Source organism: Clytia hemisphaerica, unplaced genomic scaffold (assembly GCF_902728285.1).
Source record: "Clytia hemisphaerica strain Z4C2 unplaced genomic scaffold, Clytia hemisphaerica genome assembly, whole genome shotgun sequence".
Classification (NCBI taxonomy): domain Eukaryota; kingdom Metazoa; phylum Cnidaria; class Hydrozoa; order Leptothecata; family Clytiidae; genus Clytia; species Clytia hemisphaerica.
In genome coordinates, this window is record NW_027103564.1 from 471,062 (window position 1) to 541,672 (window position 70,611).

General features: G+C 35.1%; 6 protein-coding genes across 8 annotated transcripts in view; 4 read left to right on the top strand and 2 right to left on the bottom strand.

Moving 5' to 3' along the window:
• The window catches only part of LOC136800903 (uncharacterized), a 2,377-nt gene extending 492 nt beyond the window's left edge, over positions 1 to 1,885 (top strand). The window contains exon 1 of the mRNA XM_067057514.1: positions 1 to 1,885. This exon is cut by the window's left edge and continues 492 nt beyond it. Coding sequence (XP_066913615.1) covers positions 1 to 1,885 — 1,885 coding nt within the window.
• A 329-nt stretch (positions 1,886 to 2,214) lies between these two features.
• LOC136800904 (dihydroorotate dehydrogenase (quinone), mitochondrial-like) lies at positions 2,215 to 7,634 on the top strand. Its single transcript, XM_067057515.1, has 8 exons — positions 2,215 to 2,489; positions 2,718 to 2,917; positions 3,213 to 3,346; positions 3,595 to 3,710; positions 5,501 to 5,614; positions 6,088 to 6,241; positions 6,715 to 6,874; positions 7,360 to 7,634. Exons 1-8 carry the CDS (start codon positions 2,268 to 2,270, stop codon positions 7,481 to 7,483), a joined length of 1,224 nt encoding a protein of 407 aa, XP_066913616.1. The 5' UTR covers positions 2,215 to 2,267; the 3' UTR covers positions 7,484 to 7,634.
• A 3,762-nt stretch (positions 7,635 to 11,396) lies between these two features.
• Positions 11,397 to 35,653, top strand: LOC136800905 (ATP-dependent RNA helicase DDX1-like). Of its 3 annotated transcripts, none has more exons than XM_067057516.1 (29): positions 11,397 to 11,488; positions 16,279 to 16,321; positions 16,696 to 16,747; positions 16,890 to 16,953; positions 17,152 to 17,181; positions 17,372 to 17,453; positions 17,723 to 17,770; positions 17,989 to 18,069; positions 18,243 to 18,326; positions 18,554 to 18,630; positions 18,864 to 18,936; positions 19,111 to 19,187; positions 19,468 to 19,573; positions 20,244 to 20,299; positions 20,739 to 20,762; positions 24,420 to 24,472; positions 25,488 to 25,548; positions 25,826 to 25,897; positions 28,609 to 28,635; positions 28,968 to 29,057; positions 29,313 to 29,363; positions 29,623 to 29,697; positions 30,008 to 30,067; positions 30,309 to 30,438; positions 30,760 to 31,048; positions 31,421 to 31,463; positions 34,258 to 34,353; positions 34,484 to 34,604; positions 34,915 to 35,653. In XM_067057516.1, exons 2-29 carry the CDS (start codon positions 16,303 to 16,305, stop codon positions 35,034 to 35,036), a joined length of 2,163 nt encoding a protein of 720 aa, XP_066913617.1. In that variant the 5' UTR covers positions 11,397 to 11,488; positions 16,279 to 16,302; the 3' UTR covers positions 35,037 to 35,653. The 3 variants fall into 3 exon arrangements, with proteins under 3 accessions (XP_066913617.1, XP_066913618.1, XP_066913619.1); XM_067057517.1 differs by lacking the exon at positions 11,397 to 11,488 and adding an exon at positions 15,169 to 15,214; XM_067057518.1 differs by lacking the exon at positions 11,397 to 11,488 and adding an exon at positions 15,507 to 15,530.
• LOC136800860 (centrosomal protein of 112 kDa-like) lies at positions 21,087 to 24,130 on the bottom strand. Its single transcript, XM_067057474.1, has 4 exons — positions 23,126 to 24,130; positions 22,383 to 22,580; positions 21,646 to 21,788; positions 21,087 to 21,336 (listed from the first exon to the last, which is right to left on the bottom strand). Exons 1-4 carry the CDS (start codon positions 24,128 to 24,130, stop codon positions 21,174 to 21,176), a joined length of 1,509 nt encoding a protein of 502 aa, XP_066913575.1. The 3' UTR covers positions 21,087 to 21,173.
• Positions 35,654 to 42,823: 7,170 nt separating the features above from the next.
• On the bottom strand, positions 42,824 to 56,916 carry LOC136800907 (apoptotic chromatin condensation inducer in the nucleus-like). Its single transcript, XM_067057519.1, has 15 exons — positions 56,734 to 56,916; positions 52,711 to 52,753; positions 52,084 to 52,191; positions 51,686 to 51,931; positions 51,018 to 51,246; positions 50,706 to 50,800; positions 48,899 to 49,068; positions 48,557 to 48,596; positions 48,301 to 48,404; positions 47,749 to 47,815; positions 47,339 to 47,458; positions 45,192 to 45,451; positions 44,403 to 44,510; positions 43,649 to 43,906; positions 42,824 to 43,303 (listed from the first exon to the last, which is right to left on the bottom strand). Exons 1-15 carry the CDS (start codon positions 56,851 to 56,853, stop codon positions 43,127 to 43,129), a joined length of 2,145 nt encoding a protein of 714 aa, XP_066913620.1. The 5' UTR covers positions 56,854 to 56,916; the 3' UTR covers positions 42,824 to 43,126.
• A 5,762-nt stretch (positions 56,917 to 62,678) lies between these two features.
• The window catches only part of LOC136800882 (splicing factor 3B subunit 3-like), a 20,767-nt gene continuing 12,834 nt past the window's right edge, over positions 62,679 to 70,611 (top strand). The window contains exons 1-7 of the mRNA XM_067057491.1: positions 62,679 to 62,923; positions 63,205 to 63,375; positions 63,669 to 63,983; positions 64,251 to 64,363; positions 64,920 to 64,982; positions 69,927 to 70,001; positions 70,245 to 70,348. Coding sequence (XP_066913592.1) covers positions 62,698 to 62,923; positions 63,205 to 63,375; positions 63,669 to 63,983; positions 64,251 to 64,363; positions 64,920 to 64,982; positions 69,927 to 70,001; positions 70,245 to 70,348 — 1,067 coding nt within the window. The 5' untranslated portion in view covers positions 62,679 to 62,697. The remainder of the gene's footprint in view (positions 62,924 to 63,204; positions 63,376 to 63,668; positions 63,984 to 64,250; positions 64,364 to 64,919; positions 64,983 to 69,926; positions 70,002 to 70,244; positions 70,349 to 70,611) is intronic.

Genomic DNA, 70,611 nt, shown 5'->3' on the forward strand with positions numbered 1-70,611 from the left:
AATGGTTTTCTATGGTGATAATACATGGACTAAACTTTTCCCTGAGAAGTTTTTAAGAAGCGATGGAACCAATTCATTTTATGTTAATGATTTTTATGAAGTTGACAACAATGTAACACGCCATCTTAATCCTGAATTAACAACCCTGGACTGGGACTCTATGATCTTGCATTACCTTGGATTAGACCATATAGGTCATACACACGGTCCATTTAGTCCACTTATTCAGCAAAAACTTCAAGAAATGGATTCTATTATTCAGAGAATTTGGCTATCAGTTAAGAAATCAAATGAAAATACAATGATAGTCATTACAGGAGATCATGGAATGAGCAACGCTGGGAGTCATGGAGGTTCATCAAAAGAAGAAATTAATACTCCCCTCATATTTCTTCCAACACATCTGCATGGGAAACCACTTTATAAGGAGAATATTCGCCAAATCGATATTGCTGTTACTTTTTCAGTTCTTTTTGGGACCGAGATCCCAAAACAAAGCATTGGTGTTCCAGCCCCTTTTATAAGTAGTATCTATGATTTTGAAGAAATGGCAAGAGTCAAAAGAAAGTTAGCATGTCACTTTCACACACTAAGCATCCCTGAAAAAGATTTGAATGAGTTGCTCCTAGATTATTGTAATGGAATTCATACAGATGATCAGGTCATCAAAAAAGCATCAGATTACTTAGTGATGAATTCATCAAGCTACAATGACTTACTGATGGCTTTAGGAATCATAGTCATTTTTCTATCTTGTGTTTTATCTCTAATTTACTGTCAAAGAAACCTTGGTGTTGGGGATCAAAATATTGATGAGCAGATTAAAAGAGAAGATAAAAATTATACTAACGGTTTTATCTACTTTTGGTTGTTCATTTTCCAAGTGTCACAAACATCAAGTAGTTTCATTGAAGAGGAGCATTACTTATACTACTATGCATTACCATCGTTCATTATGCTTTTGATAGTATGCCAATCAAATATCCTCTCAACACCAATTTTTATTTTGATGTTATTGTTAAGACTTGTAAAATCATGGAATCAAACTGGTGTTAACTGGATTGCACTGGAGGATATTGAGAATTATCTAAATGCAAATAATGGGAGCTTAGCTGCTACAATTTTGCTTGGTTTTGTCTTTTTGCTTTTATTGAAAAAGAAAATGATGAAGGAATATTTAAATATTGTTATCTTAGTATTGATTACATCATACAAACTATGCCACTGCAAGAATTATCTGGATCAATTATGTAATCAGCAATCACAAGTTTCCATTGTAAAAGTCATTTATTTTGTTATTCTCCTACAGACCATCAAGACGAAATTTCAAATGCAATCCATGAAAACATGCTTTATGTTTTTAGCATTGTTATTTTTACGTCCGTCGAATTTTCCCTGGTTTACTTTAGTTGTTGGTGTTGAATGCATTTTGGTGGAGAAAATTATACCAGTAATGGGAAAACGACCAAGTTATAAACAAATATCTTTCTTACTATTAACTTTGACACGATTCTGTCATTTTGCACAGGGGAACTCAAATAGTTTTGCCACAGTGGACATTTCAGCTGGTATGATTGGATTGAGTGAATATCATGAAATCATATCAATTATTATCACATTGATAGCCACATATTCAAGCTTCCTATACATTTTCTTCAGTATGTACATTTGCTTATCAAACCACGCACCGACATTGATGAAATCTGTTGGATTTACTATATGGATTTACCAAATGATTGAAATCCTATTATACAGTATTGTTGTGTTTTTGATGAGGTATCATCTGTTCATATGGAGTGTTTTTGCTCCAAAATATTTTTATTTGATGGTACAAGCTTTGATCAATTTTTTATTTATTATTCCTTGTTTTGTTTACAGAAAATGATATATAAGAAATAATATATAAAAAATTTACAATGATTTTGATACAGCAAGTCACTCAAAGTATTTTAAATGAGGTGTTTTCCTAATAAATGGAGTAAGTCTTCTTTGAGTGGTAGATTGATTATCAGTAGAACATGTTACATTATTTTTTATTCAACTGATATTCATTTACTAGATATTTTGTAAGAGAAGGGAAAGTATTTTCAAAATTCTTTGGTCAATTCTTAAATCACTAATAAGCTGAATCATAACCTCATGCAGTCCTTACGTTTGTATAGCTTTATACAATAACTTTACATAAGACTTTAAAATACATAATTTTTCTTTCTTTTTTAGAAAAAAGCATACCAGATTGAGTAAACAAAAAGAAATATTGAAATAAAATGGCCAGGAAATTATCGGTTGGTGCAGTTGGAGGTCTACTAGGTGTTGCTGCTTCCTCGCTACTTCTCATGAAAACCAAAAATGAAACAGTTTGGGAAAATGTCACAATGCCATTGATTAGACTGTTGGATGCAGAAGTGGCCCACAGGCTGTCTGTTAGACTAGCTTCCAGGGGCTTGGTACCAAGTTTCCCAACAAGTGCAGCAGATAAAGAAGTTCTGGTAAGATTGTTTTATTTGTCAATTTTTATAAGAAACTACCCCCAAATGGTACACTGGTACTGAGCATCATAACGATATTTATCTATGAATATCTATGAAGTCTGTTAGGGTGTTACTTTCATATTTAAATAATATATTTTAAATTTCTTGCTGTTTGCAGAAAAGATCATCGATGAAACAACCTTTTTAAAATACATTATCTTTAACTTGCTTTACTTTTGTACGTAGAAAACCAAAGTGTTTGGTTTGGATTTTGATTCTCCGGTTGGTTTGGCTGCTGGCTTCGATAAAAATGCTGAATGTGTGGATGGAATGTTGAAGATGGGATTCGATTTTGTTGAAGTCGGCTCCATCACACCTGAACCACAAGAAGGAAATGCAAAACCACGTGTTTTTAGGCTGGTAGAAGATGAAGCTGTTATTAATAGGTTGGTAAGGGGAGATGTTTTTACCACCGATAGAAAGAGTGGAGGGTTTATTTTCTGAAAGTTTGTAGGGTTTTCGAGGCCACTTTTATGATCAAAATCAACTCTCCCTTAGTCAACCATAATCAGGCAAGGCGTGACTGTTATAGAAAGTCCCAAAAATGGTGAAAAATTTTATTATTGGTTGTCAATAAAATGAAAATTTTGAAATTTTCATCCGTAATCGAGGGAATCCTGGTTCTTTAAAAAACTGATAAAACTCTGTAGCAAACCTATGTATGATCTTAATGTTTTAAAGGTATGGTTTCAACAGTTTTGGTATGGACACTGCATACAGCAACCTTACCAAAAGACGGAACAAGCCTGGAATTGTCTCCATCAACCTTGGTAAAAACAAGACAACTGAAAATGCTGTAGATGATTACGTTAAAGGTAAGCCAAATATTTGGTAGATTACCATTTTTGCTGATGAGTGAGTAGCTGTAAATATGTTGCTCAAATAATAGACTAAAGACAAGACTAAATTTGGCTGAAATCTTCAAACAATCTAAGTTTTAGATGTCAAGGTTACTCCGAAAAACACTGATTTCTTTTAATCCCTCCAAGTATTATTTCAAAGAAACACAACGCTGTTATTATTATTTTTAAAGTTTGAAAATTATTCTCTTTTTTAATTTTAGGTGTTTTGAAACTCGGTGAACTTGCCAATATTTTGGTCATCAATGTTTCGTCACCGAACACACCAGGGTTGAGGAAAATGCAAGGACGACAAGAATTAGCTGAACTCATTGAAAAGGTAACATTTTTCGCTAGGAAATTTGGTATCTTTTAATATACCCAAGCTCGGGCCTTGTGTATTACATGTTTTGTTTTTTTATAAGCATACAAAAATCCGAAAACAGGCTCAGAGATGCTTAGGTTCAAAGCTTAATAAGGCTGAAAAATGCTTGAGGGGATGCTTAAATCTAAAACATAAATTTAGGGAAATACTGAAAATCCGTAAAATTCCAGCCAAAATCAGGGAAAAAACATTTTTCGTAGGCTCAAGTAATGTTTGTCATATGCTTAATTTTTCCCCATATCTGAGCCTAGATATGCTTATAAGTGCAATGCTTATTAAAGAAAAAAACATGTACCGCCCTAAATTCTCTGGGTTCCATTAAAGCCTAGGAAATACGGGGACATGGTTGTTATATATGTGAAGAAATTAGAATTTTTGTCCAACTATCTTCTTTCAGGAGATTTGAGTTGCAGAAAGCAGCATATGCATTTTGTCCTTATTGAGACTCATCAGCACTGCATACTGCACTGCATACTATTAATATTGTCAACCGACAAAAAACTTAGAGAGAATAAAATCAAAATCGCGACTTTGTATGCTATCGTCTTCTGTCTTTAAACAAAATACTTTTTGGACCTACCTCCGGGTACCCCGTAGCCTAGTTAACTAAGCCCGTATTCACAAGGCTAGGACACACGGCTTATGGCAATATAGCGTTTTTCGGCGCTTTAAAGATTTTTTATATTTACGGATTTTAAGTTTGCCTTGGAATACTAGTTATTCAGTCACAACTTACCATTAGATTTATCCTACTGACTGAATCAAACTAGCTTAGATTTCTAGGCTAGGTACCCCGGTGGAGGTTCTTTAAATTAACCCATGTCCGTTCGTCCGTTCGTTCGTCCGTTCGTTCGTCTGTTACCAGCTTTTCTCAGGATTGGCTCATTAGTTTTTTCTGATTTTTTGCACAATGATGCAAAATGGCAATGCCCAGAACGTGACGGAGCCCGATTTTTGAGAAAAAATTTATTTGGGCAAATTTGGGCCAAAAACTACCTAAAAATAGGGTTTTTTGGACTTTGTGCAAAATCCTGTCATTCCTTTTTTCTGATTTTTTGTACAAAGATGGAGGGCAAGATTCTCTAAAGAATGGCTGAAGTGGTTTTTCCTGGAAAATTTTTATTCGCCTTAAAAGACGGATTTTCGTATTTTGGGGAAATTCCTTTTAACCAAATAAGAAAATATAGCTTTTCTCAATGTTGACTCATAATTTTTTTCTGATTTTTTGCACAATGATGGCAATGCCCAAAATGTGACAGAGCCAGATTTTTAAGGAAAATTTTGTTGGGCAAATTTGGGCCAAAAACAGCTTAAAAGATTTTTTGGGCCTGAATGGTTTAAGTGATTTTCGTATTCGGGGAAATTCCTTTTTACGATTTTACATTATTCAACACACAAGCTTTATTTTTCCATTCTGAAGTTTCGTACAATTATTGTCACTTTTTTGTTATTTTCATCTGATGTTAATCATTAGGTAGGTCCATTCAGTATGGTGCTTGTTATATCATGTCTAAGTTAGTTTAATGACATTTTGTATAAGAATGAACCAAGTTCAATGTATAATATATCAAAATTTGAATTAGCCTTTACTCTTTCCAATATAGAAAACTTCCAATTGATAAAAATTTCTAGTTTGCTCATCAGAATCTGAATTCAAACGTGTACACTTTTGAAAAACCCGGTCTATATACTAGCCATGTATTTTAGTCATCGAAAAATGTATATTTTCTATCTCATTTACCCAGGTTTTAGAAGCAAAGAAAACTTTATCAAATAATCCGCCTTTGGTAGTCAAAGTCGCACCAGACCTCACCATTGAAGATAAAAAGGATATTGCTGCTGTTGTCACAAATGCAAAGGTATGTCATAAATTTTTGTTTGGTATAGTTTCTGAACTGAAACCCACTGCGATTACCGTCAAATAAATTTTTTCAATGAGAAATAAACCCTGGAAATTCATTTTCATCGGATAAGTAGACTGAACTCTGCATACTGGATCAATGAGAAAAGCAATCTGAAATCCCGCTTGATTTTCTCAGCTTGAAAACATATTTCCAGGCTAATATTTAATTTTGCTTTGAAACATGTTGATGTGTTCAACTCAAGGAATATGAACAAGGGTGTCTCTCTTAATTAAAAACTTTTTGAAATACCTTCCAAAACTTTTACTCTACTATTTTCATCGGAACGGAACTGCTTCGTTTTGCTGCTTCGAAACGTTCCCGAAATTAGTATGAACACTTCCTATCCGTAACAAACACCATACCGGAGCGATGCGAAACCGTAACTTCTGAACATGGTTTGAAATAATTGTCTTTCATCAATTTTACAGACCAGAGTTGACGGCCTGGTTGTGACCAACACTACAATAACCAGACCAGAATCACTCCAAGCAGTCGACAAAACACAAAAAGGAGGCCTGAGTGGAAAACCATTGAAAGAATTATCGACACAATGTATCAAAGATATGTTTGACCTTACAGAAGGTATTTATATGTCAACCTCTTATTTAGACAGTACTTCTCTAGGATTAAAATTTATAATCCTTCAAGTGATGTTTTTCATGTTTTCCATCATTTGAAAATCTTTTACGAATACTCCCGTAGTAGCAGTAGTTAATTTTTACCGTTATATTATTTATATATCACTTTTCATCGGATTTTATTTTTTGTAAGAACATCCAAAATTTTTGAAGCCTTCTGATGTTCTTAACATGTTCTCATTTTCTCTAATTTTTTAGTATTTTTGTCCTTTTTCCTAAGAAATTGGGTGTTTTAAAGCCCTCAAAGCCCCAAAGTGTTCTTAACTTGTTCTTAAGAGTTGACTTAAATTTGATTTAAATTTTCCTAACTTGTTCTTAATATTTGACCACAGAAGTCTTATGTTCTTATATAGTTTGCTCTTATAAAAGAAAACGTGTTACAGTAAATTCCTAATCACTGTATCTTGGTGTGTTTAGGAAATATACCCATCATCGGAGTAGGCGGTATTTCAACAGGTGAGGATGCGTATGAGAAAATTTGTAGCGGCGCATCTCTTATTCAACTTTACTCATCACTATCGACACATGGTCCACCAGTTGTTGGTAAAATCAAACGAGAATTGGCTAAGCTGTTAAGGTATGTTTTGTGTTTGTACTTTTTATAGCAAATAGTTTGACATAAAGGTTTCCAATGCACTTTATATCATAAGCAGTTGACGTTGATAGTCGAACACCCAATATAGCTCGGGCGCTAGTGTTTAAATTCAAAATTAGTGGCAAACACCCGGTCCCTTTTGGGTGCTTCCGTATAAAACATTACGTCATGAATATCACGAAAAGATCTTTTAATCCTTGGATTTCCGACGTAATTTAACTTTTGCTAACTAGGATACGACGCCCTTTATTTATACAAGCTCTGTTGTTACTTGATCTTGGGCAATATCTCCCCCATACAGACTAAACCTCGTAAACTGGTTAGCATTGTAATGAAGCAGCTTTTTGGTAACAGCAGGGGGTGCGAGGGGTCTCACACCCCCTGTGGTAACAGCTTCAAAAAAAGTCATGTTTTCCCTATCAGAGAAGTAATTTTGATATTAATATTTGCTTATATCTCAATTAAAGGGACGACGGGTTCGCATCAGTCGCCGATGCAGTTGGCTGTGACGTCATACCATTCGGTTGCCCCGGGACACCGACTGCTAAAGAACAAATGCATCAAATCAATTTTGTTGAAGCGCCAAAATAGTGCTTTGTTGTTTTGTAATTTTTTTAAGGAATTTAAAAAATCTTTGTAAATATTTAGGATAAATTTATTGATTTAGTTCTTTTTATTTTGTGGGAGAAATTTTTATATTGGGACATTTTTTTTAGTCAATCAATAAAAATTAATTCATGCATTCCTTACCACAGATATCTGTAAAGCCCGAAGGGCTAGATTTGCGGCTTTCATCAAAAAGTGAAGCTCATCTTTGGAAGGATTTCCTACCAGAGTCACGTGACTAAAATATGCAATTTCACCGGTTTAAGAGATGTGAAATAGTGTTTGCCGCCTACGTTTTTTGATCTCGCGCTCCGAAAACAATTAAAATGCTAGATCCTATCCATCGGCACGAAATTTAAAAAGTCAAATTTTTGCTTCACTTTTTTTTGCTGGAGAAAGCTTAAAGTTGCCTATCTAGCCCTTCGGGCTTAGATATCTGTGTTCCTTACTCGTCGTTCTTTGCATCAACTATTGCATTGCATAACTAACCTATCTGTACACAGACCCGATATATTATACGGATATTTCAAAATTCTATGCCGTAATACATACGTTATACTTTATCAACAGAGGAGACAATTTACACATGCACTTTTAATAATATTTGAATTATACATAGGATTTTACGTTATTTGTCTTTGTAAAAAACTTCCATTTTCTGATAGCATAGCCAGAGCTGTAAATATTATGTGAGAAAAAAATAACCTCTTTCCATTATATACTGATTTTAAAGTATTTTTTGACAATGTTCCAATCCAAGAGAGCTACACCCTCTTCTCATTTCTCACGATTCTCATAATGTTATCAAGTGATACAATGATATACAATTACAATTACAGACTTTTGTTGACAAACATTTATGTTCATCTTTTCATATTTAGAAAATTCTTTGTCATTAATTTGACATCAAAATGATAAAGGCAATTCACAACATTTACGCGTATAATAATGTTTTCTCGAGATTTCTAAACCATTCAAAATACAAGCACATAATAAGTGTTATCTCCCCTCCCAGGGGGGGGGGCTGCTGGCAACTAAACCCTTTGCCATTATAAACATCGGAAAGATCGGATTCAGCATATGAAAATCTTAGAACACAACATTAGCCCTTCGGGCTTTACAACAGATAGAAGAATCTGCGATCCGTCATCAGCTGGTCGGGGTTAATAGGGGGCCCCCTTAGGGGTTAATGACGGGAGGCTTATCTGGTACCAGATGTGGAAATATGCTACAGCTTTAGCGTGGGCGGCCGCCAATACGCCATCGGAATATTAGATAAGCGGGGGCGGAAAAATTCCCGCCTGTGCGTCCTCTTTGATAAAACAACATTTTGCTGATCAAAGGAATAAAAAACAACTATGTAAACCAGAAAAATAAAATATTACTGACAGTTCTTTTTGCCACATTTAAAGTTTTGAATTAAAAAAATAAAAGCTTATTGGTACAATATAATCCGATATCAAAGTATAATGTGTTTTTATTGAGCTATTTCAAGTCTGGCTTTCATACATTTAAACTAGCTAATAGCCAAGGCTATGATGCGCCCGTTGCAATGTTTTTCTGGGAAACTGACGTCGGTTAGTGATAACCAAGGAAACAAAAAGCAGGAGGCCCAAATAATTACAGTTTCTGTAAACCATTTCAATGACATGTTAAATGAGTCAGAAAGTTGCAATAAAATTTGCTTTTTTAAGTTTTATTTATAAGAACTGCAAGGAAAATGTGTAAAAACAAAACAATATATAGTTTTCTTAAAAATCACACAAGAAGTTTTCTTTGCCACTCCTTTATGGTCCTTGTACAGGAGATTTAGCAGCTTCAAAGCGTAGAACACCTAAATCAATATACAACAACAGAACAACAAAAATCAATATTTTTTTTAAACATAATTCACTCAAAGTCATCTAGAAGAAATTTAGTTCAGTAAAACATAAATAAAATATAAAAAAAAGATAAAATCGATTATCGATTGCAATCAATGAGTAATCTATAAAATATTGATTGCATTGATACATAGTTTATTGAAACAATTGTGAGTATATATTAATTATCTATCGATTGCGTTAATGTATCAATTAGTTATTAAGTCAGTAAAAATCAATAGGTAATCGACGTAATGTACTTAAATTGATACTGATCGACTGCAATCGATATTTAATCATAATTGATTATTTATCAATCATAATCAATAATCGCACCATCTGGATTTTTGTCCATAATTTGTTGAAAAATACTTTCTTACTTAAATCAAATTCCAGTAACACTTTATCATAATAAATGATCTAAAAGTTCATCAAACCACCCATTGTCTTCAATAGCAAATCGCAGCGGTGAAAAACTCAAACCCATGCATCAATCGCAATCGCAATTAATAACCACAAGAACTGGATTTTGTCCATAATTTGTTGAAAAATACTTTGGTCTTACTTAATCAAATTCCAGTAACACTTTATCATAATAAATGATCCAAAAGTTCATCAAATCATCCATCGTCTTCAATATCAAATCGCAGTTTGGTGAAAAACTCCAAGGCGACAATCAAAAATATGTTCCGTTCGTGTCAGCCGACTGACCAACTTGGCAGACAAAAATTCCTAGTCAGACGAGTCAGAAAATTGTCGGAATTTTTCATCAAGCGAACGAATAAATATTAAAAACTATATATACTTTGAAACCATTTTCCAAAAAAACCGGCTAAATTTACTACCGACCGACCGACTCAATTTTAAGAAGATTTTTGACGCGAACGGAACATATTTTCGATTGCCGCCCAACCCATGCATCAATCAATTGTAATCACAATAATTAATAATCGCAGCGTCTGGATTTTTGTCCATAATTTGTTGAAAAATACTTTGGTCTTACTTCATCATCATCATCCTTCGACCGTTAGGTCGGAAATACCGAGTATCTCTCTCTCCACAGCTCACGGTCTGACATAACTGTTTTCAGTTCTTCTAACTCGAGCCCTGTTTCCCGCCTCAAATTGTCGAGGAAAGTTCTTACTTAATCAAATCCCAGTAACACTTTATGATAATAAATGATCTAAAAGTTCATCAAATCATCTATCGCATCATCGTCTTAAATATCAAATCGCAGCAGCGGTGAAAAAACTCCAATGCATCAATTGCAAATCAATAATCGCACCGTCTGGATTTTTGTCCATAATTTGTTGAAAGATACTTTCATCTTACTTAATGAAATTCCAGTATACGATCTAAAAGTTCATCGAATATTGTTCATCACATTATCGTCTTCAATCGAATTGCAGTGAAAGCCGCCATATTTGGTGAAAATTACTTCTCTCTTCTTCTTCATTACATTTACATAGGAAATGTATACGTTAGGATACTTCATCCAATAATCCATCCATAACTTTCTCCAAGCCCAACAGGAAAATATGTTTTTTATTGCAATCAACCATCGCATCATCATGGAATGTTATGGAATCATAACAACAAACCATACCAAAACAAAGCAAAAAATAAGTCTCACTTTTGGTAAAAAATAGTTCATAAAAATCAACGAAAACTAGAGCAAATAAAGTCTTTACACGATGCAAAAAAGCATGTCCCTGATGCAAGAATTAATTTGCCAAGTTAGAGCTAATTCAAAAAGATGAAACTTGCAATGCCAGCATGCAAATGATCAAAAACACTATCGCTTCGGTAGCCATCTTGAATAACCTTTTAATGAATCCGATCGGAAGAAAGATAGGAAATCGGGGAAATACTACGAAAAGTAGTTTAATCGAGCAAGGCTCTGTCTTTGTTAACATTAACATGCGTAAAAAAAACACAAAATAAAAAATGAATGATCGAGAACAAACATGAATAATCGAGCCGGAAAACTGAATCGTGAGATTTTCCCTAGGTACTCCTCATTAAGGCGCCCTTGACGGGCGCAAAAATTCCCGATGGTGCAATTACTTTTACTTTCGATTTAGTCTACAGAAAAATTTGAACCTGACTCTAGCTCGCAGCTTTTTTGGTATGTAAAAGTATATTTTTCTCTTTTATAAATTCTAATAAGTTCAATCGTTTTTAAATAGTAAAGGCTTACAACTCTTCCAACTGGCCATTGTTATTTTTCCAGACTTTCTCATATAATTTCACTTTCCAAAGGGCATGCACCTTGCCTGTGTGGGCCCTGGGCCTGGATGATGGGGTGGGTGGCTGGGTGTTTGGGGATGGATGGCAGTGAAGTCAAGTTTGAAATTATTTTGCATTAGAAAAATGGTTGAAAGCAGTCAAAACACAATTTACCTTACCTCCTGAGTTTGTCTTTGTTATAAGTATTTTACAATTTTCCCAAATTTCCTAATTAGGCAGAGGAGGAAAGGCCCGTACGAAAGGAAAACTTTCCAAGTTATAGGAAAGTGAAACTATTGACCAGACGGTGTCAATCAAACAACTTCGAACAAAAATCGCAATCGAACGTAATCAAACGCGATTGAATAGACCTTTTTTTTGAGGCAGCCGCCATGTTGAATAATTATGTATTCCAGCATAAAAACAATGATACAGCCATGCATAATTACTGTATCATGCATATTTTAAAAATTATGCATGGCTGTATCATACCGTGAGAGGTCCTAAAGCCGACAGCCCAGCCTAATTCCGACCCCCCAAATAACTGTTATGAAAAAAAATTCTATGTTCACAAACATTCCCTCTCCAAGTTGAACGATAAACTATTGCTAGAACTCTCGAAACAAAACATCTAACAAGATAGCTGTAATGTCAAGATGTCAATTAATGTAATTAAAAAGTGCGAGTTGTAAAAATAATTACCTTTTATTCTGGATCAGTTGGCTCATGTTTAAAACAATAACAGTTTTGTAATAAAAGTGACTTGTGCGGGAAAAAATACGAAACAACTTGGACCAGTTTCCATCAAGAAACAAACATACTAAATTGTAAAAATGGCGCGAAGTTGAAAAAAGGGCGGATGCGGTAGCACTAATTTGAATAACAAACATCGAATCAATGAGGCGGCAACTATCAACGCCCTCTTTACCACCTATAAGTCCGGATGTTTATTTACGGAAGGCCCGCAATCGAACAGCTCTTCATTTAAGTGTACTCTTTGACGACATATATTATCTTTACTAGAATAGGAGCAAGGTGTCATGTAATACATAATAATTGTAATATACGTCGTCTATTTGTATTCTTATCATGTAATATATAATATAATGTAATATACGTCGTCTATATGTAGGCGTAGTGGTGTAGTGGTTATCATGCTCGACTTCTGTCCAGGAGGCTCGAGTTCGATACCCACCGTGGCACTACGATTCACTTGGCAAGTGAATGTTCCTTCGCCCGGGTCAACCCATGCCATGTGAGGGGAATCGGGTACCATAACTCTGATACAAGAGTATGGGTAGATATTTCAGACATTGTGGTGTGCCGTGACACTCAGGAGGTTCTACACTTGCGAGGACATCCGTTCTCCCGTGTAGTTCGAGTGTCGTGGTATACACCATGGCTCGGCAGCTCGCATCTGCAGGGTTGCAATGTCTGCTTGCGCTGTGATTCCTACTCCACCGTGGGTAGGACCCATTCCGATACATCGGAGGGCATATCTATCTATGTATCCTTACACAAAGTCCTGGCCCCACAATCAAGCCAAGTGCCAGTGTAAAGTAATAGAAACCAGGATTGATTACGTAACGTTTCAAAATGAGCACGCTCGTACACAGACCTCTTTTATATTTTCATGTGCTTTGGAAAATCAAAACATCTCGTTACTTTTTATGATGCTGTTACTACTGTTGTCATTTATGACGTTGTGCATATTGCAATAAAAAAATATGTTTTGTTATAAGAAGCAATCATTGTTATTTGGTTCAATTGGTTCAATGTATCAAATCTCTCAGTTTACTCGACACTTTGGTATCTTCGTTGCGTCACAGCGAAAGGTTTGTTTTTATTTTAGTTTGTATCTTTGAAAGACCCCATCGGCTTTAGGCCGGGCTGTCGGCTTTAGGACCTCTCACGGTATAAAGTACATAATCAATAACGAAGTAACGAAGTAACGAAGTAAGTATCATTGTTTTTATGCTGGAGTACATAATTATTTAACATGGCTGCCTCTTTAAAAAAAGGTCTATCATCGCGATTCGATTGTCGAACATAATACCAATACCTTTATTTACCAATATATCTATATATACCAATACGTAAGACCTTTTCGCCTTTCCATCCGCCATCTTGAAGGAAAGTGATATATACTATCCGTAGATCTAACACGATTTTTTTTCCTATCCGTAATTCCGTTTTCAGGGGGTATTGGGTCATTAACAGTTAGGTAGGGTCAGGGTTGCTAGTAACGGCTTGTCACTGTGCCGGGTGCATACTCGGCGCCTTGGGCCCTGCAGGGTTGCTAGTAACGGTTCGAATTTCAGTCAGGTTAAAAAAGGGGTACTTTTACCCATATTATAATAACATTACCCCCGTCTTTTTTGTCATACTATAAGTATTTCCAAATTTTGTCTTCTGCTGTGCGAGTGTGGCTCAACGGATAGCGTGTTGGCTTCCGAAACCGAAGGTCTTTCTTTAGTGGAGGTTCGAATCCGACCCGGTGCGATGATTTGATTGGTCGAAAAATGATTGACAGGTATCAAAACTTAGTCAGAAATGAGAAACTAAGTCTCAAACAGTCAGTAGAAGCAAAGATACAGAAGAAAGATAGGAAAGGAAAAGGAGTAGAAGGAGTGTTAGATATACGGATAGTAGTTATCACCTACCCATCTTGAATTGTAGGTATGCAAAAATAGAGGAACGAAAAAGCTGTGGTTGGATTTAGTTCAAAAATATGCAAAACATATGCAAGTTTATACAAAGATTAAAAAGACAACAAAGCATCTTATTATAAAAGAAATATTATAATCATTAGAACAATAAAAAATGAAATTTCTTTAATCCAAAAAGAAATATTTACGGAACAACAAAAGCCTTTTAGAAATTTGGTCTTAACGACATTGCATATTCTGTTTTCATGCCATTAAAAAATCTACCAAGACGGAGTACACACAACTTTCAAAACACGCTAACTGAAAGCAGTAATTATGACGTCACACATTCAGCGGGTTCATATCAATGTTTTGATTTGATCCTTTGGCGGTTCTATTCCCAGGAGAATAATTTACCGTCATCCGAATAAGGATTATTTTTTACCTTCGGGGGTGATTTTTCAGCTTGAATTTATGTCTAATGTTATGGTTTTTTGAAGTGCTTGTTCTAAGAGATGAGCGAATTTGATTATTTCTAGTTTTCAAAAGAAGCAAATTTAATCTTTCTTCTAAAAGATTATACTTTAATATAATGCCAATTATGCATGTAAGTTTTATATTAATACTTTCTTTTTGCATATGTTTTGCATACTTTCTAAGGGAATTTCACCACAGCAATAGACCTTTTTTCAAAGAGGACGTCCTGTTGAATAATTATGTAGTCCAGCCATAAAAACAATGATAGAGCCATGCATAATTACTGTATCATGCATATTGTAATAATTATGCATGGTTTTATCATTGTTTTTCTGCTTGACTACATAATTATTCAACAGGGTGGCCTCTTTGAAAAAAGGTCTATTCGACCACCATAATTTTTGCATACAATTCAATATGGCGGATGGAAAGGCGAAAAGGTCTATCCAACGACTGATTCCTGGGTAAAATTCAATTGTGTTCGATTGGATTCAAGTAAGGTTAGATTGGTTCGATTGATAGTTGACTATGTTCGATTGGTTCGATTGATTGTCAATTACATTCGATTAATTTTCTATTTCGTTCGATTACACGATTGTGTTCAATGAGTCTGATCGCGATTAAATTAAATTGGATCACTCCATTAGACAGTCATTAAACTTGACATTGCACTTTTCATTTTTTATCTAAAATAATTTATAAACTGATAGTGAAGAAGAAAAGAAGCGGGAAATGAAAATTAAAAAATTAAGGGAGTAAAAATATCCAAATTAGGTGAACATCCCAATTAAGTGATGCTCCCCTGACTATCCAGAGGTAGACTTTTTCTTGGGAAGTTTTTTTTTCAAATAAGTTGATATGGGTCAAACCCTTTTCACCATTTAAAATAGACCTTTAGCAGAACACAAGGGTCTATTGAAACAATTGAATAATAACTAATTCTTCAGGATGAATTAATTATTACTCCAACGTCCAAGTAACAAAAATGCAATAAATTATTTTGATTCTAGGCTATATTTATTTAGGAGAATGTAGGGGTTTATTGAATAACTAATTACTACAACATTAATTGCTTATTACTCCAACGTCCAAGTAGCAAAAATGGGATAAATTATTTTGATTCTAGGCTATAGTTATTTAGGAGAATGTAGGGGTTTATTTAATAACAAATTACTACAACATTAATTACTTAGTACTCTAAGAAGTGAAAATGGGGTAAATTATTTTGCTTCTAGGCAACAGGGTAGAGTAATTAGTTATTCAATAGTCTGTTAGCCTTCTCCAACTATAAGTGAAGTTTTTGATTATATTCAACAGTTGCATTCTAAAAAAGGACTATTGACCACACTAACTAAATCTTTAATGCAACTACAAAATGTCAGGTTGGATAATCTTTCTAGCAATACAAATGTGATGGGTATGAAAATAAAGTCAATTTAGGTGCAGAGCGTTATACACTCCCCATCATATTTAAGTATTTCAAACCAATAAATACTACTATTCCAAGGGAAATTGATGGTATATACATGATTTAATTCAATATGAATTAATTCTCTCTATTTAGAGGCAAGATATTTGAGAGGTCAAAATGGCTGGTCATTTCTCAGGTTAGTGTAAATCATCTTAAGATAGACCTTTTCATAAATTACGTAACGAACATCACTTGCCTCGTTTTGAAATTATTGTCATAGTGATTAACTCCCAGCGGATTTCATAAAAACTACTTCCTATTCAATAAAAGAATCATTTAATGTCTCAAGGGACACAATCACCATGGTAATAGTTTGAATATGAGGCAATTGATGTTTGTGACGTAATTTATGAAAAGGCCTTTTCAAACTCGATTATAACATGAAATAATTTCTTTGAATATGGAATGGAGTTTATATTACTTTTAATTTTTTAGTATGGCTTTTTGGAAAGTAAAAAATAACTGTCCTACGTCTTTGTATTTTTACAAAAATGTCTTTCATTTTTTTAGAATTCGGGATGATGCCTGAGATGGTCAAAGGGACAGAAGACATGGGTTGGATGTAAGTCTGTCGGAATACCGTTTTTATTTTACACTCCTTGATATTCCATTTTCATTAAAATGATATACTACTCTGCTCTTTTGATATCAATCTAAGCAGAAACAGATTAAAAGATTCTATTCATTTTACTATCTTTTTCAAGGTTGCCAACAGACATTCAAGCTGAAGCTATACCAATGATTCTTGGAGGTGGTGACGTTCTCATGGTTAGTTTCCTTGTGTAATTTGGGGCTTTAGATTGGTAAAGTGATCAAATGACAGCAAATGATATTATATTACATTATTTTTCTAACAGAAAACCATCATGGGATTAGGCAAATTATTTAATCAAATGAAAATACTCAAAACATAGGTCTAACCTAAGCAGAAGCCAACACTTCCAAAAACTTTATTTCACATTTTAGGCTGCGGAGACTGGGAGTGGAAAAACCGGGGTATGTATTCAGTTTTACTAGTACCTTTTCATATTTTTATCACCATTGCACTATTATTTGTTTTTAAAGCTTTGAAATATCCTTTGTATAGGAATAAACATGTTCTTGTGCTTTTCAATAAACTGAATGCTCATCAAATAAAAAAAAATCATCTTCATTTATACTATATTTTGTTTTGTATACCTTTTAGGCATTTTGTTTGCCTGTCATTCAAATCGTTTATGAAAACTTGGTAACTGTTAAAGAAGGGAAAAGCACAAATCAAAAAATGAGTAAGTCTATTAAAAGTTCATTTCCTCGTTTTTGTGCATGGAATTGAGGACTACAATACTTATGTAGCATTGGATGGTTTTGTTGTTTCTCATCTTCGGAGGTCCCAGCAGTAAGATGAAATACAATAAACTGAAGATTTATCGTTTGAGATAAGATTTTTATTTTCTCATGTTTGTAAAGATCTAATCCATTAATTTTGATAATTATACTTCTTTGGAACTTTGATATTAATCTCCAAACATTGTCTTTTTACCTTATTTTATACTAGATAATAACAAATGGGAAATGAACAAATTTGATCGTGAGCCAGGATTGGGTAAGTCCAATACACAAATATCTTGTGCTTTCTTAATAATAGTGTTCTTTTGAAAGGAAAAACTCAACAAATGACTTTTTTTGAAATGATTTATTTTCAACAAATTCAATAAATTTGGAAAAAAATCTTAATTTCTTTAGAATTCAGTTTTGCCTTATGGAATTTAAATCCTTGAGAGTAGTCTAGTAAAGTTGATATTTTTTACTATTGATACAAAGCCATTGGGGAAGATGGCTTGTTATGTCAAGCACGTCAGCAAAGATGGCAAGGTGCAAGATCTACTCTTGGTGTTGTGGAAGGTAGATATTATTTAAGTTTTAAATAATCATTATTCATATGTGGTATTTATTTTCTTTATACAATTATTAATTTAATTTGAACCAAAAATATTTTACAATATCTTTGAATTATGTTGCTAGCTGAAAGAAGATATTGTTTCTAGTATATTTTTATGTTAATTTTTCTACCCCAGGAAAATATTATTATGAAGTTCAAATCACTGATGAAGGTTTGTGTCGTGTTGGATTTTCTACAGATACTGCTGTTTTTGATGTTGGTAAGGAATTGTAACTAATCATTGTCCTTTTAATTTCCCTATAAGGGTCTTTTTTTTAAAACTTTGTTCTTTTTCTCCCCTTCTTTCTCAGGATTCAATTGTAGTACCTGCCATGTAGTGATTTAGTACAAGCCTACTATTTAATTTTAGGAAACAAACAATAGGGTTTTATTGTGTAAGCATTTCCTTATCACCAAGTCATATCATATTTTTTGTACAATACTCAGGTACTGACAATGAAAGTTTTGGCTTTGGAGGTACAGGCAAGAAATCTTACAGAAGACAATTTGATACTTATGGAGAGGTATTTCTTTTACCATAACAATGACATTTTGAAACGTATTTTAAAGCCATGTTAGGCTAGAAAAAGTTATAGAATCATTGAAGTCGAGGCAGAGAGGGATTACCTACTTACTACTGGTGTCTATTACAAGGGGTGTTATTGAACTATTAAATCAAGTTATTCTATGGTTATTAACTCTCATCATCGCCAGTGAAACATTTTTTAATATTTTGATATTATGGTTTTGCTTTTAGCCTTTTGGAATAAATGATATTCTTGGATGTTACTTGAATTTGGAGGCTGGATCAATATCTTTCAGCAAAAATGGTAAAAATGAATGTTATGACTACTCTTAGTAACTTTTGTTTCCTTAAAACTGCGGTCTTTAATCTGGAACTGTTATTGTTTTATGGAACTGATAATATATTTTCCTCTTTCAAATCTGATGAAACTGATGAAATGATTTACATTTATGAAATCATGTTTTCTTTTCCTTTGCAGGAAATGTGTTTGAAAAAGCGTTTGACATTCCAAAAAACTTGGATAACAGAGCTTTTTTTGCCTCTGTCACATTAAAGGTTGGTAATAGAAAACAATCAGAATTGATTTAACAAGTTCTTCTATCAATCCTGATTTGTCAGGACTAGTTTTACAATCAGTATTTATATATGATGGGAGAAGAATCTATTGGGGAACAAAACAAACATAAATCTTGTGATCCAAGCAACGATTAACTTACATTATGGATATTTCTGGGTCGATAAATTTATTTAGACAGTATTTATATCATTAAAGTAATGCCTTTTAAATAATCACTACATAAACTCACAACTTTTGATACAACCTTTCATTTTGCAGAATGCAGAGTTACATTTCAACTTTGGCAACAAACCTTTCAAACATCCACCTGCTGGTCATTTTCAAGCGTTATGCAAAGCAACCAAAACTATCCAATCAAGAAGATGTAAGTTTTTGTATATTTGTTTTACTATTTTCATTGCTTTGTATATCTTCCTATGTCTTGTACACATTACATTCCCTTTTAAACATAAAAATACTTAAAATGTTAAGAACAGATGACTTTTAGAGAGTCTAAAACTTTAATTTCTAACAGTAACATCTAATAATGTCGATTGGCCACCTGTCAAATGACGTCATCAGGTAGCTGGAAAAAAAGCTATTTGTTTGAAAAATTTAACTCTTACCAACCAACGGAGAATGCATGAAACTCTAATGAAAATTGAATTAAAGAATAATGCCTTGAATTTTCTGTATGAATAAATTTTATCATAGTATATGATTGTATACATAGGCCAATTGGGTTTGTAAATTATGATATCTGACTTGAGTCTCAGCCTTATTTTGAACTTTAAATTGAGTACACATCATCTGGTTCTCCTTTGTTTCCATTTGATTAAGTTGCAGGAGCCTCTGAAGCCCATTCACTTACTAATAAGTGAACCACTTCGAGTGGGAGTCCGACGATAGCTGCCTACGCAATAACCACAGCGCCTCTCCATTGGTCAGCAGTTTTGCTCCTCTAGTGCTAATGATAAGTAGTAAATAACTTGTTCATTCTCGGACAGAATGTAAATATTTGCATCGCTCAAAATGTTTATTTTTTGCTTTTATAGTATCAGCTCCAAAGAAATTCACCAACATTTGCTCTCCTGCTGCTCTTATTATGGAGGTATGTCTCATAGGCCATTTCACAGTCGAAATGGATCATAATCAGGACTGAATGCGCCTCCATGACGGCTTTCTGTTGGCTAAACAAAATTATCTTCAAAATTTTCCAAAACCTTTCAAAACTTTGGAACATTAATAAGTCGACATTAGCGCGCAGTGCTCTAATTACCCATTGCGCTTTGCGACTGTGAAATGGTCTATACAACTTGTTAAGATGGTAAACAGGATATTCACTTTTGCATATAGTATTCTAACTTGATTTTATCCATCTATTAGGATAGCATATTACACATGAATATTATATTATGATGAATTCTATACAAAATACGGTAGATATTTCAAAATTTATCAAATCTGTCACCCCATTACCAGTCTTGACTATTTATGGGGTCAATTTAGATTATCTTAACCCTTTAAAAATATTTCTTAATATTTTTTAGCCCTCCAGAGAATTGGCAACTCAGGTATCTTTAATTTTTTTTCTCTGAAAATAGATAAAAACTTACTAAGGGCAAAATGTGATAATCACAAGCCAGGAGATTCGCAAATGAGTGCAAGTATGTACGTACATGTACAGGTTTGATAAGTTAGCTTTACACCATTCTCGTGTAAATGATTTTTGAGAATTCCATAGCGTCAAACGACAATCGATCAATAAATATTTGTGTAATTTTGTATGAGGAGTAAGATACTATCCTTCCTTTTCACCATCAGTTGAAAAGGATTCACCCAGGTCCCGCTAATTTAGATCAATCATTAAACATTTGAAATAAAGATTATGTTTTTGGAATTTATTTAAAAAATGATTATTATAAAAGAAAGAAATAGAAATAGAAGAGAAAAAAAGATTAAAAATTAAAAAACTGAATTAAGAATTAATCCCAGCATTCCTTGGATTCAAAATGGTGTCCGTTGGCGAATTTTTTTATCGGCTTCTTCGGATTTTTGTTGTATTTGAAGACAGCTAGTTTCTTGGCTTGTTTAAATTGTTCTTGGATGGTTTTATTGACTGGTTTTGCATCACATTGAACTTGTGGTCTGAAAACGCAAAAAAAAAAGAATTATTCACCGTCGAATCTCACTAATTTGAACTCGAACGGGAACAAAGCTTTTTTGAGGGTTTTTCGATGGAGATAGATAGTTGATTATTTTGAATTATCACAAATATAAAGATAGTAGAAGAGTTTAATTTTTTAGACTGGCAAATTCTACAAAAAAACAATTCATTTTATGGAACAAAATTTATAAAAAGAGGTTTTTATTTTCCTACTTTGCAGAAAATTTGGTGAAAAGAGTCTAAAATTGCAATAATTGTGAAAGTGTAAACCTATGTGAAATTTTACTTACTTCTTAACAGTTGGGACCTGTGTCTTAATTTGTTTTATTCCGTCTTTTATGAAGATGCTGGTAAGTGTCATAGATCCGTTGCGAAAATCTTGAGATTTCTTTGGTTCACTGAATCTGACGTCTCTTTGTAAAACTGCCGACTCCTTGAAATCAATAAAAAAGGGTTAAAGGCTTTATTTTTATATAATAGTTCCCGCTTCATATCAGGCACATATTTCATATCAGGACAGTTTCTGCCTATTGTTATATTATGCTTATATAAGCAAAAAAATGTTAACACATTCGTGTCAATTCAATATGAAAAAGCTTGTGAATTAAAATTGATGAGTACAAGCAAACGATATCACTCTTATAAAAAAAAAAAAACCTTTAAATTTTGAGACGTTACTGATTCGGACTCAGATGTCTTGAAGCCTTTTTCATTGGTTTGAAAGTGGGGTTGATTCATTAGAGGTAATTGACATTTCCGGTGGTTTACTGCTGTTAGGCACTTTGGTATAGTGGCCATTGATCTTGGTTGCTGCACGAACTGAGGTTCGATTCCCAATCGCAGCAGTTCACTAGTCAAGTGAATGAACCTTCGCCCGGGTGAACCCATACCATGTGAGGGAAATTGGGCAGTCAGTCCAAGGTGCTGACGGGGTGCTCGCTAAAAGCATTTATAGTTGCGAAAATGGGCCTCAAGAGCATCCTGCAACCAAATAGAAATACAGTAGAAACTGCTCCAAAAGGCTTACCTTGAACGTAGTGTTTTTGCATTTTAGATCACACTTTTTGTTTAAAGTTGCTGATGCTGTTCTAACTTCTTTTTGCGAAATCACTTTTGTTCCTTCTTGTTTTGGCTTGTTTTGTCCGTATTTCGATTGGTCGACAGTCTTGTTGCTTATCTTTTTGTATTTATCAATTTGCAATTTGGCGTTGGTCTGCTTTCTTCCCTAAGATTGGAGGAAAACTTTTTTTATGAGATTGAATAATGTACAAGCTGAAAAGGGCTCCTAGTAGAGATCCACATTCCTGCAGAATCCCAAAAAGCTTTTGGCTAATACCATAAGGGAAGAAATTTTGGCGGAAAGAAATTCATATTTCATTCGCCAAAATAAATTCTCGCCAAATTTAATTTTCTTTCAATTTACTCTCTATTTCTCCTAAAAACCCTTTTTCCCCCTCGTTTTCAGCTAAAATATTGAACAAAAAAGTGTCGTTCGCCAAAATTAATTCTCGCTAAATTTAGAAATTTTATTAAATCGCCAAAATAAATTCTGCCAAATTGCACCAAAATTGGCGTTTTTTTTTAGTTTTTTTGGACCACCTCGAGTTTCATCTCGCGTGTTGTCATGTTAAAAGATCAAAGAGAAAGTAATATTACTTAAACTTATCCATGCATAACCTTTCTAATGCTATTTTTTCCTGGTCTTCAAGGGAGTATAGAATTATTGAAAGATTAAATAAAACAATTCGATGAAATTTTTCATTTTTGTACCTTTTTGTCTGCTTTTGGCTTAGAGGCAGTTTTATTTGAAGAATCCCTCTTCCATGCATTTGCTTCTCTATCTTTTTGGTCCACTTTTTTCATTGGGCGTCCAACTCTTGTTTCCAATCGTTTGCGAGGCGACTCATCTGGAATTGAAAATCGAACATTAGTATTCGGAACTGTTTTTTGTTCAGCTTTGGCGATGTCCAATAATGATTGATTTGGTAATCTAGTCTCAATCTGGTCGCTACCAGAGCCACTGCTTTCAATTACTTCAGCCGTTTCATGCTTAGCTTTCGTAACATCTTGTGCTTCTTTTTCTTGAGATTTGACAACCAATTTGAGTTTCAAATCATCATTTTCAGTCTTTAATTTTGCATTTTCTACTCTTAAAGCTGTGATAATTTCTTGATTTTTTGATGATTCAAATTCCATCAAGTTCATTTTTAAAAGCACAGTATTTAGATTTTGTTCGACATAAAACTTCTTGTCTAGTGCTTCTTTTGCTTTATTTTCAAGCATCTCGATTTTTCTGGTCCATTGGCCCTCTATTTTGTCCAATTTGTTGTTAAAATCTTTCGTCTTCTGCCTCATCTCCGTTTCCAAAGCATCGTCAAAATCCATCGGTTTCCCAGCGGTTATTTTCAACTTATCAACCGGCTTCACAAAAATATTCTCCTCTTTTTTCTTCTGAAGCGCCTCTTCAAATTTTTGGACTAGTTTTTCACGTTTTTCTTTCACAGTTCCAAGTTCTAGAATTTGTTGATTCACCTTGCTGGCCACGTTCAAAGCGTACTGAACAGTATCTATTGGATCTTTAGTTGATTCTTTGTCACCAGTATTTCTCGGTTCAAAAGCTTCCTCGATAACGGCTTCTATTTGACCTTTCTTTATAATAGCTTCTTCGTATTTTGGAACTGAATTTTGATGTCGTTCATTAAAATCCAAATCATGCTTTGACACCATCTTTATTGAAACATCCATTGAACCCATAATGTCGTTATCCAAAGTCATAATATAAAATTTCTTCTACCAAAAATGTCTGGCTTGCCTAGACTACTTACAATATAGAAATGACAATTTTTTTTTCAAACACTGTTGTTCTTTAAAGAATAATTTGACGTCAAATATTTTGATAAAAATATTGACGTAATTGATTTGTTTATTGATTTGCTCCCGCCCGATTTTTGCTTCGAATTTCATGTTCCAGGGGCGAATCTTTTTAAAAGTAAAAATCACGCCCTAATTAACAAGTGCTTAGTTTTTTTATTGATTCTATTTTTTGATATCATTATTTTTTCAGACTCACGATCAAATTACACTTTTCAAAAAGAATTTGCCTGCACCGAAACTGAAGTAAGTTGACTTTAAAGATACATTGATGAAGACTGAATGAAAATGAATCTGCGTTGTGTCTTTCAGTATTGTTTCATTTTGACCTTGACTATGAGTTTGGCGTAGTGATATCGTGATCTTTGCTTTTGACTCCCAGCAAGCTTTATGTTTTGCAGCCTACCAATGCCCTGACACAAGAATGTGCCATTGTGATGTACCTCGAAATGGCACTCGAGGTACGTTCAGTATCGCGACGAACACAAGTGTCGCGCGGGAAGAGGTTGTGCACGGTTCTCTCCTGGCGCGATAAGCGAATATTTATTTTTATGCCCCAGGCGTTTAAGATCTGACCCGCCGCTAGAAGACGGGGAGGACTTGAATGTACAGTGGAATTCAGAGTGATAGTAGAACGAAGTAGACTAGAGTTTTTCGGCTCGTACATATTTATTTCAATCCATCCAAATGATAAAGTAAAGTTACACACAATAAACAAACAAATTTAAATGTCAATATTTCACCTGCGTCCAGGCGTCGCCGCTCACTTCAGTTTATTGCGACTTGGGTTTTATTATCAACTCTGCGCAGTTCACCCCGTTTGATTCACCACCTGCCTCATCCAGGTACTTCCCTCTACCAACCTTACGGTCCAGTCTCTAAACGACTCTGCTTCAGCATTCTTTGTGGATGCACATGGCAGTCAGACTGGGGTCAACGGGGTCCACTTGTGAAACCAGGCTAACCTAGGTCTGATGGCCACGCAATCCGTGATTCCTCAATACGTCTTGTCCGGACGAACGCTCGCCGAAGAATGTCTGAATTTCTATATCTGGTTGAGATATTTTTATCTCATGCATAATGCATATTTACAAACATTCAAACATACAAAATTCCATTTATAAATCCCTCATGACACAAGGATGGTCTTGATTTTTAATGGTGTACGCTATGACTCAGCAGCTTGCATAGGCACTGCATGGTGAATATAAGTTTATTGTTTTACTGTATGTTCATGTTCAATCTTCATCTTTTCATTTAGAAACTCGTGCTTGGTTGGTGGACAGAACACACGTGACCAAATCAATGAGCTACAACAAGGGGTGATTTAAATATTTGATTATCACCACTCTTCAGTACCTGTCAATAAATCCATTGCTCATGGATATCTCCGAGAGAAAGACAGTAAAACGCAAATCAAGGGCACTCTAGAAAATGGGCATCTGTCTGAAATTTCGTTATATGTCGTGCAAAATTACACTTGACTTTTACAATTTGTTGAAGAAACGGACTAAGTAGAGAAAAAACAGAAGTCCATGGTAGACGGACTCATTGCAAAAGTATCTATTTCTATTATGATCTTTTGGTTTTACTTCTTAGGTAGATATTTTGACCGGTACTCCTGGAAAAATAGCAGATTTTGTGGATTCTGGCAAGCTGAAACTAGATCAGGTGAGATTAAGATGAAAATATGCAAAGTGTTAAGGGCATAAATTAGAAATTTGTTATAATTGGATTTTCAAAATATTAAAAATGGAAAATTATTTGAATTACTGTATAAGCTCAGTCCCAGCTCGATTTCTCAAAACATAACCCCCTATCGAGCATTTAAAAAAAGACCTTAAACAAGAACTCAGTGGGGTGGGGGGCGTTGCATCCTCTTTGATGGCGGTGATCTGAATTTGGTTCTTCTTCTGAATTAGGTCTCTAATAGTCACCAAAATAAGAAAACTTTCATTTCTTAAAGAAAAAAGAAAAAGTCTTAAGACGATGCCATCAACCAAGCCTTCGACTGTATCTTATTGGTCTGGGGTGTTAGAAAAAATCGAAAGAATAACAAACGGTTGGTGGCATCTGAGGAGTCAATGTAATGCTTTGTGTATTAATGTACATATTATTGAAGTGGCAAGGAAATAGAGAAACTAAATACTACTTTAAAAGTCTACAAACTATTTGGATAAACATTGATAAAATCAACACTCAACAGTCAAAATAAATGAAACTAGCCGGTACCCGGCGTCGCACGCCGGTTAAGCTGTAGCTGAACGCACTAAAAGTCCTTTGGATGTTTATCTGATATTCCGATGGCGTATTGGCGACCGCCCACGCTAAAGCTCTAAAGGAGCGGGCCAATATCCCGCTAATTTTCCCGACCTTCAGAGCTTTAGCGTGTCGGAAGAAAATTTCTACATCGGGTGCCAGATTATTTGGATGTTGAAGCTGGCTTAAAAAAACGATCAAATGAATAAAAAGATATCTTCAAAGTCCTCCCCCGGGAGATCTTTTTCTCGCTTCGCTCGCATTAAATACGCCGTCCAGTTTTCGACAATATTTTGAGAAAATGTCATGGTAAAGAGGAGTGAAATGTAGAAATGACAATTCTTTAGGAAAGAGCGGGAAAGCCACAAAGAATAGTGCAACTTTGTTTTTATCAGATTTAAAAAGATAAATAATAAGTCAATTCTAAATTGAAATTAAAAAATCCAAACAACTGGATAACACTCATAATGCTGAGCAATGCTTAACCCTTTAAGTGCCAATGTCGTATATATCAGACATGGGATATTTGGTCTAACTCGTAGGAATTGGATTGGGTTTCATTTTCGAGCAAAAAAATAATCAAAAATGAGTCTTTCCAGCGAGATTTTAAGCCATTTTTGGTCAACGAGTGATCCAAGAACCTTCAAATTTGGCCCTGCTTTACTCAATTCTGTCTTCCAGCGAATTAGCTTGAAGGTTTACAATTGGGCACCTTTTTATCATTCAGGCAGGTCTGCGCAGCGCAGTTTCTAAAAAAATGACCGTGGCACTTAAAGGGTTAAGTTAAAATACAATAAGAGGTTGCATTCCCATTGCTCCAAAAAAATGCGGTTTACATGCATAACAAAGTATAAAATGTAAATTTTCAAAGATTTGAAATATTGACCAACAGATTATCTTCATAAAGTTCCTAATATAATTGATAGGCCCTTGATAGACACATGGCATTATTTTCCCTGGCAAGTTGGTTTGAACATGTTGAAAAAATTTGATACTGGATTATGAACCGGATGTAATTGCCTACACAGACAGAACAAATTTACATAACTTGGAAAAAAATATCACGAGAGAACATTTGATTGGCGGAAGACTTGGAGAACGCCAATGTTTCGTCCTCAATGCAAGGAAAAAGACATGTTCTGTTTTTGGTTTCTTCTGCTTACTGTTTGTGTTATACTACCTCACAGCCTGGGAACTGATCAAACCACCCGATCAGTTTGCAGAGAATTGTGCAGAAATGAAGGCTCGAACAGGTTACTTTCTACTCAGGAAGATCAACCAGGGAGCGTGCGAAACCGCCGCAATTGTTTACGTGGTTGTATCAAGAAACGAAATAGAGAAACACGACAACAAGAGAGAAAAGAGGGTGGAGATGGTAGTACGTATTCGATTAAATTGAATAATCCAGCCATCCCTTCAGGTCGGATGAGTGATAAAGCTACGTGTCACTATCTAGAATATCTTTCCGAGACAATAATATACATCGGAGACCAACAGATAAAAGTCATTCACCAAGCCATCAAAATGTATTGTGCTGTAATATGAACCGGACCGGAGATCGGAAATAAAAGCTATTTAAAACTTTCCCGGACGCCATTCATGGTTTTCAGATGGACTTTTTAATAGACTTTATTTTCACCTAACAAATAATAGTTGCTTAGTTAAAGAAAAAAATTATTTAAAGAAAAACTTTGCGCTCGCTTCGCCCCTTACTTTTTGATACATTCTTTTCTTGTTTGTCGAGGGCACCAATGTCCTAATTTCATTAATTTACCACTGCAACTTTGGCTAGGGATCATCACGTCCCCATGTCACTGTTTATATCCAAAGTCTTGTCATAGAATATTCACTTTATACACCTTTTCGACCGTAGCCGCGGGCTTTTTTTGTCCGTTTTGCCACCCTAAAACCGTCCCAGTCTTTTTTCTATCTAAAACGAAACATCTTTGGTAAAATAGGTTAATCGGATTAATTTTCAAGAAATCTAATTTTGAGATTTAACTCCAATCAGCAATCTCACGCGATTCTGTGAGTTTAAAATTTGCGAAAGCGTGAAATTATATTTTGCGAAAATTCATTCGATTTAAGCACTACTATTACTTTTATTCTTCTTTTTTTCAAAGGTTCGATTTCTGGTCTTTGACGAAGTAGTAAGTTTATTTCATTGATTGGATAATAAATCTCTCGGAAATACATTTCATGATCCTCGATGTTGAACGGCAAAATCTACCGCTGTTTGTGAGAACAGTGTTGGCACCCCCTTTAAAAGGCTCTCATCGGCCTTGCTTTTGAGGAAATTTTGCAATCTTTTGATAGCCAAAATCGTTACGAAAATTTTAGCATTTCTATAGAGGTCTTTCAGGTTTGCTATTTCGATTCTGAAGAGGCCAACGTAAATCGACTTTCTCCCTTCTATTGTAATAGAAGTTATGTAAGTTAGGCGAATTGAAAACCTCTAATATGAAACACTGAATTATTTTAGGATGGATTACTGAACCAAAACAATGGTGCATTGATTGAACGATTGTTTAACACGTGTCCCAAAATGTCTGCTGATGGAAGACGTTTACAGGTCTGTGAAGATATCTTTCATGCAATATTTCTTGCTGTTTCTCTTTTGCGAACGATTAAGATTTTCCTTAGAGTTTGAGAGGTTGAGAAACCTTCTTCCTTTTTCGTTATTTTTTTCAGAAATTTAATTGAAAAGGGGTAATTTTTAGCATAATTCTTTATAGGCGGTTTCAAAAGGATTCTTTTCACCGAAATTCGTCGTGATTTTGTGTTGACATCAAAGTTAATAGAAACTCTTTTTCTTTGATTTTTTTAGTTAATCATTTGCAGTGCGACTCTTCACAATTTCGATGTAAAAAAACTTGCAGTAAGTGTGTAGTAGTTAAGTAATACAGGGGGACATGGATAACTGATAATTTGATGGTACTGCCAGCAACTGAAAATCTCGTATTTCTCTTGTATGATACAAAAACGTGTTCATTCCTTGGATGAAAGCATAACTAACCTCTGAAGACATAGGGGTGTTGGTTATGAATTCGGCGTCTGGGATAACTTTGCATCAAAACACCAAAATTATTCGTCTCATTTGTTTGGATAATATTGATAAAATCGTTTTCTTTGGATAGGAGAAGATCATGCACTTTCCAACATGGATTGATCTAAAAGGACAAGACTCCGTCCCTGATACTGTTCACCACACGGTTATTATATTCATTTATTTTTCTACATTTACCTGTGGATGACGAAACCTGTACATTTTATACAAAATTTTGAGTTTCTGTCTCAATTAGAAGTATCGTTGTGATTTTAATGTGCTTATCCCCTCCGTTATGAAATTTTTCACAACACTTAAGAACAATTTTTGAATATAACATTCCATTTACCGTCTATCAGAAAAGCTAACGTCTAATCTTCTGTTAGAGAACAAAGAAGCCGTACTTGTGATAGCCTAATTGTAAGTTGTACTGAACAAGTGATTGATTCTGAGTGATGATTATTTCTGATATTTAGGTTTGTGTGGTAGATCCTAAAGTTGATACAGCCTGGCATTTCTTGAAACCGAAAATCAGAGTAAGTTTTTCTCACACGAAATGTCCAAATGTTTAAAATTTATCGCTGTTTCGTTTATTTAAATTATTGTATATGATAGTTGCTGTGAATCCCTTGTTAATCCAGAGTAAAAATTTTAGACAGCTCATTTAAAAAAGGTTTCCTCCCCTTGTTGGGAACCTTGCGGGTGTTGGAAATAAGAAGATACCAAATAGTCAAGCTAAAGACTTTCTACACTGAATATTTTTTCATCTGTTATCAGACGGATGGTGTGCACGAGCAGGACGATAAGCATCCAAGTTCTACTTTCCCTGAAACATATTCTGAAGCTGTCAAAGTGTTGAAAGGAGAATATGTCATCAAAGCCATCGAAAAACAAAACATGGACCAAGGTATTTAAAATTATCAATCTACAAAGGGTCTGGTATTTTTTTTAGAAAAAAAAACAAGTGAAGAGATTGTTCAGGGCTTATTATGCAGACAAGAGTTCTTTGGGTTCAACGTAAATCTGTTAATCAGACGTACACCATGTTGGAAAGAGCCCTAAGCTTTGGTAAAGAAAGTTAAACAGGTTAACCCCCAGCGAAATCTTAGAATTTCGCGGATGAGTTAAACCGCATAATTTAATCCCCGCGAAAGTTTATCACATTAAAGCAGCATAAGAACTGATCTATTTTCTGTATGTTAATTGAGATTTCTATCTCTCCATATAGGAATCATTTTTTGTCGAACAAAATTAGATTGTGATAACATGGAAAGATACCTCAAACAACGAAACGCACAACAATTTTCGTGTGTTTGTTTACACGGTGATAGAAACCCGAAAGAACGAGGCTCCAATTTGCAACAGTTCAAAGATAAACAAGTCAAATTTCTAATTTGCACTGATGTCGCTGCAAGAGGTCTGGACATCAAGGGTGTACCGTTTGTAATCAATGTCACGCTACCGGACGAGAAAGCGAATTATGTACACAGGATAGGTCGTGTTGGAAGAGCGGACAGGTACATTAATATGTAGTATTAGCGAAGTTTTTTTCGCCGACCCGGGGCGGCCGAATATTTTGTTAACTGTTATTTCGATTTTCTGTCGATAAAGTTCTTCCACGATTTTAGTTAAATTTTGTCATTCAGGTGTAATTTAATCTCCGAGTAGATCCTAATTTCTCCGCTCAAGGTCGCATCATTCTAGATGCTAGCATGATAGAAAAATTCAGAATAATCTTTAACTACTAGTCTACAAGCACTTTAATTTTAAGTTTGAAGGCCACACTTCTTCCAAAAGATCCTAGATAAAAGATGAGAACGTGTTCTCCAGAGAGGGCAGGGAAATATGTGTTAAAACCAATGTTATCATTCTGCCCCTCTTTTTTTCAGAATGGGACTAGCATTATCATTGGTTTCGAAATGCAGGGAAAAGGTAACTTAAACAAATCTTTAGCCTTTTAGCTTATGGTAGAATGTCAAACTAGAGTAGTTCGGGACTTTTTGCAGCTATGATGTAACTAACTACCTGCAAGGGGATAAATTTCCGTGATCACATGTGAGACAATTTTTTTTCACGGTCCCTTTCTCAACTGATTTATCTCATTTTCCTAAGGGTTTCGGCAAAAATCCTGGCACTAAAATTTTCGCGGGCATTAAATTTCGCGAATTTTCGGAAAAACTCGCGAAGCTCGTGAAATATAATTACGAACCACCTAATAAGTCAAAGGACAAACTTTTCAAGCCAATTAAAGAAGTATTTGTCCCACCAAGCCATTTTTGGACCTACCTGGAGGTCCTATAAATAACCGTTGTCCGTTCGTTCGTCTGTTCGTCTGTTACCAGCTTTTCTCGAGATTTTATCATTAGTTTTTTCTGTTTTTTTGCTCAAAGTTGCGTATTAACAATGCCCGAAACATGGCCAAGTCCGATTTTTGAGAAAATTTTTTTTCCGGAAATCGCCGTTTTTCTGGATTTTCATTGGACTTTTTCCTCATAATTGGTTGTTTTTTCATTCAAAAACATTATTATTAGCAATGCCCACCATCAAGCATGTTTCAATTTTCAATAAAACTTATTTTTGAAGCCGGAACTATTTAAAAATCGCCGGAACAACCTATTTTCTTGCATTTCTCAAGCTGTACTTTATATTTTTTCATGAAATTTTGCACGCTGATGCAAATGTCAATACCTTAAATGTGTCAGAGCCTGATTTAGGCCGAGAATACCGGGAATATGACGGAAAAATCGTTTTTTTGGCATTTCTTGAAATTTTATCATTAGTTTTTTATGATTTTTTGCACAAAGATGCGTATTAGCAATGCCCAAAACATGCTCGAGTCCGATTTTTGATCTGCCGTTTTTGCAGATTTTCATTTGACCTTTTTCTTACATTTCTTTGTTTTTCACACAAAAACATTATTGATAACAATGCCCACCATTAAACATAACTAGCCGGTACCCGGCGTCGCACGCCGGTTAAGCTGTAGCTGAACGCACTAAAAGTGCGAAATCTCTACAACGTTTGACTCTAACCCTCCCTGGGTGTCTTTTCTTTTAACCATATTTGGATCACGAGTGTACTGTCCCCCCATGACATAATTTTTTGTTTAAGTCAAAAGTTATCAGAAAGAGCATCGTTTACTGTACCAGTGTCGTTTGAAACGACTCTGCAGGTAGTTATTTTTCTCGCTTCACTCGCGTTAAATATCCCGTCCAGTTGAAATGACAATTCTTCAAGAAAAAGTGGGAAAGTCGCAAAGAATCAAAAGAATAATTCAGCCCTTTGTTTTTATCAGATCAAAAAAATAAGACGATTCTAAATTGTTTATTTTAAACCCTTGTTATAACTTTTCGAATTTAAAACATGTAAAATGACGTACACACTTTTTAAGCCCCCTTTTTAACAGTAACGACGACTTGAATGTTTTTATCGGGTTTTTATAGGAAGAAAGAGGTGAACAAATTTTTTCTTATGCTTTATATCGCCCTTTGAATGCTGTTATTGTCCGAAAAACTTTTTGATTTTTATGTTTTGATTTACATTTGAAATGTTCTTTTCTATAAAAGAAACTTGTTTTGTTTTGAAAAGAATTCGAATGTCATTAATAAATACGATCGTTAAATACATTCGAAAAAGGCACGCCTGGGCAGAAATTAAAATTACTAAATGTAGATGGGCCTTAAATTTCAAAACAAAGGCTGAATAAAGTCTAAACCAGGCTCTATCCGATCTGTCAATCAAAACAAACTTATCGAGAAAAAAAAAACATTGCTTGCGAAAACGAAAGTGACACACAAAAAACAAACAAACAGACATACAGACTACGGCTATTAATATATAGATTCAATTGTCAATAAAACTGATTTTGCAACCGGAACTTTCTATTTCTATTTTCCCTTCCCTCTTCCCCATCAACAATCAATGATGAAAGTTCTGTTACCAGCTTTTCTCAGGATTGGCTCATTAGTTTTTTCTGATTTTTTGCACAATGATGCAAAATGGCAATGCCCAGAACGTGACGGAGCTCGATTTTTGAGAAAAAATTTATTTGGGCAAATTTGGGCCAAAAACTACCTAAAAATAGGGTTTTTTGGACTTTGTGCAAAAACCTGTCATTACTTTTTTCTGATTTTTTGTATAAAGATGGAGGGCAATATTCTCTAAAGAATGGCTGAAGTGGTTTTTCCCGGAAAATTCTTATTCGCCTTAAAAAACGGATTTTCGTATTTTTGGGGAAATTCCCTTTAACCAAATAAGAAAAAATAGCTTTTCTCAATGTTGACTCATAATTTTGTTCTGATTTTTTGCACAATGATGCAAAATGGCAATGCCTAAAATGTGACGGAGCCAGATTTTCGAAAAAAAATATATTTCGGCACATTTGGGCCAAAAACTGTCTAAAATAGGGTTTTTTGAGCCTGAATGGTTTAAGTGATTTTCGTATTTGGGGAAATTCCTTTTTGTCATTTTACATTATTCAACACACAAGCTTTACTTTTCCATTCTGAATTTTTGTACAATTATTGTCACTTTTTTCTTATTTTCATCTGATGTTAATCATTAGGTAGGTCCATTCAGCATGTTGCTTGTTACGTCTTCATTCGCGAAAGTTTGTACACCTAAAGTATTTTTACAGCGAGAGAAACTTTTTCCAGCGATGCCAAACATATGTCTTGATACATTTATTCAATTTCTTGACGAATGTACTGAATTTTCTTTTTCATAGGTTTGGTATCATAAATGTGAAAGCCGAGGCCGTAATTGTCGAAACACGCGACTTCTAGAAAAAGGAGGTTGTACTATTTGGTATGACGAAATGAAAGTAAGTGGGTTACTTAATTAAAATCAAACAACCCTTTGAAAATTTGATAGGTAACAAATTGCTGTCTCGATGCTGTTTCTATTGAAAAATTCAAACCAACCGATCATTGCTTTGAATTTTCTATTTTCAGTATTTACAAGATATTGAAGAACACTTGGGAGAAACAATCACCATGGTGGCCTCTGACATGAATATACCGGTCAATGAATTCGACGGGAAAGTCACTTATGGAAAACGAAGGAAAAGAGAAGGTACAAATTTCTTTATAAGAACAAACTATATAAGAACATCAGGCTTCTATGACCAAAATCCTACGAACAAGTTAAGAACATTTTTAAGACTCAACACCCGAAATTCACTGAAAAATAAACAAAAATACTCGCAAAATGTTGAAAATAAGAACATCATCAAGAACGTCTTTAGGAACATCCAAAGGCTTCAAAATTTTTTATCCTTGAAACATCTAAACTTTACTTGCGATTTTCTACAACAAATTTCTACGACTAATCTTCGTGTTTAGAAAATATATTTTTACAATATACAATAAACTTTTCTTTTCAGACGACACGAAGAAATACCACCAAGAAGAGTTAGCACCTGCTGTTTCTGAACTTGCTGTCCTTGAAAAACAAGTACAAATCTCGTACTTAAATTTTATGAACGATTGGAACACTGCTGTATGATGACTGTTAAAGTAGATGAATAATTAGTATTGCCATTGACCGCATCAAAAGCTTTAGATGTACTCTGGAATAGCGTGAAATTGCTTCATAGTCGATTCACCAATTACACCATCGACAAAAGCAAGACCACGGATTCACCACTCGGGTTCTAGTCACAATACAAATTAGTTTGTTGAGATTTTGGATTATTGGGCTCTTCCAGAAAATTTTTGTACATGGGGGGGGTGGAGGATGTATTGAAATTTGGATGTTTTGTCCGGGGGAGTAAAAATCTTCAAAATTTGCCTTGTTTTGGGTAATTTTGAATGTCCGGGGGTCAACTAATGCTTGTCCGGCGGGTACAATCTGTTGTTCGGGGGTCATAATTCACTATGTGTATGTCTGTCACCCCCCCCCCCCATATTCAAGATGGAGTAATAGTAGACGATATGAGTTTGAAAACGAAGATTTATCGTTAGTATTAAAATTAACACTGCGAGACTAAGCAATTCTTTATTTCCGTTGAGTTTTTGTTTTGGTTGTGTTTATACACATTAGATAAATAATTTCTACTGTATTTATTATTGATAGATTTTTTATAAAGATTTGAGAAATAGAAAATAATCGATTAAATTTAATTAACTAGATCGAAAGGTCCTTACCCTCACTGAGAAATTTAATTTTTGCGCCACTTCCTCTGATTTCATATTTAATCTGGCGTTTGTGTGAAAACCACTCGGAACAAGCGTTTCAGAAATAAGTACCTAGATGTATGAGGGGGGTTTCGGCTCATAATTCGGTTGAAAACAAGAAGTCGTGGTTGGGGGCGCCGTCTTTCGAAGGATGTCGTGGTTGGGGGCGCCGACTCTCGAGAGTCGTCGTGGGTGGGAGCGGCGTCCTTCGAAGGTCGTCGTGGGACAGGTGGTCGTGGCACAGGACGTCGTGGGAGCCTCTCTTTCAATTTTTTCTGGTCTTCTATTTCTCAATATTTTCTAGCTGGTCCTTAAAATATCACTTAATATACCCACGCCGTCCTTCGAGAGCCACCGAACAGTCCGGCGACCTTCGAGAGTCGTGGTTGGGGACGGCGAATGATGATATGTGGGTTGAAGACGATTTTGGGATTTTTATAAAATAAAGGGATGCAGGCAGATAATTTTCTGCTGAATACTTTAAAAAACGTTAGTCAGAGCTGACAAATGATTTTTGCCCGGGAGGCACTCAAGGTAAATGACTTACCATACGTGCGGCCCTTAAGGGTATATTTTCTAAGCTTCCCAAAGTGCAATGTAATGGTGGAAGTTAGCAAAGATGAGAAAAAATTGCACTCTGAGGGTGTAAATTTTCAAAAAACTGGCCATATTTTGTCTGAAATTGGTCACGTTTTTTCATTTTTGCTCAAATTTTGCAAATTTTCTCTGCACTGTAAGGGTCCGATTTCAAAGGCCTTATTTTGGGCCGGACATATGGTCGTTTTTGAATCCCCCGGGGCGGTTTTTGGCAACGTCCTGGAAATACCTGGAAAATGAAACTTGTCCTTGAAAATCCTAGGAAGTCTTGGAAATCCTATAAATTAAAAACTTTGAAATCAACTTTATTTTCAACATTAATCATTTTGGAAAATCTTCTCAGCTTTAGTGCTTTGTGGAAATTAATTTATATTGACGGTTCCAATTTTTATGTGTCAACTACTCTACTATACTTTCAATCCAATACATAAAAAGGAAAAAGGACTTAAAAAGTTCTGGTAAATCGCAAAAAATGTCCTGGAATTCAAGTTTCATTTAAGGCTAGCATCCATGTCAATGTAAAATAATAGTTATAAGCTTTTGAAGTCAAAATTCACTTTTCGAAAAGTGTAAAAAACACGTAAAAAAAGGTGTATTAAATTTATGCAAATAATGAAAAAATAGCTCAGTATTTGACTTATTTAACGACTTTTACGACATAATTAATTGTTAAAATACTTTTAAAAGCAGTTTTTGTTTACAACATAGTCAGTTTTTAGTAAATAGTCAGTTTTTAGAAATATTTGAAAAAAATTCTTATCGAAAACGCTTAAAAATGCTTAATTTAATACCCTTTTATTACGTGTTTTTCACTCTTTTCGAAAAGTGAATTTTAACTTCAAAAGCTTATTTATAACTTGACAACTACTTGACCAAACTTGAAAAGTTATACCGCAAAATTTAAGTTAGACTATCCTCTTTCTAATAAAAATGGTTTTGAGTTCAAAAAAGACTTTGCTTGGCCTCAGTGGCTCGCCAAACGTCCAAAGATTTTTCTGAGGCACCCAGTATATAATTTTTTTTCGCTGAATCAGCAAATTCTGTCATTTTTTGCAAAATATAGGAGAAAAATACCTTTAAAGCTTAATATTTTCAGTTTCAGTTAAGCTTTTTTTCTAAAATTTTCACAGCCTATTCCATACATAAATGGGACTATTTTAAAGAGAGATTGGTTTTCAGAAACTTCATTAAGACGTTTTAAAATCAAAATTGTCATTTGGAAAATTTCTAAAATTTCAGTTTGGACTTTGCAATATCAAAAATCATAAATTTTACATCCATTTGGTCGTAAATTTAAGGGAAAACACAAATATGTTTGTAGTTTTTCCCCCTATTACCACTGGGCTTAATAATTTGAGTTTAACTACACCTACGTTTTGGGGGCCCCAAACCTCCATTTTGACAACCAGGGGTATACTGTAAAAATTTTATCAAACAAATTTATGCCCAAAACCCTCTAAATCACATTTCCAAACTATGGTCAAAATTTTGTATTCATATCTTAAAGATATCTCGAGAAATCGCTAAAATCGCAAACCTCCGTTTTGGGGGCCATTAGAAAAAAGCTACCTATCTTTAAGCGATTGAAAAATATTGTTGAATGCCGTGCCGAAATGGCATACAGGAAAACTGGGAGGCGGGAGGCGGGAGGCTGAAATCGAAAGTGGGAGGAAGGAGGCGGGAGGCTGAAAACGAAAGTGGGAGGCGGGAGGCTAAAATCGAAAGTGGGAGGCGGGAGGCTGAAAACGAAAGTGGGAGGCAGGAGGCTAAAATCGAAAGTGGGAGGCGGGAGGCTCAAAACGAAAGTGGGAGGCGGGAGGCTCAAAACAAAAGTGGGAGGCGGGAGGCTCAAAACAAAAGTGAGAGGCTCAATTATAAGGCCACGCACAAACGTTTTTGGTCAAGGGATAGGTAACAAAGAGCTGAGAAAAATCAGATCATTTATTTTTTATAAACACACACAATCCATCAAAAAAAATATTTCAAAAATATTTCAAATGATTACGCCAGTATCGACAAAATAACAATGAAAATCCTGCCTATTGTTTGTATGCGCGAATGAAAATGTTTTACGCAATTACATTACGTCATTTTTTATTACTTTTTATGGTAATATAAAAACATTTGCTCTCGCAGAACAGATACGATTAATTATTTCAGTCGGTAGAGCATTAGATTCAAGGTCAGATGGTCCAGGGTTCGATTCCCCCACTCGTATTTTTTTCTCTTTTCTAAACTAATCTATCCACAGGGATCAAAAATATTTCAGGTACTAGGTTTGCGAGGTGACAGGTATGTCCGAGGCAAAAATCGAAAATCGCCCCTTTGAGAGACAAAATTTTGATGATTTTGGGACCTTTGAGAGATTTTTTCCCTAAATTTAGTTTAGTCTGTACTAGACGGACACGGTCCTTCGCCTACTTTGAAGTGTTAAAAATTGGTTGGCTAGTCAGACAGGCTAATAACGTTTTTTATGAAACAAATATTCTTTTGACACTTTTTGCCGGACAAAATCGGTTCGGAAAAACTGGAGCAACCTTTGATTGCCTTATCGGACTTTTTAGCTGTTGGACTAGAACATGTCGGATGCATGACTTTTGAAGACTCCTCCCCCCAGTTTGTGAAATCATCATTCTGAGCAGTTTTCCAAAAGAAAAATAAATAAAATCTGTATTTCCAATTAAATAAGACAGGCTATGAATTTTCCCATAGGAAATTGATTTTCTGTGTGTTTCTCAAGGGAATAATAATCTTCTTTTTCAAAAAGAAAAATTCAACTAATGATTGCTCAAGGAATTTCAGTTATTTTGTATTTTTTGCAAGGGAAATACCTTTTCTTTCAAAAGAAAATCAATAAAGTGCTGTGATTTTCCTTGGAGAATACGACAGAAATGATTTCCTTTGGAAATTAGCTATAGGGAACAATTGATTTTCCTTGAAAAATACGTGAAAATTGATTTTCCTGGGAAAGAACGGAACAAAGGATTTTCCTTGGAAAATACGCAACAACTAATTTTCCTCAGAAAATACGGACCAGTGATTTTCCTTGGAAAATACGATCTAGTGATCTTCCTTGGAAAATACGCAACAACTAATTTTCCTTGGAAAATACGCAACAACTAATTTTCCTTGGAAAATACGCAACAACTAATTTTCCTTGGAAAATACGTGAAAATTGATTTTCCTGGGAAAGAACGGAACAAAGGATTTTCCTTGGAAAATACGCAACAACTAATTTTCCTCAGAAAATACGGACCAGTGATTTTCCTTGGAAAATACGATCTAGTGATCTTCCTTGGAAAATACGCAATAACTAATTTTCCTTGGAAAATACGCAACAACTAATTTTCCTTGGAAAATACGCAACAACTAATTTTCCTTGGAAAATACACAATAACTAAATTTCCTTGGAAAATACGCAATAACTAATTTTCCTTGGAAAATAAGGGACAACTAGTTTTCCTTGAATTAATTATTTTAATCTTCTTATCTTCTAATCTTTCTTATCCTTTCGGGCTGACCTTCCAGCACAGCTGGTTTATTTCCTTTAATCCTAGGAAGCGTTTCTCTTTATAAAAATAATTTTACATAAAAATATAGCATGCTTTTGTTTCGAAACTGCTGATGCAAGATTTAATTACAAAAAAATATAACATGATAGTTTTCGAGTGTTATATATATTTAGTGCAATCGGCTCTTGCATGTTGGAAATAATCTAAAATCATTTCTTTAAGAAGTCAATACCTTGACAGGGTAAAATTATACAAGTCATGGCAAAATAAAGGTTAAGGGTAATGATTATAGAGAGTTTGAATCCTATACGGGTGCGACGAAAATTGTGTTATTTTGTCTGTTTTGTCAACATTGATCAAACTTTTTCTGGTTTTATGAGCTCTTATTGATATTTTTGAAAATTTCCGTTAAAATTTTAAGAAACAAAAATTGGGGGGGGGGGCAGTCAGGCAAATTGACCGACGCCGCGACGGGTATCTGCAGTGGTTTAGGCTATCTGATATTCCGATGGCGTATTGGCGGCCGCCCACGCTAAAGCTCTAAAGGAGCGGGCCAATATAAAATATGCCGGACCTTTAGAGCAAAGCGTGTCGTAGCATATTTCCACATCTGGTACCAGATAACGGTTAAGGGTATGTTTTCCAATTTATCAGAAATGCACTGTAAGGGTGCGATTCTAAAAGCCAATTTTTTTGCCGCACATACTGTCAATTGGTAACCCCCCCCTCAGCTCAGCTCAATGCAGTTTGATTCAAGTACAGTATTTCAAAATGGATCAGGTTGATTAGCGGGTGGAGAGTCAAGAGTCAAGAGTTATGACTTTCCCTTGTATGTCTTGAAAATCTAATGTTCCAAAACTTTCAACTAAAAAAATGCTAAAAAATCGGCTTTCGTCTTTTTTTATTATATCTTATAAACACTTTTTTCAGAACCACGATGAAAGGAAAAGCAAAACTGATTGAATATACTGCCAAAAAAGTGATTGACAGGTCTAGAAAATGATTGACAGGCCCGGGTTAGATATTTCCGTGAGCAATCTCGGAAAGTAATATACTTGTGGAAAGCCCAATTATTCTATTTTTTCGAATGCTGTGTCATGGAATTTTTTTAACAATAGAACGGGGTTTCCTCTGATGTAAACAAACCTCGAGTCCTATCCTGAAAATTGACATTGAGCGTAGAAAAAAAGACAAATGAAAGTATTTTCCTTTTTAATTCATATTTCCAATAATTAAAGACTAACTTGAAAACACCAAGAGTGAAATGTAGCTAAATGATTAGAACGCCTTGCGACTTAGAATTTTTTTTTCAAAACTGAAAATTTGACCCCGGCTTGAACTACCAAAGTCTCTTGTCAATGATTCTGAGTCCGGCACGCTAGTTATGTACTATCGAGCCGATACGAAAATGCGTAATTCAAAAATCCTTATAAAAAACACTACTGCATATACGGGTGAACTGACCTTGGACCTCATGGCCTAGGCTAACTGTTTAGATCAATTACACACTCCAGGCTCCGTAAGGATCCTTATTATAATTGAAAAAGCGTATACTAACAAACGATACGGAACTCGTGAGAGTGCTTTTTAAACCGTTGTCTTTGTTTATCTTCACAAGATTTTGTTTATCTTTGCAACTTGGTTCTCGCTTTCGGCCTTTCGTCTATTCGTTTTCAGCCTATATCACCTTCGATTTCAGCCTCCCGACTCCCAGCTTTCGTTTTCAGCCTCCCGCCTCCCACTTTCGTTTTAAGCCTCCCGCCTCCCACTTTCAATTTCAGCCTCCCGCCTCCCACTTTCGTTTTCAGCCTCCCGCCTCCCACTTTCAATTTCAGCCTCCCGCCTCCCACTTTCGTTTTCAGCCTCCCGCCTCCCGCCTCCCACTTTCGATTTCAGCCTCCCGGCTCCCGGCTCCCGGTTCAGCCTCCCGCCTCCCGGCTCCCAGTTTTCCTGTATGCCGTTGAAATTGAAAATTTTGAAAAAGAACTTCCGGGAAATAAAGTAGAGATGTTAAAGTTTTGCATGCAAGAAAAACATTTGTAAAACCTCTTTTCCTCTTGCTTTGAGAGAAATTTTAAATTTGATAGACGTTTTGGGGGCCACATACTGTAGTGTCTTTAGAAAATTTTTCATCCCGATTCTAGCAAAACAAATCAAAAGATTACTCTCTCGGGTATCTAATAAATGGTGGGTTTGGAGATAAGCGAGGTTGGTGGAAAAATTCTCAAAACTTATAGAAACTTATATTAATAGGCGATGGGGGTTATTAGAATAAAAATGTCATGGGTGGGAAATTTTTGAAAAAGGAAACTTTCAAAAACTTTTCCCGAAAATTAATAAACCAAACGGGGGGTGGGTTGGAATAAGAATGCCCTGGGTGGAAATTTTTTTTTCGAAAAATTAATTAGCAGGGGGTACGCTTATTGGGTAGCCGAGAGTAGTGCCAGGCCTCGAAAATCGAAATTTTGTGTGAAAACACAGCACACAAAGAGTGTGCCAAATTTCAGCTAAATTCTACCATTTTTTTATATGTCTCCAGGCTGTCCCAAAGTTTTAGCCTCGTTTTGGTCCTCTGGTCCTCAATATCAAAATAAGAAAAAGAAAAGAGAAAATACCCCCATATTCACTCGAGGAACAAGTGTGCCAAATTTAAACCAAATCCGAACATTTTCGAAGTCTCCAGGCTGCCCTAAAGTTTTTGTGACAGACAGACAGACACGCTGTCAGATTCTAGCTCAACTGAAGTTGAGAATATTGAATATGAACAAACTCTCCTCGTTTTTCTATGATTGTTTCTTCTGCCAAGGTCACAAATCAAAGTTATAGGTATTTTTATCCCTTGTTTTCACACCTGGGAACAGACAAACAAAGACTTTGGGTTTCCAGTCAGACAAAAATTTAGGGAAAATTAAATATCGAAAGAGGCTATATTCAGCAAATTTCAAGGATTATGTCCGAATCCACGAGAATTGTTGAGAAAGGAAATTAAAAAACAACATGAATTACCTTTAAAAGATAATATAAAATAATCATTTTCTTTTTGTCTTTAGCCCAATTTTACTAAAAATTGTTCATTTTAGTGTTAAGATCCATTTTTATTTACATTTACATTCCAAAATATAAAAAACGGAATAAAACCGCGGACATTCCATGCGGTAATTCAATCGTCCGCACGCCGTTAAGATTCATCTTACGATCATTGTTTCTCTAAGAAGAGTAGTAGCTCAGACTCCAGGTTATTTACATCTCTAAAACAGACATTGATACCTGTCATAAAAAGACTTGATTCTTTATTGTCACGGTGAGCCGGCTACCTCCAACTACGACCGGAGCGTCTGTCAGGCGAACGATTTCTACGTACTGGAGAACGCACTCGACGTTCAGGTGATCTATTTCGTCTTTCGGGTGAGCGTCTTCGTTCGTCCGCTTGACCACGATCGCGCGTACCTTTTGCGTTTGCAGCGTCGCGTTCTTTCTTTTTCTTGATCTGAATTAAATAGAAAAAAAAAGAATTTGTCATATGAATGAGAAAGAAGCAACTGTAACATTATAATATCAAAACAAGGGTTACAAAGGTACAAAACTTTGTGGCTTAACAACTCCAAGAAAGTCAGTTGTCGAGATGACGCGTTCTTTAGAAAAATATAATAAAAGTTTTTGTTTGAATAGTTAACGACCAATCCAATGACAAAAATTCTTGTAAAATGTTCAACTTGACCCAAGAAAGTGAAAGAGCTTGAAGCTTGACCCTCTCCTAATGATAAACCCGGATTGGCAATGAAGAGTCATTTTTAAAACACCGATTTTGGGATTGTAAAAGAGACGTGCTTACTTCTTCATCTGTCAGCGGTAACCAATAAATACTAGGTTGAGCTTTCGTTTTTCGAAATAAGTCATCCAATAATTTGACAGGACTTTTCTCTCGTTTCTTCTCTGTCGTCTCTCGTTCGTCGCCGGTACTTTTTCGTCGGTTTTCAGCAACACGTTGCCGACGCTTTGTAAAGACGACGTCGTCAGCAGATTCTTCGTCGTTAATTTCGACAACTACTTTCGGTCGCTCACCGAGTTGTCCGGTCGTTTCGCGGTACATCTGACATGAAAAAATAAAATGAAAATCAGATGACTTCATAAATAATTTTCTTTTCAAAGTTCAGTATTTAAGCATACAGTGGAATCTGGCGAATTCGAACCAATTCTCTGTCAAAGTCAAGGGAAAATCTTCGTGAAATACTTTCAATAATTTAAATCTTTCTGTAAATCAAACAAATTAGACTTCCTGTTCGAGTTCGAGTTGCCTTATCGGGGAAAAAATGTCGGGGGAAAGTGACGAAAATTTTGATGGGGTGACGAAATTTTTCCCCGACGAAATATTTCCACGACATTTTAACACCCGACCAAAACTGGTACCCGATTTTTTATATACCCTCTAAGAGTCTCAGTCAAAAGTGATGGAACAGAAGGAGTCGAGCTTGATAATATTTCGATGTAAATTTGTAAGAGATGACTGTATCGATTGAATAAAGCATTTCGAGTAGAACTAATAGGAACAAATTTACAAGTTACGGGTATATAATCTTATATCTCACCTCATTCATGACAGCAAAATCCACCTTCATCAATTTTGGATTCCCAGAAGGCCATTTCAAATTATGTAATGCTTTGCGAGTGTTCGTTGCTTCTTCTATCGTTGAAAGCTACGAGAATGAAAATAAAATGCAATCATGGTGGTATAAATTAATTTATGGGGTTTAGAAATCATAGAACAAAATATGTTAAATACACAGATTTCAAAGCCAAATTATTTGAGGCTTTTCAACCGAACTTAATCTAAAATCACTATTCTCATTTTGATCAAGTTCTTCAGGAAAACAATGTCGTAATTGTTCAAATAGCAAACGGTTAGCACCATGGTAGGGCAACGTTAAGAAAATGAACTCAATTCACAAAGATGGCACATACTTTAGGGGTACAAAATTTCGCGAGCAGAAACTTTCGCGAGGTCGAAAAATTTCGAAATTTGCGACATTTACTTTCGCGAATTTCAGGAAAAAATGTTTTTCGTGAGCATAAACTTTTGCGAATCGTTGGATTAAAATGAGAATTTTCGAATGAAAATTGCCTTAGATTGAAAAATATTCCTTAAATCCACTAAAGACGGTTGCTCTTCGACTTTAAAAAGGCATGAAAGGACAATACTATGCCGAAAATTTGATTTCTATTACGATTTTGCGGTTTCGTAGATTTCCCATTTTTTGAGCATTTTTCGCGAGCATAAACTTTCGCAAATTGCGCTTTTAAGAATTTTCAAAGACATTTACTTTCGCGAAAAAGGCCAAAATTCGCGAAAATCGCGAAAGTTTGTACGCCTAAAGTACCTTTACGTAACAATGTGATTTGATCGAGTTGATCCAAAATCCATTCTCTTCAATCGTTCCCGTCTTCGAAATCAACGCTTTCAATTGGTTGTTGGTGAATGGTCGAACCAAATTGATGATCATTAAATAAACTGAAACGTCATTCATTGGTGGGCTTGGTGATCTGTCTCGATCATCTCGAGATTCTAATTGATCCTCCTCTTGAAGATCTAGGGATATCGAGACTCGTGGTCTCTTTTTAGGTGTAGTTGATGCCGAGTCTGTGTGAAAGAAAGAAGATATTGGAATTAGAATTAGGAATAGAAAGATAAGTTTCCCACGACATAGGCATCAAGAATACGCAAATAAAAATTTGAGAAACTTTGCATTAAAAAATCAATGAAAAAAATCAAGCGTGAAGCTATGGATGTTTTCAAGGATCAGTAAAAGAGGGTCATGAAAACCTTGTCACACATTGTCAAAGGGAAGTCAAAACCTGGATGAAAGGCATCAACGCGAATTCAAATCCGGAAAATGGGAGATTTGAGGAGAAGTTCCAAAAAGCAAGGGCTTGGGGGTTTGTTAGCTAGGTCAAGGCCCTGAAACGAAATAAAAATTTATACTAGTAGGAGGTCTCTTCAATCCTTACTTGCGTCGGTTAGACATTTGCTGAATTGAAAAATCTTAGAGAAAACATGGCAATTGAAATCTCGCGTTGGGAGCTTTATATGCCACCGTCAAAAACTCTGCTCTCTCAATCTAGGTCATTTAGAAGGTCCGTGAACTCAATCATAACTTTTTGTATAACGTGTAAATGTATCACAGCAGCAATCTTGTTTTAAACATTGTTCATAAGATTGGCTGAGACTTTAAGAGATATTATTCCATGGAATTTGAAATACTTCTTCAGGCGTTTTGAACGATATTTATTAATGACTTTGTTTGTAAGCAATTCTTGTAGTTTCGTAGTTCATAAAGAATGCTTTCGCAGTTATGCAACTTTCAGTTGTGACTTCGTTTATGATTATTAGCTTGTCGTCTGCCTGGTATGAAAATGATCTATTGTTTAGACATAGTTCATTGAAGATCATTTCTCTTGAATAACCGACTTGTTGCCCACAAAATCCAACCAAAACAGCGAAATCAAAATGTAGTTCATTGGTGTAGATTTGGTATTATACGATGCTCATTGATGTATGCAGGAAACTTTCTTCTTCTTGAGTCAGGATAAAATTGTAAACAGCAATACATAACTCTTTGTAACTAACGACACAAAAACCAAATTCAGCATGCAAAGTTCAGTTCCATAAAAAATGGTACTACGATCAAACAAATTCCACAGCAAGACAATTCGTAGTTTACAATCCAACATTTTGCAGCAAAACAAAACGTAGTTCACAATTCAAAATTTCAGCAATACAGGAACGAAGGGCATTGATACTTTCCAGGATTGTTGGACCATTGCGTAACACCACCAGATGAAGAGTTTCGGTTGTCATAATTTGGCAACCCAGCAAGGATATCATTGAGCAATTGACGATATAGATGGACACTTAGTATAGCATAGTTCATAAAAAAAGTGACGTTGTTGTGGGTTTCACGTAGTAATCAGAGTGTTGACTCTCTCTGACAATTTTCTTTTTGGTTACTTTCCAGTAGCATTGTTCATATCAAGGAAAGTAACAGCTCTCTCGACGGTATCCCACTCACATTTTGAATTTCTTCACATAAATATTTTTTCATACTGCAGTGTAACGTAGTTCATTTTTAAAGCAGTATTCAAGTAATTAAATTAAACTTTGAATAGTTGTCGAAATTTCGCGTAGAAATTCAACATTTTCATAACAACTTTTGATTGAGATTTTGTCGTCAGTAGTAGTGGCACTTCGTGATGCTTTACAACGCAAGAAAACAAGTTCAACATTATACAGACATAATAATGAAAGTCATCATCCCTGGACGACAAACTCTCAGTCATCGTAAACTGTGTTAAAGGATATCTTTCGAGACAAATACATTTCGCTGGAATATTGTCTTTTTTTAGAATTATTTATTGCATGCGACACAAAAGAACGCAATCGTGAGTGTAAATGACTGAGAGCTTGAGTCCCAAAAAAACACAATAACATGTAAAAGAAGCCTTAAAAAATCATACAATGTACACAAACCTTTATCGAGTTCGATAACTACGGGGTCAGAAGTATCAGCCCTGTTAGTATTTTTTAAGGTGACTTTTTTACCAGAGTCTAGCTTGACCGTCCGCATCTTCTTATCCGAATCAGCTGCACCTAAAAGTCGAGAATGGCGTTAGATATGTTTTTATGTTTGACCCAGCCTTAAAATATCACATATGGCAACACAGTCCAAAGACCTGTTTTAACGCACATGTTTTTATAAATGGGCGTCTGATCTCTATGCATGCTCGGCTATGTTTATGCTACTGGCAATACTAACTTTAAATTTTTCAATACAAACCTAAAAAAAAAACTTTTTTAGCTTGTCATGGTTAGACTATCAGGGAATCTGACCTATGCATTTTGCATATAAAAAGAATGTTTATGCTTTAAGTGTAACTTACTATCTGAACCATAATCTAAAGTCTCTGGGACATCTTGCGCATCCACTGTGACATTCGGTATCAATTTCTATTGCAAATAATAAAATAAAGAACTCGTTACTATAAAAGTCGAAAGAAGGTGAGGTTTTCAGCGCCAGTTTACTAGGGTTGACGTCATTTGTCTTCTAAAGTCATTACAATAACAAGCTCAGATTATGCAAATTTTTGTCGTCATCCAACCCTGGGAATCTTGATCCCAACACCCGTGTAGCAAGGGTTAATTCATGATATGCACCATTGCAATGTCTTCCACGGACCCAACAGTTGATTGGTTGAAAGTGACGTATTGACTGATTTTACGTCACTTACAACCAATCAGCTTTTGGGTCCATGATGTAATGCCAGAAGTCATTGTAATAGATTGTAATTGTGTATTCGACCATAAAAAAATTACCATATTTGTAATTTTCCTCCAGTACAACAATCGTTTAGGCGTATACATTTTAAGTAAAGGGGAAAAACCTTGGAATAAGTGGTTTGATCAACAACCAAAGTGGTGGTTGATTTCTTTACCTTGATAGAATCAGAACTGACGGGAGCAGATGAATTTTTCAAAGTAGTTGAGCCCCATCGACGTTTACGTCTGGCTGCCCTCTCCTCGGCCGTCTCTGTTGAAGCTAGAAATCAAAAAAAAAAAATATTTCAATGTCAAGAGTTAACTGGGTATCCCATGTAATAATGATAAAAACAGACAGCTTCTTGTTAGGTAGAGGATGAGCACTGTATCAATTTTAGTTTTCAAACCCAAAATTTTCCTGATCATTCTTACCTGCCAATGAAACACGACCTTTCTTCAACTGTACAGGTTTCTAAAAAATAAAAAAAATTCCCAAAGGTGAAAAACACTTTTAACGACTTCCCTTAATAAATCTTAATGGGAATCTTAAGGGAATGAGAAAGAATGTAAGGAGAGATAAAAACTCCAACTAAAGTATGTCTCAAAGTAATCTATGAAATATTCTATCTTTTCAACGAGCACAAAAACGCTTTTTGATTCTACTTAATCAGAAGTTATAGCCTTTTTTGTTTCTACTGTAGATTTTCATTGAGATAGACTTCAGACGAATTTTTGAAACGAAAATATACATAGACAGATGGATAGACAACTAACCGGTTGAGGTTTCTCTACTTTTTCTTCTTGTGTTTTGAGAGTCGGTGACTCGACTTCTCCTTCCTCCATTTCTTCGTCTTTCACTTCTTTCTCTTCTTCGTTATTTTGGTCCTCCTTTTCTTCTTCTTTGTGATCTTCCTCCTCTTCACCGTCGATTTGTCGCATTTTCTCTGTGTGACACAAAAAGTTTCTTGGAAATTATTCCACTTTACTGCTTTAAGGGATACAAACAACAAACGAGTTTTGGCCTATTCTAAACCATGGAGGTATAAAGAAACAGGAGAAGTATGCTATTGTAACCAAGCTCGCCCTACGATTAAAAAAGTTACGATGTATGCATGCTCATAATCTCATATATCGTGCATTTTTAATAAGCTCTTTTATCCATAGGTGAAATCCTATTGGCTCATTTAAGCTTTAGAAATTAGATGAGACGAGATTCATTGTTTCTGACATCAGTGTAAGAAAATATTTGAACTAAAAAAAGGCCTGTAAACTTGGCAATCCTTAATCAAATGATAAGATTTTTCGATCAATGTTTTCCTTAAGGTGAACTCTATTGCTTGATACTTTCCTCCAAAATTCTCCGGCGACTTTATGTCTACACATTGAGTCTGAAATCGTGTGTGCTTATAAAGAACTTTTCATTTTCTGGCTTGAGAAAATATCTTTTCAAAACAAAATTGAACGGATAGCGAAATGGAACATAAACTTGCTTCGTGGACGAATTTTTATCTAATTTTCGTATATTAAAAGGCGAGAATCTTCAATACTGATTATTAGAATGTTCATAGCAAACTTGAGTTCTACTAAAAAGTCTTATTTCATCAGGCGAGCTTAGAATTTCTTTTGATACATTTTATAAAAGAAATCAAAAGACTTTAACGACCAATTACCGACACATTCAACTCCTGTTTTTCTTTATACCTCTATGTCTAAACCAAGCCTCTATGCTGCCCGAAAATATTTTTTGAACAAAAATAATGTCAAATACTAAACAAACTCAAATTGTCGAGTACAAAATTGAAGACAGTAATCAGACAAGGTTTTCCATGTTCGTAGTAGAAATTCATTATAAGTAAAACTATTGGTTTCTCAACTTTTCCTTTATTTTTCATTTCGAGATTTTTATTCTTCTCTTTTTGTTTGCTTGCTAGTTTTGAAAGAAAGAATTGCTAATAAAAGAGAAATCAATATAATAATCCCCAAGCTTATCAATAGAAAAAAAGAAATATATTCTTTCAAGATAAAGAGATAATAAAAGACTTTTCTGACCCAAACCATAGGATGAAGTTGGATGAAGTAAAAGAAATTACACTCTTTAAAAAAACAGTAGATTTTTTGCGACGTTTGGCTGTTCTTTTTTTTGACATTTTGAGCTTTAAATTGTTCTTTAAAATCATGTTCTTATTTCTAGAGCACAACTGAGGTATTTTAAGCTTGATACCCTAATTATACTTAAAAATAGAGTGCAAAACCTAAATACGAAAAAATAAATACTAAAGTACCAATACTAAGTAGCCCATACAAATGACTGACTCAAAAATAAGATCTGTTTAAATGCAAGTCAGCTGAGTAAGGAATTTGTTGTATCTGTTCTTAGATGTAATCATATTTACATTTCACAACATTTTATATCTCGTCATCCTTGCATGTGCGAAAATATAGGCTGCTCACATCCCCTCAAACGTTTTTATATATTTGGGATGCGTATCGTGTATAAAATTCTGGTCCATTACAAAAAAAACTGCACAAAAAGGGCTTTTTGAAGAAAACTCAGACTTTGTTCATTCAAATATTATTTTACCTTGAACAATATTTTCTTCTTCTTCAAAATCTTCATAATCTAATGCCTCTTCTTCGTGAAGAATTGACGTAATTGGTTTATTCACTTTTTCACTCCTGAAAAAAGGAATTAGATTATGAAAGAATTTTTACATATAGCAAAAGTATTTATTATAAGTATCTTTTTTACTGCCATTTGTACTCGAAAAAACAGGGCAGGACCCCTTGATACCAAAACACAAGCATTGTTTTAGCAATCACTTTTAAAATAGCAGAAGGGCAGTGTTTGAAATCTGATATTTGAAAAAAAATATGAATAATGGCGGGTTTATACTTTTCTTTGTTATCGCCAGCATCACTATCAACACTGCTCTTAGCTTCAATTTCATCCTCTTTAACACCGTTTCTTTCCATATTGTTGTCCTCTGCTTCAACCTGTCTTTTGCCTTCGACATACCCCTCTTCATCCATTTTTTGAATCGGTTTTTCATCTTCTTCCTCTTCTGGTTGTCGTGGTGATGGATGAGGGATTTCTTCTGAGACACAGGGTGAAGGTGATCTCACTTAAATCAAATGGAAATAAAATATTCAGCTTTTTTACAAAAACTATATAATTCATAACAAAACATAATTCAACTTGAAAGTTTTGAAAGTCGTGTGAGGTATTTTTTAGGTACAGTATGCGCCATGACTACTTTGCAAGTGAGAAGAAATTTTGGTTTAGACGGCCAATTTTCCCCCCTACGAATTCAAATGGCCAAAATATTGGGTGTCTATAAAAAGTAAATACTGCATTTCCCTCCTTTGACGCCAATGCAATGACTTCTGTCAATCTTTTCTAAACAAAGCTTTTAATTGTCATATTTGTGTACACTTTTTGCATACTGAAGCAAATTAAAATAGCCATGGCAAAAAGTTGGCTGTCTAAACTAGAGATAAGTCTATATTTTAGAAATTAATATTCAAACAATAAAAGGTTACTTATTAAATTCAAAACTATACCATCATTTTGATCGTTTTTTTCGACATTTCTTTCATCAACATCATTTACTGCATGCCTGACATCCAAATCATCCTCACCAGCATCAGAACCATTTTGTTCTATCCCGCCATCACTTCTTTCAATTGTTGTTGACAATGTGTTATCCATTTTTATCTCTCTATCATCAATTGTTTTGCTGTCTTGTCGATGAATGGGTTCAGTCAGCTGTTCAGTTATATCACGCGCTTCCTCTGAATCACTGGAATCTATGGTAAACATTCAAGCATACAATAACATGTGTGTTATATTATATTTTGTCATCACCATTTCAATTAAAATTTTTAATTGCCTGAACTCAGTTCACAAGACATTACAAAACCTATCATTTTTGTACAACTTGCTTCAAAATAAAGGTAACCTTGCAGCTTTTTAATTTCACCGTTTGAATTCTCTTCATCTGGATACTCTTTTACTATATCATCTGATGGCGAGGGTGGTTGCTCTACAACTCTTTGGTCTTTATTTTCTATGCAAAGAATTAAACATAAAGTCATAAAGTAAATTTCAAACAACATTTAAAAAAAGGATACTCCAAATTAAAAAGTAGATAAAATTAAAATCAAAATATTCTGATAAGATTAGACATTTCAAAAGAAAAACAAATTGATAAATAACTACTCAATAAGGTTTTCTCTTCAAAGAAAGCTTTAACAGACCCATTGATGAAAGGTTTTGGAATTACTTTATTATAAAGTTTATAACGTTCTTCAAGAATGAGAGATAAAAAGTGTAACACAAGAATGAACGAAGCCACTTATTGTTAAGATTGGAGAAAACTTTTTTTCTTTTTGACATAAGATTTTCTTTTTGAGCGAATTCAGAGAAAGGGAGCAGTATAAATTATTAAAATTGGATAAGGCTTAAAATATCATGGTGAGAATTGAGAATACTCAAAAACTGTATGATTGTCTGTTTATAATACTTCTAGTATTATAAATCATGACTTTTTGGAGTGTAAAATAGTTTGCTTTATAAAAACACTTACCTTGGGCCTCTGCTGCACGTTCTGCTTCATGTAGTTTGACATGCTTTAAAATAAAATATATGAAAATCAACTGAAAATCAATTGCTAACACCATCATGTATATACCAAGTTCTTTAACAAGAAAAGGCCAAACCTTAGAAACTTGTGACTTTAATAATTCAATACCAGTGTTGATTGAATTTGAAAAGGAAGATTTTAGTCATTTCTTGTAACCAGAGCAGTTTTTGATGCAATTTTAATCGTTGAACCAAAAAAATTTTGCACTAAAATCCTGATAAAGAAGTAAAACAAAAGGTATATTTGCTCTAAATATTCGACTTTAGACTAAAATAATTCAATAAACGCCCCCTCTCTAGAAATCTTCTCACTCTTAGCATACTACAACCTCTGAGTAAACTACCCTAAAAAATGAGTGGGATATTTTAGGATAATCAAAGGATGTAGTATACTGTGGACTTTGTATGCTACAAAGATCTGATGGCTTTGAAAGTGAACATCAAGCACGTCAATTATAAATTTATTACAAGACAAGAAGGCTCAACATCAATCCCTACTTCTGATAAATGATTCTTTTTTTCTGACTGGTTGATATTTCCCACTCTTTGTTTTTTTAGAGGTATCATATGTCATTTTCAAAGGTTACTTAGAGGACTTTAAGGAGATTATGCTTGACTGACAAATACTTTACCACTTTGTGATAAATACCGAAATTGTTCACAGGAATTTTTTTGACCCGCATCCGGCGCAATCATATTTAATCACCTGCGTGTGTACGCTGTGTCTACTGCATGCAAGAACAAGTTCCTCTCTCCAGTCTTATGAGATTATGAAGGAGATTGGAGAGAGTCGTAATCACCCCATATGTAAATTTCTAATTTTATAGGTCTCAAAGAGTGATCGGCTCTCATTGTATGTATGTTGGGAATAATCTGAAAATCAGTTGGTTGATACCTTAAGGGTAAAAATTGTACAGGTCAAAGAAAGGAATATCTTGTTAGTCATTTCTCTTGAAAAAGGAAAGCTAGCGTTAAAGATGTGTAGAGACGCTAAAAACCTAAAACTAAGTATAGTGGAGAAAGCTGCGTGATAGCAAGACTCAGCCTGAGATTGATTGAATTTGACATGTCCTAAATGTTTAATATATTAGACAAGAAGGCTCAACATCAATCCCTACTTCTGATAAATGATTCTTTTTTTCTGACTGGTTGATATTTCCCACTCTTTGTTTTTTTAGAGGTATCATATGTCATTTTCAAAGGTTACTTAGAGGACTTTAAGGAGATTATGCTTGACTGACAAATACTTTACCACTTTGTGATAAATACCGAAATTGTTCACAGGAATTTTTTTGACCCGCATCCGGCGCAAAGAGTGATCTTATAAAAAATAAAATCATCATCAATATTATAGGAGTTATATTCAAAAGAATAAGCATTGATTTTCGTTTTAAATTTGGATAGTTTTTTTTTAAAAGACTTATGACATTCAATTTCAGTTAGTTGGCATTTTATTCCAGATTTTCACAGCCTGGTGTGAAAAGGATTTCAGTCCTGTTTCGCACACAACAGAAAGTTGTTGTTTTCTAGAGGTTAATTGATCATTTTCACAAGCGAACATTGATCCGAAGCCCTCATCAATCTATTGATGGTAAACTCTGTGCATCATACACAGTATTCTCCTTAATACCTTCATTTCTTGTTCTACACCATAAATTTTTTTTGTTAAGTTTTTGAAATTTTGATGATCACCAACTTTTTCGAATTACCTTTTTCTTTTTCTTTTTTAGAATTTTTAAACTAATAAACTATTTATTCAATATATTTTTTTACTATTTTACTATTTATTCTTCTTCCTTTTTATATTTTTTTATTTTTATAAACAAGTTTTTGTTAAATATTTGCGATGTTAGCAGATGTTAGCTTTTTTAGGCTTATGCAAATAAATGGATAGAAATAGAAATAGAAATCGACGTTTGTATATGTATGAGATCGGCATCCAACTTGCTTTTTTCAATGTTTCGAAGCTGGACAGGTTTTACCAAACGGTGTATCACCGTTTAGCAGCTTTAACATGGATTTCCTCCAGAGATTTTACAGCCGTGCAAGGCACTAAGAGGCCACGTGGGTGCCAAATTTCATTGGTGGAAATTTGATAAAAAGCAGTGAAGGAGCTCCGGGAAGTAATCAGTAGAAAAGACCACTTTCGTTTTTGATGCAGATTTCGATATAAACTTTTCTCACAGGCATTACTTGTCAATGCGTTGTGTCAACTTACTTGTCAGCAATGTATTGTTGTAAAAGGAAAGATAAAAGAGGTAAGACTAGCCTAGTTCCTAATCCTGATATAGGAGTTTAAGCTTAGACTGACCGTAAGTTAGTCTAATATCGACATCCCTCTTCTAATTTGACACCCTTCTTTAGAGATACCAGACTCCCGCGCTCGATAGGATCGATCATTGGAACGGCTCGATGACGGATCGATATGTGATCGGTCGTGGCTTCTTCACAAAGACGAAAGACAGATCTGGACTTATTTCGTACTTTCCAGTCTCTTGTTCGTAGTTTTTCTGACTTTCTGGTTCTTTGTGATAGGGTGGTCAGAGGAAATTTCAAACTTACTTGCAGAATACCAAACCAAGTTTAATGGAAAGCCATAACCATCAGAAGAAAAATGAGGGGTCATTTACCTTCCAATTCTTTAAAGTTCCAAAGATATTCCATTTTGAAGTTCAATTTTTCAAGCATTTTCGTGCACGCATCGCCAGCCATTTTGTACCTTCATTACGGCACCAAAAGCGAAAGTGTTTTTATGAAAAATTCCGCGCGGGAGTTTGGTGCGAGTTTTATTTTCCGTAGATGTAGCTGAAACGGGGGTAATTACACCATAATCTTTCCCTTAGCGCTTGCCACCGGAAACAGCTTGATTCTTACTTTTTTCACCTTTGGAAAGAAAAAACATTGTTCTTTCTAAAAAATTCACGTTCGATAAAAAAATTTGATTTTTTCAATGAAAAAAACGCATTTTAAGTACATAATTTGACTTCCTGAAAAATATACGTTGCTCCAACCAACGAACGTGGTACGTCTCAAAAGCTAAACTATTGCGGGGAACGATGCAAAAAATTCCAGGTCGATAGCTGTTTCGGGTGGCTAGCGCTTTGGATTTTAGAACCCCTGGATAAAAAATTTTGCCGTGCCGCGAACAAGAAGTTTGAAAAAATGAAGGAAAATGAAGACATGATGTGCTGATTTTTTCTGCAAAAGAAAGCTGAATAAATTCTCTACACTTTGGAAAAAATACTTATGTTAAAAGAGGTTTCCTTCCTTGAGGTATGTAAGCTTGAATATTTTTTTTCGAAAATCTATGTTTTGTTACTGCCGCACGCGTGAGGCCCGACCTCCCTATTTGTGAGTTATTTTCTATGTTTTCAAACTTACTGGAATGACTTACCGACAGATCGCCACCGGTGGGATTCGAACCCACTAAATGCAAAGTTCCGATGTTTTGAAACCCATTGCCTTAACCACTGCGCCACGGATTCATGCCAGGATAGCGCTTTTCTGACGGCTATTTATATTGTACAAACTGCAGACCAGACTGTATTAAGAGAAAATCACAAAAGAGTGCTTGTTGTTTCGAGCTCCAACCCTAACCCTAACTGATAATAACCCAATTCCTAGCCAATCTGATACGTAACCACACCCAAACCACACCCATACCCAACCCTACCAGGTCGCCTGCGCAGGCGCCTGCACCTGTGCAGGTCCTGACACTATTCCCGCATACCGGATCCGAAAAATAGATACATGTCTTTCGTCTTTATGATGAAGAAGCCTTCACCTATGTGATCGATGGATTACTTAACGATCCGGATCTCTTTTTACTGCAACTCAATCGTGTGGCAAACTAAAGATATTATCTATAGATACCAGAAAATAAAAACAAATCGAACATGGATGCATTTCTGCTGCCCATGTATATATTCTAAGAAACCTGAAATTTAAAGAAAAGTGAAAAAAGTACCTCAGTTAATCTTTCAATTAAGATTGCTTTCTTTCCACTCTTCTTTAATCCTCTTCGAGTCAATTCAGCTTGAAGTTCATTGACTGTCATAGATTTGAATACCTGTGTTAGGTCCGCCATTTTGGATTTTCTTTAATTTATTTCTTATCTATCGCATAGATTATCATCCGCTCGGTCTCTTAGGATTTTATTAGCTTTTTTCTCTAGATTGCTTTTCTAACTCCAGACTATGTATTGAAAATAATCAAACTTCTTTAAGCCGCGTAATTTAGTTCGAACAATGTTGAACTCTTGTAAGTTTTAGCCCGTTGTTTAAGTTTTGTGGAGTTTTAAAGGAAGGATTCATACAGGTGCTAAGGCTAGAAGAGACATGTTATGGATTCCAACATGACACATTCAAACACAGCAAACGTGAGAGAGATGTTTTTGACTTCAAAGATTGTTTTTGAACTTTGGTGCTTTGGTGTAGAGTAATTTTGTATTCGTAAGTTTTTTTCTATTTTTGATCGACATCAATCAATTTTAAAAGGGGTTATGCACTAACAACGAGTCTCGTGGATGCTAGTCAGAAAATCTGCCGTATACTATCTTCGCTTTCTGATTTGAATCAATCGTAAAAGAGGGGTTACGCACGGGGAGAACGAGTCTCGTGCAGTTACATCAAAATGCCTCGAAAATGTCAATATGAAAATCGCGTAATGAGAGAACTTATGTCTCGCTCATTATAAAAATGCCGAGACAAACTTTCAATAATTGGATTGTAACATATCGAGTTAAGTGTCTCTTTTTTTGTTAAGTCACCAGGGGGTAAATAAAACAGACCTTGATACATTTATCGTTCGTTTCAACTTGACAATTCGTTTAAAACTCAGCCTCCTAAATATTTGGGGTAGTTAAAATATGTACAAAGAAATTCATACTTTTCCAACCCGGCAAATCTTTAAAAAAGAAGCAAACAATAAAATGTAATTACCCTTTTCAAATAAACCTCTTCGGTGGCGAGCGTAGTCTACTCTGACGTAATTGTAAAATTTATGTGATGGAAGTTTGACATAGTAATATAATGCTGTTTGGGGAATTATGAAGTTCTCTGGAATTTCGATTGCATTTATTCAGGTTGATTTTTTATGACTTCTAATGGTACTTTTTTTAACGAGTTTGATTACTCTGTTCTCACACGTACGTCTTTTTTTTTCGCGTCCTTTTCCGTGATTACTTTTATTTATATTTTTAAAGACAGGTAAGAAGGCATATTGATGTAACTGTCGTGTTCGCAAAGCGAAAGGGATTCAAAGAGAGAGCCCACTGCATTAGTTATGTAAGAAGAGGCGGAGGCTATCAATCCGCTGCTCAAAAGAATATCATACTTTTTTTTTTCGAAAATCCCAGATCTCAAAGAAATTCCGAAAATCTAAAATTCCATAAATCTAAAAATTACAATTTCAAACGGATCAAAACTCAAAATACTGCGAATGTTGTGATGATGACGTTATTTTGGCCCTAGATGCCGTCACCAGAAATTTTACGAGGCGAGCCTTTTTATTTGGCCAGTGTAACATAAATCTATTTACAGAAAGTTAAAGGAAGCAAAAATTCCTGAGTTAAAAAAGGAAAAATAACTTCCAGGTCTCTATAATTTCGAATGTTTTTGTTCGAAAATCTTGTTAGATTCGAATATTAGATTCGAACAAAAAGATTCGACAAATTCCCACCAAAATTATGCACATCAAAATAAAGAAAAATTTTTTCGATCCAGAAGCTTCAAAATAAATGCAGCACCTTTTTCAGAGATGTGAAATTATTATACATTATACCAAGGAATTGATTATACACAGAAAAAGAAGATGTATTGTATTTTTTCGATTGAGAAGAAATTCTTCATCATTGCGTTTCTCTATCAGATTAACACACTTTTCAATGTTTTTGTTTCGATGCTGGGTGAAACAACATTTTTGCAACAAAAACTAATAGGGGAACTTCTCGACTTTAATTCAACTATCGTCAAGCTGTAAACGTGTCGAATTTTGGAAGTAAAAAGTGTTGATTGTTGAAGAATTGATGCTGAAAAGTCAACACAGTTTTGTAGAGGATTGGGAGAGACTCGAGAGACCTTTTACAAAAATCTCTCGTTACCTGCTTTAAATCAAAGACATTGAATTTCCCTTGTTTTGTTATGGAAAATATTCGCATTCGTGACAAGTATTAAAGAATTTCAAGATTTTATACATGCATTGATAAAAAAAATTGTTTGGTTTTCACGAACGAAAGTGCCGAAAGCTGAATTTATTGGCTTTGGGTCGTGTCACGTGTGTCGAGTAGTTTTGTAATAATTTCTTTATATTTCATCAGATTTAATTTCACTGACTTTTGGGAAAGAATAGAATAAGTGCTCATCAAAAAATAGTTTTATTTTTACGTTTTCCCACTTTTTATTCCGCGAGTTCAGTTCTTTTCGGCTGTTTTGTTTTGATTTTCTCACGCTGCTTATCCAAATGTTAGCTAATTTCTATTTAAAGTCGTCCTAAAGCCTCGTAACACCCCTGTCTGATTGCATTCTCGATAAATTTTCCGATCCAAAGAGGGGTTAGCCATTTCAGAACTCCTTTCCAATCTCGAGTTATCGCATTGTTTTGATGACGTCATCAACTGAAAATGGCTAAAGATTCAGCCAAATTTGAAAATCGTACTCAAGCCTTATAAACCCTCCCATCTCATTCTTCATAAAATTACCGATGGAATGAGGGGTCAACGACCTCCCAACTCCGTTTCAAACTCGAGATATCGCATTTTTTTGTTTTGATGACGTCATCAGCTGAAAATTGCTAAAAATTCAGCCAAATTTGAAAGTCCTACTCCAGCCTTATAAACCCTCCCATCTCATTCCCCATAAAATTCCCGATGGAATGAGGGGTCAACGACCTCCCAACTCCTCTTCAAACTCAAGATATCGCATTTTGAAGTTTTTCCCAAACCCGTGACGTCATTGGGTCCCTTTACCCCTAATGTTATCAACGGTCAATTCGCAAATTTTGAAATTTTTGCGGTCAACAGGTACCTTGTGCCCCAAGGGTCCCAAAAAACAAAAAACGTCAATTTTTTCCAAGGGAAAGTGGGTTTTTAAATTTGCGAAAGATTGACACTGCAACGACTTCTTCTTAAAAAACGCTAATTTTCACGAAATTTTCAAAGTTGAAACATTCCACAGGCTAAACACGGCGGAATAGCGGCTAGACGAAAAAAATCGTGAAAAAAAACTGAATTTCATTTTTTGGGCCCGCATATCATTGAAATTTTGTTAATTTTGCTTACGCGCATGCGTTTGCCAAAAGAGTCGCACTCCGCTCGCTAACGCTCGCTCCGTGCGTAATGATGGCGCTGCGATACTTTTTCCCCCATCAGAATTAGTAAAGGCAAAAAGTAGTTGAGCTCCAGCTCCTGGACTACGTGGATGCAAAGCAAAAGGGATTCTTCTATAGGCGCCCCCATGCATGCAGTCTACTAAGGCGGCAATCAAAAAATATGTTCCATTCGGCCAGACGGTGTCAATCGAACGAATCGAATGCCGAATCAATTGAACGCAATTGAACGCAATCGAATAATTGCAATTCGATTGTCGAACGCAATCGAATCGCAATCGAATATTACCCAGGATTTGATGTTCGATTGCTTCGATTACGTTCGATTGTATTCAATTACGTTCGATTGTATTCGATTACGTTCGATTGATTCAATTGTATTAGATTTTATTCGCTTTAGTATGGTACTTAAAATCGCTCAGCCGCCCACGCTAAGAAGCTCTAACAGAGTGATCCAATTGAATTTAATCGCAATCAAACTCATTGAACATAATCGTAATCGAAGATTAATCCAATGTAATTGACAATCAATCGAACCAATCGAACATAGTCAACAATCAATCGAACCAATCTAACCTTACTTGAACGCAATCGAACACAATCGAATATTACCCTGGAATCGGCCGTTCGATTGAGATTCGATTACGTTCGACAATCGAATCACAATTATTCGATCGCATTCGATTACGTTTGATTGGTTCGATTGCGATTTTTGTTCGAAGTTGTTCGATTGACATCGTCTGGATTCGGGTCCTAAAACTAGGGTGGTCAGTCGAAATTTCAAACTGATTTGCAAAATGTCAAACCAAGTTTAATGAAAAGCCCTTATCCTCAGAAAAAAAATCAGGGGTCACTCATCTTTAAACCTTTAGTAGTTTTCCAGATATTCCATTTTGAAGTTCCATATTTTGAAGATTTCAGTGCAAAAACCTCCTGCCATCTTGTAACCCATGGCTTGGCAGCAGGTTTTAGGTGCCCCCTAAGAATTCAGGTGACCCCTAAGATTTAGGTAACCCCTGGTTGCCAAATATTTTAGGTGACCCCTAAGCCAATGACACGTGTCAAATTTTTTCGGAAATCCTTTTTAAACAATCAAACAAATACAGCAGTTAGTTTAGCTTATTGCTAAATAGAATAAATGCCCTAAGAAATAAGAGATAAGCTAAGTACTGAAGGTTCATGTCAGATTATCAAGGTTTTGTAAGTCAGGGTGCAAATCCCTTGCAAGACAAATTTTTTATCTAAGTAAATGCAATAGGATTAAAGAATTTTTACAGATCAGTGCCGTGGGAAGCATTTTTATATTAAGGGGGCTGAAGTTTAGTGACACCGCAAGGGCCAACCATTGTTTGGCCGGAGGGGGGGAAATTTTTAAAATTTGAGCTCTAGATTGCTTGAAAATGCACTCAAAACATGCAATTATGACAAATTAAAAATGAAAAACTTTGCATTTTGCAAAATAATCATTTTTGAAAAAATTATTCGGAGCATAGCCCCCCTAAAACAAAAGAACTACACAGTTCCGCTCGCAACTCTACTCTACCATATTTGTTTTGATTTAACGTTGTATTTCAATGACCAGCCAGGTCATTCATATTTGATAATACAGTAGCCATTCCAGGGTCAAAATTGAAACTATTCTGATGACCTAGTTCATCTTGTATAGTTTCAAAAAAGAACAAAAATGATGAGGGGGCGTACACCTCCTAATGATAAATAAGCCGTTCCGGAAATATTGAGATTTTGGTTCCGCTAAAATAGCACCGTTTTAGACATTTGAGGTTGACAATTTAGCCCAGAAATGGCATATGAAATGGCACCAAAGTATAAACTTTTTGATGGTTTTCCAATTTCAAAATCCCATACAGTTAGTCACACTAGCGTCCCGCTAAAATTTGTATCAAAGATTAATGCTGCGAAGGCGCTATATTATCGTTTACTTGACTTGCAGGTAAAAAAATGCGCCACAAAACTTCTCAGGGATTCATGAAATAATAACAGTGGCGCTTTTTAATAAAATGAACAATTTCACAATCAACTGAAGAAAAAGATCTACAAGGGAGACAGAACCCACCTAGATCCGCGGGCAACTGCCGGATAGGCTATTTCCTGGAAATTTTTCTACGCAATAAAAATATCTAAATCTGGCATAATTCTGTGAGCGTTATGTGCTTTTGAATTTAAATTTCCAATTTTGCTTCAAATAATGTGTTTTTGTGATTTTCGAAACAACATGTAGAAATAATCAATTTTCTTAAAGGCATGAGGCATACTTAATTCTGCATAATTTATTCGAAAATTCTCAAAATCCAGCGTATTCTTGAGAGTGTAAAGCACTTTTAACTGAAACTTTCTAGTTTTGCTTCAAATAATGTGTTTAATTGATTTTTAAAAGAATTTGTGGAAATAATCAAGTATTTTCAGACCTAACATACACTAATTCTGCATGATTTATGCGAAAGATTTCTAAATCCAGCATGTTTATACAATACACAAAACTTATAGAAAAGATCTAAAAACTCTTAATATGGAACTTAACTGTGGAGTAACTGCAAGGGTGATGGTGTGTTAACTTTCAATTATATTCACAGAGCAAAAATAAAACAAAATGCATCTTTATCAGTTAACCTTGCAGAAGTCTTCTGCAATCTACAATGCAGTGCATGGAAATTTTTCGGGTACAAAAACTCAAGATATTGTTGTCTCTCGAGGAAAAGTCTTGGAATTGTTACGACCAGATCACAATACAGGAAAGGTTCATCCTGTTTTTGCCACAGAAGTATTTGGTGTTATAAGAGATATGATGGCTTTTCGTTTGACAGGAGGAACAAAAGGTAATTAATTATGTCACTCTTTCTTTCTCTTTTTTGCACCATTTTTTCAATTAAGTGGCAGGGATAATGTTTCCACATTATTATCAAAAATTTAACAAAAAATTTTGACTTCACTTCAGACATTTATATCTCTCTCTCACATCTTTAAATTTTTGCCAATTTGCAACAAACTAATTTCCAGTTTATTGATCATTTCCTTAAAAAATGGTTTATTTCCAACAAGTGCTAATTAATATACTAATAAGTATAATGATATAATTTTTAAACACATCCAATTTCAGATTACTTAGCTATTGGATCTGACAGTGGTAGGATTGTTATATTGGAGTATCTACCTGCAAAAAATTGCTTTGAAAAAGTTCACCAGGAGACTTTTGGAAAAAGTGGTTGTAGGAGAATTGTTCCTGGTCAATTTCTGGCTGCTGACCCAAAGGGTCGTGCAATTATGATAAGTAAGTTATTAGGAAGAGAATTTTGTTCAACATTTAGTTTACAACTGACGATTGGAAACATGAAACTTAAAGTATTGTAAAAAGCAAATTTGGTTAATTTTCTTTTCTTGATAAGTAAGTTATTATCTTTTTTGTGGAGATGATTTTACAACTGAACAAAGGTCTTGAACATTTTAAAATTACAATTTACAGAAATCTCTACCAAATATAAGTCAGGTTTCATTACTTGTTTATACTGGTTTATAAATAATTTATTTTCAGTTGACTTTTGAGAGTTTTTTCATTTTTTTCAGGTGCCATGGAAAAACAGAAATTTGTATACATTTTGAACAGAGACGCACAAGCAAGACTCACAATTTCTTCACCACTGGAAGCACATAAAGCACACAATATTGTTTATCATTGTGTCGGAATTGATGTGGGCTTTGAAAATCCAATGTTTGCATGTCTGGAAGTTGACTATGAAGAATCAGACATGGATCACACAGGAGAAGCTGCTCAGACGTCACAACAAACACTTACTTTTTATGAACTTGATTTAGGGTTGAATCATGTGGTCAGGAAATATAGTGAACCCTTAGAAGAATATGCAAACATGCTTATTTCAGGTAACTATTTTAAGTTTTTATAAAAATGCATTCATTTTAATTTTGTCCATTGTTGGACTGAATGCTCTACTGAAAAAATATTTCTTGTTTGTTTTTTCTTTCATAGCTAAAGCTTTTGAAAAAATCTCATAAACAAATTAAAATGATAGTAATTGCCTACTGGCAACGTTATATTATTTCGTTTGAACTCAGTAGACATTTAAATTTGTATTTACGGAAAGTTTTTTTGTCTTGATCATCCATCCAATATATGATTTATGTTTACAGTGCCTGGTGGTAATGATGGTCCAAGTGGGGTGATCATCTGTTCAGAAAATTATCTCACATACAAAAATTTTGGTGACCAACAAGATATTCGATGTCCAATACCCAGAAGAAAGGTTCAAAATCATATCTAATATTGCAATACTCTGTAGCAGAGTGTATCTCACATTTATCGCTTCGTAGTACACTCTGAGTGCATTGTCTGTTTGATAAAAAAATTCCCGTACAGAGACCTCTGCGATGAAGTTTGATTTATAAATAGCAACACTTCTCTCATCGTCTCCCCTCTCTCACCAACACTCTATTGCAGTGGTCGGTTTGAAAAATCTTAAATGAGAAAAGACAATGACAACAGAACCTCTACGGCAATGAATTTTGTAATAAAGCCGTAGATACTGGGTCTGTGTACAGACAAATATTGCAATGAACTTCATTAAATCAAGTTTGGAATCTCGCTCAACTTAACTCCTGTCCAAGCAAAGGCTTTCTTATGTATTTTTTCATTTTCCATTTTTTTCAATTCTTAATTTTTGAGCTCCTACCTTTTTGCAGTCCTGAATTAGGTTTATAGCAAAATAAAGATATTGATGAGCCTTTAGGTGCTATTAGCTTTATCTGTTTCAAGTGATCGTTTTCATAAAATTCACCACATTTTCTATCTTTTTTTGACAGAATGATCTAGATGACAATGAACGAAGTATGATCTTCGTATGCAGTGCTACTTACAAAACAAAAGTACAATTATTTTGAATTTTCAAATTTTTGACAAAAAAAATAAAATATGATCCTAATTCTCGGTCGGAATGAACTTAAAGTCTATTTCAAATTAGCTGGCAGTCTTTTTTTAAACCTCAATAACTTTCCATAGAATTTGAATTAGTTAACGGTATTGTGCTCGTTAAAAAGATAATCCAGAGTGGAATATTATTAAAAAAGAAAAAAATTAAAAAATGGAAAAACAAAGACGAAAAATGAAGAAGAAGAAAATCAACTTCTTGTAGAATAATGCTATGATCTTCATTTTTGTATCAGAAACTCTTCAATCTTAGAACGTCATAAATGCGAAAAAAGATTCAAAAAATATTCATTCAATCACTTTGCCCTGGTTGACTTAAAAAAGGGCTCTTTTTTGTAGATTTTTGATAATTTTTGAAGTCAACCATTGATAATGGTTGAGTTTTTCTGAAAAATCATGAAAAATCGCTACTAGACCCACTCAAATTCATCAAAAACATCAACCAATTTAACTTAAACATCACCATAACCATCCATCATGACGTCCACGAGGAATAGAAATACTCCAAATCCGCTTTGCAGTCCTTCATCCTGTGCTGACGACCAAAACGAAGAAAGTTTAACCTGCTCGAAGTGTAATCGACTAGTGCACTACATTTGTACAAGGCTACCACCCTACATGATTGCAGTCTGTAAAGACGGGAGAAGAACTGCGAACGCATGCAAATACGTGTGTCAAAATTGTGTGAAAGTAACTAAAGATCTTTTGGTCCTCTCCCCTCAACCTGGACCTCAACCATCCCTGCGAACGGCCGCCGAGCTTGCAAAATTAAATGAGACGATTAAAGAAAACGAAAAGACAATTAAGAAATTGAAGTCTAATGAACAACACCTTCTCGAGATTATTGAATCTCAAAAAAAAGAGCTCACTAATCTAGAGAAGAAATTGTCTAATGACCCGGCGTTTCATACTGTCGAATATGTAGAGAGTAAACTGGAAAAGAAACTAGAAACCTTCCGAACGGAAATCTTAACATCATTGAAAGAGGAATGTAAAAAATCGTATGCTGCAGCCACTTCTGCCAATATCCAAGTGCCTAATGACAATATCAAGACCGCCGTTAAAGAGGTCCACGAGGAGGAGGCAGCAGAAGAAAGAGATAAGATGAGAAGATCAAAGAACATCATCATCCATGGTGTTGAGGATCCAACGACAGAGGACGCTACCAAAAAAGATGAAGCATGGGTGAAAACACTCATCGAAAAGCTCCACGTCAAAATTAACATCAAGTATATCTCAAGAATTGGCAAATCAGTAGACGGGAAAAAGCGTCCCCTCATTGTTACTCTGAACAGCGAGGAAGAGAAAATGAATGTTTTTGGAAATCTCCCAGCGCTAAAAGGAATTGATGCCTATAAGGGGATGAGCATTTGCGAAGATCTAACTCCAGCTCAAAGAAAAAAGTACAAAGAGGCGGCAGAAGATGCTAAGGCACGAAATCAAACCGAAAAAGATGGAGTCTGGAGGGTGCGGGGTTTTGCAAAAAACGGATTCGGTGTAAAGAAGATAAACGCCAAAGATCGGCAATAAACCAAACACAAAAAAAAGACGTAATAAAGAAGAAAGACGAACAAACTAACAAACGAAAAAACCTTAACATACTATATACTAATGCAGACCAACTAACTAAAATAAAGAGAAAAGAACTAAATGAAGTGATTTCAAAAGAACAACCCGATATCATTGCAATTTGTGAAGTAAAACCGAAACATTCGAAAAAAGAACGTCTCATAATACAAGACTACCACATTGAAGGCTACTCCGAACCCTACGAAACAAATGCCTTAAATAATGTTGGACGTGGAATCATCGTTTTGACACATAAATCGATCAAAAATGTAGTCGAAGTGACACCCAATAGTGAATTTCAGGAGGTATGCTTGCTGGAAATCAAACTCAAAGGAGCGGATTCTTTGCTTTTTGGATGTATGTATCGAAGTCCAACCAACACGCCAACATCAGCAAAAAACAATACAGCGCTTAACCTCCTTCTGAAGGAAATAGCAATGAATAAGAAATACAGTCATAAGTGTATCGTCGGAGACTTCAACTATAAAGATATCAATTGGGAAAACTGGTCAACTCCTCACGATGACACGAAGGAAGACGAACAATTTCTCGAAGCTTTAAGAGACTCCTTCTTTTACCAACACGTCGATGAACCAACAAGAGCTAGAGGTACCGATACGCCATCACTTATTGACCTGATTCTGACAAATGAAGAAAGCCAGGTTAGCAACATAACCTATCTTTCACCACTTCATAAAAGTGATCACAGTGTTCTATCATTTACGTTCGAATGTTATCTTGAAACAGAATGCATTATTGAAAACTATAACTACAATAAGGCAGATTTTGAAGCAATGAAAGGACATCTTGAGAACTCTGACTGGGTTACAGGTTTCCATCAAAAAGCAGGAAATGCAAACGTAAATGATTGCTGGAAGATGTTGCGAGATAAATTATTCGAGCTTAGGAATCGGTACGTTCCTCGTACGAAGGGGAAACATGCCTACGGAAAAAAGGGAAGTTTTGCAATCGATCAAGATATTCAACAAAGCTTAAAAGAAAAACGTCGCCTTCATCGCAAATGGATAAGATCAATAGGTACAACTTCGGAACAGAGAAATAGAGCTATTTACGCTACTGCGAGAAACAAGGTTACAGGAAAGATCAGACGAGAAAGAAGAAGACTAGAAGAACGAATTTGTGGTCAAGCAAAAAGAAGCCCTAAGAAGTTTTGGAAGCATATCCGGAACTCAATGAAGACCAAAACGGGAATTTCCCCTCTTCTCCTTGATCCAAATGATAAATCATCACTTCGTTTTACTGATGAGGATAAAGCTGACATCCTACAGGATCAGTTTTGCAGTGTTTTTTACGAATGAACCTGCTGGATCACTACCTGAGTTTCCATCACGAACAGACACAGATGTAGCATTCGAACTAACAATCGACATGATCAAAAAAGAACTGAAAGATTTGAATCCTAATAAATCGCTAGGACCTGATGAGATTCACCCAGTCATGCTGAAAAAGCTGGCCTTTTACATAGCCGGTCCTTTACATACTATCATGGCCAAGTCCTTCGTAGAAAGTAAACTACCTGATGATTGGAAGACTGCACATGTGTCCCCGATCTACAAGAAAGGAAAAAAGAACCTTGCAGGAAATTACAGGCCCGTTAGTTTAACATCAGTTGCGTGTAGAGTAATGGAAAGAATCCTAAAGAAACAAATAATGGAACACCTCACGAATGAGAAATTGCTATCAACCAAACAACATAGGTTCATTGGTAAGCGATCGACAGTGACACAACTACTTCACTACTTAGACAAATGTGCAGACTCCATATCCAATGATAAGGTTGTTGACGTAATCTATTTCGACTTCGCAAAGGCATTTGACACCGTTCCACATCGCAGATTACTAAGAAAACTCGAAGCGTATGGTATCAGAGGAAGGGTACTTGGTTGGATGAAAGCATTTTTGTCCGATCGTTACCAATATGTGAAGGTCAATGGAAAGTTATCTAAGAAATGCCAGGTGCAAAGTGGTGTACCACAAGGAAGTGTCTTAGGTCCACTCCTTTTCGTTATTTACATCAATGATCTAGCTGAAGTTACCAACTCAGAAATGTTTCTCTTTGCCGATGACACAAAGCTTGTTGAAGAAATAAATAACGCTGAAGATGCAATTAGACTTCAGCACGATATCGAGGCAATGGAAAAGTGGTCTGGTGACTGGTTGTTGAAATTCCATCCTGACAAGTGCCACGTGTTGACACTAGGGAAATTCTGGAACATTCAACATGCACATCCTTATGAGATCGCTGGCTCTGTCCTAGAACATGTTGATCAAGAGAAGGATCTTGGAGTGATTATTGATAGTGATTTGAATTTCGAAGAACACATCTACACCAAGATCAAGAAGGCTAACTCGATCGTTGGATTGATTAACAGAAGCTTCGACTTCCTTTCTCCCGAGATGCTCCGCACACTTTTCATTGCATTTGTGAGACCTCACCTTGAATACGCGCAAGCTGTTTGGTCTCCACGACTGATCAAACACTCTGATGCAATTGAAAGTGTTCAACGTAGGGCCACAAGACTTGTCGGTGGTTATAGAAACCATTCATATGAAGAACGTTTACAAGTCATGAACCTACCCAGCCTCAAGATCCGGCGTAAAATCGGGGACATGGTGGAAGTATATAAACATTTTAATGTCTATGATAAATCTTCCCTATGTCAGAAACTCGTTCTTCGAAATCGACCTCAACGTAAGCACAATCTCGAATTAAAGAGGAATTTCGCTGAAGACGGCATTAGAGGATACCAAACGAATTCACTTTACTATAGGAGCATTGATACTTGGAACAGTTTGGCAACCAATGTTGTAAATGCACCGTCCGTAGGGAAATTCAAACTAGAATTGACAAACGAATGGAAAGATAAGATCTATAAATTGTAAAGATGTAAGATTGTTTCATAGAGGTCAATAGACCTGAGAAATACACTTCTATAAATAAATAAATAAATAAATAAACTTTGGACTATATCTTTCGATGGAATAATTTTTTTTGAAAGATTTTTTCACATTAATGATGTTCTAAGATCAAAGAATCACTCGTGTGAAAATGATGATTATAGCACGATTATTGAAGAAGTTGATTTTCTTCTTCTTTATGACAATATTCCACTCCTGTTTGTCTTTTCAACGAGCACAAAATCGCTACTTAATTCAAATTTTATCGAAGTTATTGAGATTTGAAAAAAGACTGCCAGCCAATTTAAAATAGACTTTAGTTCCATTAGTTACTTGTTTGCTTACTATTCTCTTTGTCTCTTTAAGTTTATAATAAATAATTTCTTTTTTTTCAGTCAATGTTTTTCTTTTTGGTACAATCAGAACAAGGAGATATTTTCAAAGTCACCCTCGAAACTGATGATGATATGGTTAGTAGATCATAGTTGATTGTGTCAAACCTTCCTAAATATTTTCTCTGTCTTCTTTATTTTACAACAACTTTGAATATCGAAATGTGTCTTTTTAGCTTTGTTCCCACTAAAAAAAGATTATTACTTTCATTTTCACTGTCGCAAAGAAGAACATTAAAATTTTAATTCTAGACACACATATGTGTGGATTTATTTTTTGTGAACAGATATTTGCAACGAATACATCTTTTCCTACTCTAGGTGACAGAAATCCGCATCAAATATTTCGATACTATCCCAGTTGCTTCAGCAATGTGTGTCTTGAAAACGGGTTTCTTGTTTGCTGCTTCTGAGTTTGGCAATCAGTAAGTATCAACTTGAAATAATTTTATTAAATCAGCAGTATAAGTATTTCTTTATCATCTTTTCTTTGTCAACTTAATTTTTATAAAAGCTCTCTAGATTATACTACTCAGGGGTTCACACTGAAATTAGTTTATAGAGAATCTTGATATTTACGGGGAGGTGGGTTTATTTGAAAAAATCCAGGTGAGGTTAACCTAATGTAATTGAGGGTGGCTCCTTTCACTGTTGAAGGGGTGTTGCAAACTATGACTCTATAGATGCG

Excerpts from the sequence above, each read along its gene's own strand:
- LOC136800904 (XM_067057515.1), top strand. The coding sequence starts at position 2,268 with ATGGCCAGGAAATTATCGGTTGGTGCAGTTGGAGGTCTACTAGGTGTT. Across the intron at positions 2,490-2,717 it reads CAGCAGATAAAGAAGTTCTG|AAAACCAAAGTGTTTGGTTT; the intron begins GTAAGATTGTTT and ends TTTTGTACGTAG. Across the intron at positions 2,918-3,212 it reads GATGAAGCTGTTATTAATAG|GTATGGTTTCAACAGTTTTG; the intron begins GTTGGTAAGGGG and ends AATGTTTTAAAG.
- LOC136800905 (XM_067057516.1), top strand. Across the intron at positions 17,771-17,988 it reads TGATCGTGAGCCAGGATTGG|CCATTGGGGAAGATGGCTTG; the intron begins GTAAGTCCAATA and ends ATTGATACAAAG. Across the intron at positions 18,070-18,242 it reads TACTCTTGGTGTTGTGGAAG|GAAAATATTATTATGAAGTT; the intron begins GTAGATATTATT and ends TTTCTACCCCAG.
- LOC136800860 (XM_067057474.1), bottom strand. The coding sequence starts at position 24,130 with ATGACTTTGGATAACGACATTATGGGTTCAATGGATGTTTCAATAAAG. Across the intron at positions 22,581-23,125 it reads AGCCAAAAGCAGACAAAAAG|GGAAGAAAGCAGACCAACGC; the intron begins GTACAAAAATGA and ends CTCCAATCTTAG. Across the intron at positions 21,337-21,645 it reads CAGGTCCCAACTGTTAAGAA|ACCACAAGTTCAATGTGATG; the intron begins GTAAGTAAAATT and ends TTGCGTTTTCAG.
- LOC136800907 (XM_067057519.1), bottom strand. The coding sequence starts at position 56,853 with ATGGCGGACCTAACACAGGTATTCAAATCTATGACAGTCAATGAACTT. Across the intron at positions 48,597-48,898 it reads AAGTAGAGAAACCTCAACCG|AAACCTGTACAGTTGAAGAA; the intron begins GTTAGTTGTCTA and ends TTTATTTTTTAG. Across the intron at positions 45,452-47,338 it reads AGTTATCGAACTCGATAAAG|ACTCGGCATCAACTACACCT; the intron begins GTTTGTGTACAT and ends TCTTTCACACAG.